Source organism: Nicotiana tomentosiformis, chromosome 10 (assembly GCF_000390325.3).
Source record: "Nicotiana tomentosiformis chromosome 10, ASM39032v3, whole genome shotgun sequence".
In the NCBI taxonomy this organism is placed as follows: domain Eukaryota; kingdom Viridiplantae; phylum Streptophyta; class Magnoliopsida; order Solanales; family Solanaceae; genus Nicotiana; species Nicotiana tomentosiformis.
In genome coordinates this window covers 13,240,049-13,312,137 of record NC_090821.1, presented here as the reverse complement: position 1 = coordinate 13,312,137, position 72,089 = coordinate 13,240,049, and the positions used below count along the sequence as shown (strand labels likewise).

At 39.7% G+C, this 72,089-nt stretch overlaps 2 protein-coding genes and 1 long non-coding RNA gene across 3 annotated transcripts; all 3 read left to right on the top strand.

Annotated features, from left to right (window-relative positions):
* Positions 1–34,985: 34,985 nt before the first annotated feature.
* LOC138899779 (uncharacterized) lies at positions 34,986–35,576 on the top strand. Its single transcript, XM_070186470.1, has one exon. The coding sequence runs from the start codon at positions 34,986–34,988 to the stop codon at positions 35,574–35,576; it is 591 nt and encodes a 196-aa protein (XP_070042571.1).
* A 12,860-nt stretch (positions 35,577–48,436) lies between these two features.
* On the top strand, positions 48,437–55,856 carry LOC117274388 (uncharacterized). Its single transcript, XM_033653655.2, has 5 exons — positions 48,437–53,999; positions 54,079–54,207; positions 54,296–54,871; positions 54,947–55,138; positions 55,211–55,856. The coding sequence occupies exons 1-3, from the start codon at positions 53,969–53,971 to the stop codon at positions 54,766–54,768; spliced, it is 633 nt and encodes a 210-aa protein (XP_033509546.2). The 5' UTR covers positions 48,437–53,968; the 3' UTR covers positions 54,769–54,871; positions 54,947–55,138; positions 55,211–55,856.
* An 829-nt stretch (positions 55,857–56,685) lies between these two features.
* LOC138900513 (uncharacterized) lies at positions 56,686–68,011 on the top strand. Its single transcript, XR_011411578.1, has 2 exons — positions 56,686–67,483; positions 67,567–68,011. It is a non-coding gene; the product is annotated as an uncharacterized lncRNA (long non-coding RNA).
* Positions 68,012–72,089: the final 4,078 nt, after the last annotated feature.

Genomic DNA, 72,089 nt, shown 5'->3' with positions numbered 1-72,089 from the left:
AAAAATCTGAATATTAGCATTCAATCAACCAGGCGAGTACCAATGAAGCATATGTAAGTCAAAACTAAGTGCACGTTCTGAAATGTGCACCTTTCTCGAGCAATACCAAGTAATAATAGCATTCATCTAATCATATGAAATCGTCCATGTTGTCAAACATTCATGAGCTTCCCACCAAATCTGAACCGCGACCTTGTACATACAAATCTCAATCCCACAGGACGCACCGCATCTATCATGTTGTCGTGCAAAAAGCACGAGAGTCTTATTATCAACTCTGAGTCATAAGTAGAATACATACTCAATTAGCCAGGAACCTTTCACTTGATCCCATCCAAGAGGAAATATCCATCTCAAACCATGGTAGAAACCATCGAGAACTCTTCGAAATTCATTTGCCCATAACCAAGCTATCATAACCGAATATCTCTAACTCAACCAAGCCACGCAGGTTGCCAAGACTAAGAGTATTGCCACAAAACACATGTAGAGACTCACCATATCATAAAAACGATAAGAACTGATTATACCCATTACCATATTGATCATATCTACCACCAAGTTGTCCTATTTCTATGAGTTTCTTCCGAATTTGCTTTAAGTTAACCCTTCTCCTTATCCGCACACTATGACCCTTAAACCTACGCTCACCACGAGAGATCCTAGTATAAAACCACACCGCCCTAAGGCCCATAAGCCGATGTATGCTCTCTTAAATACCCCAAAAGTACAACAACTGAGACACCCACTCTAAAGAGACCTTTTGTGAATTTAAAGTTGTTCCTTTTACCTTTCTGAAATTGAAATGCAGAATCCATAATGATATAGAAATACTGCTAGTATTGACATCATCCAATGCAAATCTCAGATTCTAGCCATATACGAATCCAAAAATTCTGAATTGCCACATATAAATCTTGAATCCATTATAGCCTTCTCGAGAGTCATCTACTCTGCTCAAATCTCAATTGTACCGCCCAAACGGGGCGAACAACCCATGCCCTATTAGCACGACAACACCCAAAGAAGTAACCCCGCCTTAACGCAACCAAGTAAATTCCTACTCCATGCGCACTACATCCTTCACGTATAACAACTCAAATCATTCCATGATTTCCATATACCCATAAAGTGTAATATAATCCGTATCCAAAAATTTCCTTACTCGAGTCATCTTCGATCTCAACCTCTGCAAGTCATAACCGATACACAAGTATGCCTCAGACTGAAACAAATACAACACATAACTATGCAATCAAATCACCGACGGTAGACTCCCCCACTTGGCTCAATGCCATAGAACAAAATAATCGATAACTCACAATACCCATACTTTATTATTGCCATAATCCCGCACTGAAATTCAACTAAATACTTCATAAGCTCATGCAACACAAACTATAAAATATCTCAAATCATCTGCTAAGCTCGCATTCATTCTCGTTACAGTCATGTCAAATTTCTCAACCGATCCAAACTCAAATCGCAACACATATAACACACTTGCAAAAATAAACTCTCCACACAACATCATAAGGATCACACATCTGTAGATTACCCTGCATGTGATAACCTACCTGCTTAGCCCCAATCTGACATCTCTCTATAACCCTTTCACAGCCACAACTATGCAATCACTTAATCTTCCTGAGTCTGAACTCATCAACAAGGCATAATAATCTACTTTGTTCCACAATTAAACAACATGAAAGATCCTTCAACACGATCATAACTCGATACTGTACAACCCATCAAGACAGAATTCAAGCATCCAATAAGACTTTCCACATCCCAAGCAAACTCTTCTCGCCATATCCAGACCATCTGAACGTATACCACAATTACGTCATACTTATCACATAGCCATCCAACCACTCACCGAGCCATAAGTCCCGCTCCTAAGGACACTTTAAAACATATAAGTCCAAAAGTACTTGCTCACAGAACTTGAACCACCAAGCCCAAGCTACGGTCAAAACATAGCCTCAAGTCCTCCAAACTGGATCATCACCAAAACACAGAAAATACAACTCGCACCTCATCCATGGAATCACAAGCCGACGATGCACATCTGATACCGAGCGCGCACATACGTATATGAGTGAGTGGATGGAATTCAAAGAGATACGCTTCAAGCTGAATCAATGTTGCACGATAAGGAAAGAAAGATGGGACGTTTATCTTAGATGCCCTGTAGCCTCTCGAAGATATGCTTGGGCGTCATCATACCTATCCGCAAGACTCTACTAGGCACTTGCTCATGACTCGTAGAACCTGTGAACCTAGAGCTCTGATACCAACTTGTCACGACCCATAATCCAACTAGTCATGATGGAACCTAACCCAACCCGCTAGGTAAGCCAATTAACATTTTATAAGACTCAAAAATAAAATAACTGAATTTTATACAACTCCCCAAGGACTGGTAGTACAAATCATGAGCTTCTAAGACTTAGAGTTTACAAAGTTGGTATGAAATAAATACATCATCTGTTCGAAATGTACATTAACAGATTTATATATTTGAAGCTACCAAGAACAAGAGTTAGCTAATACCAACATCAACTCCAAAAATCTGCATGCAAGATGTAAAAGTGTAGTATGAGTACAACCGATCACATACTCAATAAGTAAAAAACCTAACCTTAGGTTAAAAGAAGTGACGAGCATGGACAACGATCAGAGTCCAACACTAATAGCCAAGAACAACTCGTAACAATATAATAAAAGTAGCACAAGGATATGATGCTCAACTCCTTCATAGTTACGGAAAATAGGCATGTTTTTCAGTATAACAGTAAAATCCAAATCTTTCACCGAAATCACAAAAGTATGAGTATAACATAAAACTGTAATTTTTTCCAAAAACGTTCAATAACGGATAAGATATTTCATTTTGAGATAGTATAAAGAAAAGTACATCTCTATGCCTACATGCCAATGTGCATGTGAAGTCATGAATGTCACAAAACCGTATAGCATGAGAAAATACATCTCTATGCATGTATGTCAAGTATGCATGTCAAATGAAATGCATCACAGTGATGAACTCATGTACTCACACTCTTGGAGTACTCAATCTCTGTCTCGCACTCCCACTCATCACACTCAATCACTCAGCACACTAGGTCACTCAGTACTGTAAGGTACCTACGGTCACTGCTGGTAGGTCAGACTCTGGAGGGGCGGATCCTTCCCAAGCAGTAATATAAGCCAACATGGCCTGCTGCGGCATGCAGCCTAATCCCATCACGAATCAATAAAAACTTGTTGCGACATGCAGTCCGATCCCATCATGAATCAATAAAACTTATTGCGACGTGCAAACTGATCCCATCATGAATCAATAAAACCTCCTGCGGCGTGCATCTCGATTCCATAAATATCTCTCACAATTCAGCCCTCAGGTCCCAACTCAATCATCAATCTCTCCATCTCTCGGGCTCACAAATCTCATGCCAATCAGCCCAAACAATGATAACATAATGTGACAACAAATGATAAAAGAGACTGATATATGATATGTAAATGAACGAATATGGTCGAGTATGCAATTGTAATTTAAGAAAATAACTCAACAGCAAGAATGACCTCAGTGGGTCCTAACAGAATAAGTATATAGCCTAAACATGATTTCTAATATGGATCACAGCTCAATTACTCTAACATGTAGGATTTCATGGATAGAAACAAGATTAGATAACTACACAGTATCACAGAATCAACCGAATCACAATTTTCGCGGTGCACGCCTGTTGATACCCAATTTTGCCCTTATATTTTATAAAATATTCTATATACTTTCAAAATATTATTTTGCAATATTACTCAATTTACAAGAGTCATATAGATATTTTCTATAATTTTTCATAATTTTTAAATTTTTAAATAGATTTCCTTGCATTTAAATTATTCAAATACTTATTAATTATCCTTTCAAATTATTTCGTGATGACTTAATCATCAAAATTTATTATTTACACCCACATGTATGTTTTATAATATTTTTATATCATTTAATATAATTCTATTTGTATTGTTTGAGCTATCTACGCAATTTTGCAATAATAGCCTATATTTAATACATAATTACATTATTTATGCTAAAATAACATTTTTTATATTTTATAATGTTAATCTATTATTTTCAACTATTTTACTGCATAAGTAATGTTTTTATTATTTATTATTTATTTTTTATAAATTATTTTAAACATATTTCGTATAATTAAATTATAGCCAAATGAAGGGCTAATTTTCGGACCAAAACATGCCCACGACACCTAGCCCATTCTATTTAACCCCTCAGCTTCCCAACCAAATGACCTGTTACATTTGACCCACCCCGATTCCTATTCAATCTTGGCCATTTATCTTAAATGATCAACGACTCAGAATAAACCAGCCCTTCTCTTTATAACCCTTACCCCAAACTCTAAGGAACATTTTCCCCACCCAGCTGCCTCTGCATTATCTCATCTCTCCACTCTCACTCTAAACCCTAGCCACCTCATCTCTAATCATCCTCCCATTTTGTCTAGACAATGGAATCTCTCTACGATTCACTTTTCTTATTTGTATTACTGCATCAGTACCTACGCAACAATGGTGTTAATTAGTACTTGCCTAAACCTGGTAAGTACAATCTCTCAGAACCGTACCTGTTCAACTTGAATCTCTAAGATCTGGACAATATCTCATCCATATACACGAAAAAGGGGTTGATTTCTTACATCAATAGACCGATTTTTTAAACATTAAACCCTAATTAGGGTTTGATTTTCAATTTCTCCTTTTGTTGGCTCCATTATTGATTGCATGTGATATTTCTTTCCTTATTTGTACTTAATTGATTATTTTTTATGTTTGTTCGTTCAATTTCTATTACTATATAAACCACATTCCATGTTCCCCTTCTAGGTATTAATGACTATCACTTGACTATTGTTACTACCACTATTCTCTCATTCTCACTCATTCTCTATTATTGTGAGACTTTGACTTTTTCTGGATGAAAGACAAGACCACCGAAATTTGATTGGTTAACCTCTCTCAGTGTGAGCACTACCCAGGGTTCACTTGAAATCCGTAGTAACTCTGAAGCACTGGGATTTTGGGGTCCCGCTGCTCTTTTGCTACCGATGGTTTAAATCCTGCTAGAAATTATCCTTCTTACTTACTTGTCCGTTAATTTATAAATTGTAAGTATCGTTGGCCTTTGCAATTTCATTAGTATCGTTGGCCTTTGCAATTTCATTCTCTATTTTTTTGTGTGTATGCTCTGTATATCTATGCCATTGAAACCTTTGTGAATCAATATGCTATTATGTCATCTCTGTTTGTAGCTCTATTTGCTTTGAAGCTATTCTCGTGGCTCTATATTTTTTCTAGCATCTGAACTAGCCTAAATTATAACCTTATTCTATCCTTCCTAAGCATGTCTAGCCTAGTGTGTTTATGTGTGTTTGAATACTTACATCTGCTTCTTGAGTTGAGTTTACCTTCTACCATGTTCTGAATTCTTGTGATATACCGACTTACCCCCAGAATATGTTCTAATTGTTGTTGAATCATTAATGTATGCTTTCCTAGAGTTAATTCTTGATCATATTATTCGCCAAATATGCTTTCCTGCTACTTAATGTGTGCTCTCTGATTTGTTCAATCATGTGCTCCTTAATATTGTCTAAAACCTCTAGAATGAGACTTAATATTCAACCTCTTCTCCTATATGTGGTCAGGCCCTAGTGCATGCCAGTCTTGTTAACATGGATTTGACATGTTCTTGTCTATTATGAGTTCTGATGCTTTTTAAACCTTTGTGTTGTGACTGATAATGTTACAATTTCTCATGTCCAGTTAAGTGAATTATTACAGACCACGTTCACCAGCATGTTTGTTATGCTATTTATAATCATACTTGCACTAGGCTCTCATGCTAAAAACTTCCATGTGAAAAAAGCTATTTCACTTGCTCCTGTCTGTGATTCTGCAAGATTCTCCTGTTAAAATTATATGTCTAAAGTTATTTAGGCTAATTCTGGATCATATTTTACTCTGAAACTCTACTTGGGGTTGTTTGCTAGTTTGTGATGGTCAATCCTGCCATTCTAACTTTGTTTCTGAAAATATAAGCATAAGCCTGCCTTGTGGACTTGTAAATATTTCATGTGATCCTGTCTATATGCTTTGGTTGGAATTACTTTTAGATATAACTTTAAGAAGTAAGTATGATTTCCAAATTATGCTACTAGTATGATTATTATGCAAGGCTTTCATGTTAAAATCCTCATATGAAGATTGTACTCCACCTTCTTCTTGTTTATGAATTCTGCTAGGCTGTCATTTGAAGTACTTTGAGATGGTTATGTTTTGAAACATAGTTTATAGTGGTTTGGTAGTTTATGAATATCTTATCTTGTCATTGTTAATCTTGTTTTCTGGAATTACTTACCCGTACATGTCTTTGATGCCTTTCAACTTAGCATGGCCCTATCTATTGGCTGAAACTGTACCTTTTTCAGTTATAAAGACTAAGTGTTTAGGTTAATCCATGGGTAGTTCTATTAACTGTATGGCTAATCTAGGATGCATTAGCATAATTATTGGAATCGTTTGGGCCTGCCTTTGGTATTGGGGGTTCGAAGTATACTGTCTGCACCTGGAGTTTGGGCCTGATGTCCGCATGAAGTCCTAAGCCTATTTGAAGACCCAGATGTATTACTGGGTTATTCTGTATTTGTATTTGGGCATGTAATTATTTAAAATGATCTGTAATAGTTTGTAAAACTCAATGATGGGGAAATGAGTGAAAAGAGGGATGGGGTATTCTAATTCTTGCAGTGAACAGGTAGAAAACCTGTCCATAGGATTTAACTGCCTTGTGTGATCTTTGTTTGACGTGCTTTGACTCTACACACTAATAGAAATCATGCCTATAGGAATCACACACTTCACTTAACTTGTCTAATACTTGTACACTATTCAAAGCATGTTAGTTTAAGTAATTGCTATACATGTTTCCATGTCTACTACTGTGCTCTCTTAGACAACATGTCTATAGGGATCAAACACCTTGCTTACTTATTAGACAACATGCTTATAGGATGTGATAATACATGTCTTTGTTAATGCTCATATACATATCATGAATATAGGATTTTAATCAATTAATCAATTACTTTTGTTGCTTTCAATATACTGCCCCACCTAGATGACATGCCTATAGGGATAAAGCATTATAAAATAAAGTTCAACTATCAACTGTTACAAAACCTGCTGATAGGATACTCTCACTCACCTAGAAAGCTTGTTTATAAAATCAGCACTGGTAATTCTGAATTCTCGAACTATTTCACTACCTCGTTGTGCAAATCATTTAGATATCATGCCTATAGGGTTGTAATACCTTTAATCTGCAAATCTGTTAGTCTAAAGATGTAGTAATGCATGTATAATACTGGAAATCAGAATCATATAAAAACCATACCTATAAGACTTAACGACTCTAATGCGTCTGAAATTGTCTGCTGCCTAATCTACCCGCGTGCATTTGTTATTTATATGTGGAGGCAAACTTGAGCCCTTTATTGTCTTTATGTGAAGTCCTATATATTTTGAATGTGCGCCTAGTTTTTATCATTTTGAGCACCTAACTGAAATTTATGACTACCCAAATAGTAGGTCCAAAGCCTCATGGACCATAGACACGGGACGAGTAGTGCACGCATATGACACAATTTAGAATTGAAGTAGAACGCTTCAGGTAAACAACTTTAACATAGTAATTGGGTAGTAGGAGATGGTAGTCTGTGCTCGCTGAATAATATGAGCAACCCATACCCTAAGGGAGTTGCACAATATTATTTATGTTGCACGGGGTTATCGTTTAGGCTAAACAACTTAGGACCTCCTCCTTTATATGTTTATTGTTTGCACTTAGTTATTGAATTTAGAAAAAATAAGTTGTACCTTGTAACCCCTAAAGACTTATACTAATTACTATATAGTTTAATTGTTGTCCGATTTTATTTACACTTGTTCATAATAAAACCTTTAAATTTCTTGTCTTCCCTCGCTTATATGATCATATAGGATTCTTATAATCCAATAATCCCACATAGCGTAAACTTTGGCCGGGACCCACAGTTATGGAATTCTAAGAGTGCCTAACACCTACTCTTTGAGGTAATTTGAGCCCTTACCCGATCTTTGGTGACATATACTACTTAAATAGAGTTATTTGCAAATAGGTTCCCTAACACACCTTAAAAATCGTTAGGTGGCGACTCTTCTCTTTTAATACCGATTTAAAAGAGTTGTCACATGTCGAAACTCGCTTTCGGGAGTAAAAGGGGTGCGACAGCATGGCGACTCTGCTGGAGATATACTTAGGCTCTTACCATAATGAAGTTGACTTATATGGATTAACGGATTATTTAATGACATGTACATCCCTTCCCTTATTTTCCTTTATTTGTTTAAATTGCTATGACATGTACATCCCTTCCCTTGTTTTCCCTTATTTTCTTAAATTGCTATAACATGTACATCCCTCTCTTCATTTCCTTCATCTTGTCTAAAATTGCTATATCGTGTCTCTCCCTGTCCTTATATTCCTATTTTCTTCACTTAATTATGTTCTCGCACATTTTCATGAGTTGAACTGACTTCTCTCTTTTGTCTTTCCTTTTTTCTTTTCTTTTTCCTGTTTATATTATTTATTGTTTTTATGCACTTTCATCATATAAATATTTGGCAACGTGTTAGTATTTTTGTATAAATCATGCTTCCAGCATCATACTCCACTCGTGCTTATTATCAACATAGCAACGCTTGATGAGTGTATGCTCTTTCTCAAAAAATATCCTTTTTTAAATCGAAAAGGCTTATTTGCGGTAGACTAGTAGATTAGCGGTGCAGTCGACGGTCCCATGTATTTCCCTGTCAAGTTGTCCACTTGAGAGTACCATTCTAGATCCTTCTAGAAACCACACTCTAATTAGAAATGTACATGCATCATGCTAAACCTAGTTCGGATTGAGACGTCGATGACGTATCGACCCGTGTAGATGACTCTTGTCCAAAGTCCAACAAGATTTCCATAATCCCAAAAGACACCATAATATTATATGCATTACTTGGAGAAACGTGCCAACATGTTATTCATTATTGCATAAATAGCCGAATCTGGAGGGGGAAAGGTCTAACTTTTATTTGTTTGCAAAAAATAAAGCACGAAATCCCTACGTTCGGTATGGTCCAGAATATCCCGCCTCTACTAATAGACTGGTGGAACGACCTTGAACCCTGCGACAGAAACCATATGAGGAGAGTACTGGGTAACCTGCCATCTTTGCTGAATATTCAACCCAACAGAGGGCTAATCGAGGCAGCCACCATGTTCTGGGATGAAAAGAGCGATGTTATCCGATTTGGAAATATAGAAATGACTCTTCTCCTGGAAGAAATAGGCAACTTTTCCAAGTTACCATGGGATAGTCCGGGTCTATTGGTGCCAGAAAATTGCACCCCATGCAGTTTTCTGAAGATGTTGGGTTTTAAGAAGAACAACGAACTAGTCTGTTTGAAGAAATCATACATCCCCTTTGAATTTCTATATGAGCAGTATGGGCATAGGGAATCATATCGCCTGCATCATGAGGAGCTATCCATTACCTCCTTGGGATGGGTTCATCGCCGGGTCTATATCTTCATAGTCTACTTTTTGGGTTTGTTGATTTTTACAATTCAAGGGGGAAGAATTTATACTCGCTTAGCCATGGTCGCTAGGACCTTAATGGAGGGTATCAAGGGGCAGAAATACACTATCATCCCAATGATTTTAGTTGATATGTATTGTGCTCTGGATCGGGGCAAACATGTGTTCGGACACTTTGAGTGTTGTAATCTTTTGCTACAAGTTTGGTTGCTGGAACACTTTTAGAGGGGTGACTATCGCCAGGAGCTTCTACGCAGGCCATTGAATGACTACATAGCCAGTCATCATCCAAAGAAGATGACATTCATTCCAGACAGGTTTTCAAAGCCTGGAAATATTGTGGGCTGGGTGCGTTTCTTTAGCAATCATACAGACGAGAAAGTGAATTGGATGTTTGAATGGTTTCCTAGTAGTGAGTTCATCATCAGGTCCAAAGGAACCACTCACTTAGTATTGATCAGGTTGCGAGGCATATACCCTTACACTCCTATAAGGGTACTGAGGCAAGACAGGAGGAAACAAGCTATACCTCTGGTTTCCAACATGGTTCAGTATGAAGTAGACTTCAAAGGAGATGTCATCCCATTCATATTTAAATCCCAACACATATAGAACCAAAAGTTAATCGTGGAGGGAGAGACTATTGAGCTAGACAGGTATCATGCCTGTAAGGCCTCGGAAAATATTTCTAACCATTTAATATTTTAAAGTACGCCAACGGTATTTGAGAATAACGTGTTAGAGTATTAAAGGAGACCCATGGGATAGAACCACATTATTTCAAAATGAAAAGTATATTTTAAGGTGTGTTGAAACATACTAAGGAATTTTGTGAATGGAAAGAATTCGTGTGGAAGAAGTAGGATACATTAAGTGGAAAAGATGTCTCAATTCGCACAAGATCCTACTTCAAACGTATATGGCTACCAAAGTATAACGACTTATGGGGTGATCTACCTATCAAATTAAAGTCCTTTAAGTCTAGTTTCTAACTCTTCAAACCGTTCGTCATTGGGCATTCCTACAAGAAGTTATGATCAAATACCCAAAGGCTGGCCTGTATCTCGCTACAGAGCTTGCGAGGCCAGGTGTAAGACCAAGCTTTAGCCAAGCGAGGCCAGACCTGTAGCGAGCTAATAACAGGGTTTAGTCTGGCGAGGCCAGGTGTAAGACCAGACTTTAGCCTGGCGAGGCCAGGCCTGTAGCGAGCTGATACCAGGCTTTAGCCTGGCGAGGCCAGGCCTGTAGCGTGCTAAGACCAGGCTTTAGCCTGGCGAGGCCAGGTCTGTAGCCCGGTCCAAAATTTCAGAGTATCCATTTTCATATGTTTTAAACCCGACCCTATTCCGTTAAAATACCTACCTTGGGCCATTTTAAACATATTTTCTGATATTTTGAGAGTGCTAGAGAGAGAGTCCTAGAGGGAGAAGTGAATATTCATCAAAATTTCTCTTCAACTCTCACTTAAAACCTTGAGGATTATCAAGAGGGGCACATAGGTCTTCTTCCTAGAAGTTAAGATTCTACATCCTAACCCTTAATTTCAAATTTTGTCTAGAATTGGATAATTAGCAAGATAAATTTTGGGCATGAGAGTTGTTTATTTTACATGCATGTGTTATCAAAGGGTGTAGGAAGATTGTTGAGCTAAGAATGGTAAAGATTGGGTTGGGGGATGATGTAATCCTCCATAAAAAGACCTTCAAACCTTGATGCACACCTAGTGTTTGATAATATGCTCAAATGAGCTAAAACCATGTTCATCTTCCTAATTATGGTTTACTTTTGTTATGTTTCTAAATAGATTGAAGTTGCTAGAATTTTTGGAACGTCATAGTAATTTAAGAAAAAGCTCAAAACAAGGTATGTTGGCTAAAATCTTCTCTTAGAATTGAATATCACGATATTCATGTATATTATGTAAGTCCCGAGTGATTCATTATGAAACTGGCTATTCTAAGTAAGATTGGGTAGAAAGATATATGTTCAACAAGTATCCCAAATGCTTTATTCATGTTATGTTACCAATTGAGGATGTGTTAAAATATGGGTTGTGCATTAATAATGTTTCGACTTTAAGTCAAGTTCAAATGAAGGCTAATATGCCAAATTTTGTGAAATATCTCTATGTGCCTTAGACTCTAAATTTCTCACATGTGTACTACACACCTTAATTTGAATTGTATTTATTGTTGATGATGATAATGATATTTGAAATTGATAAGGTGAGCATGAAATACTGAATATGGATAACGTGACAAGAATGATCTTATAATTATGGCCATTAGTGCCAATGAAATGAAAAATATGAAAGTAATATGAAATACGATGATTGATATAAAAAGGTTGATGTCTCAAATAAGAGAGCCTAGCCGGTCTGGTCGTGATCGGACACCATGTTGCACATATGGTGGTGATTGTGTTGGAAATTGTAATTGAAATTAGGATTTTGGTTGATATCTTCAAATAAGACAGCCTAGCCGATCGGGTCATGATCAGACTCCGTGCTAACATTACGGGGGTATTGGAATTGATAATAATTGTGGTTGATTCTCTAATGAGATAGCCTAGCCAATCGGGTCGTGATCGGACTCCGTGCTAAAATTACGAGGGTATTGGTATTGATAGTAGTTGTGGTTGATTCTCTAATGAGATAGCCTAGCCGATCGGGTCATGATCGGACTCCGTACAAAATGTACGGTTGCATTAGTATTGTGAACAGATGTATCATGAACATCGATATTGTGAACATTGGTATTGTTACCATCGGTATTGTGAACACTGGTATTGTGAACATTGGTATTGTGAATAATGGTATTGTGAATAATGGAATATCGATACCAAAAATCTCCCAATGTGAGATATGGAAATTAATTGAAACACTGTCTTGATCTTAAATTGAGGTTTGATGTTGATTAAAGCTTCCATTAACATTATGATAATTTTGTTTGTATTATTTGTCATTCTATTGAGAGGGTGTTTAGTGGTACATACTATTGCTATTCGACAGTACTAATGTCCCTTTTGCCGGGGGCACTGCATCTTTAAATGGATGCAGGTGGTTCCACAGCAAGAGATATTGATCAGTGATAGCAGTACACCTTCTACCCGCTGACTTGGTGAGCCCCACTTCATCCCGGGGTCATGTATCTTTTGTACTTTGTGTATTCGGTTTGAGGTATAGTCGGGGCCTGGTTGCCAGCATTATCATTGTACTCTTCTTTATCTATAGAGGCTTCGTAGACATAGTGTGGGTTGTGTATTGGTACTAGGAAAGACAAAATATGTTATGTTGTGATTGTATTATTTGTCTATTTGAGACTTTAAAAAGGATGAAACTATTGGAAATGAATTGGTATTGTAGACATGAACACCTTTTTGTCTAATTAACGAAAATATGTATTATCTGCATTCGTGGATGAGTTTGGGTAGAATGAAATCTAACAGGCTTGCTCGGTTGGGTTCACTCGGTTGAGCGCCGGTCACGCTCCTCGATTTTGGGGTGTGACAAACTTGGTATCAGAGCCTAAGGTTTTAAAGTGTCCTAGGATGTCTTGAAACCGTGTCTGGTAGAATCCTTATTATCGGTGTTATATCGACAACATCTATAATTAGGATGTTGCATGGGCATTTAGGAATATTATCCTTCTTTGATATTCTGAAGTGCGATGAAACTGGTTGTGAAACTGTTCTTCCTCCAACTCGTGCGTTGAGGTTCAAGGTAAGTTTAAATGCTTTTTTGGTTTATTCCAAGTAATGCTGTCATATGACATGACGAAAGGGTAAAGGCTTGAATATTAAACAGATGGCACATGTATCATGTTGAATGAATAGTATAACATATGAGACAAGTATATCGTAGCATGAGCATACTTTATATGAGAAGAGTTCTAGAAGTGATTACCCACCTCGAAAGAGGCAGTGACGTGATAAATGAGACATAAGCTTAACTAGTACATATAGATAGTGTAGGAGCCATGTATATGATTCTAAGATGTAAACATCTTACATAGGCACGTGATATATGAAAGGCATGGCCTGGAGAGTAATGATAAATGTGTAGGTATCTCACGGGAGGCAAGAAGTTATGAAAAGAGAGTTGATTGAACCCACAATGAGAAGACCCTAGCACTATGAATGTTATAAAAATCCCAGGAATGTGCGAAGTGGTGTTACACTCCAAAAAGGATATTGACATGAGGGATTTGGATCCCAAGCCTATATGGCTGAATAAGAGTATAGAACTTATGAGATTAATACCATGGTGAATTAAATCTCCCTAATAGTCAAACATATCTATGAGGGATAGAGACATGAGACATATGTCCCTGAAGTTGCTAAACTCAAGACTTGTGTCAAAATGTGAATCATTCACCCCAAGTGGGGGAGGAAGGGCCATATAGAGGCCACTTAAATACAATGAAACAAGAGTAAGACCATGTAGTTATGATGTTTGAATACTTTGTTGAAGAAAAATATAGTCTAGAAAAGAGATAATGGGTAGCGTGATTCTCTGAAAAGAAATGCAAAAGATAAACCACTATACAAAAATAATGTGGAAGGTTAAGAAATATAAATTCTTTGTACATGGCAATGTGAATGACATGGTCAATAATCCTAGAAACTAAGAGTATGTTTACAAAGGGATTTTATACTTCTTAGGGGGTCAGGAACAATGGAACCCAGAGAAGTAATATAGGTCAAATATGAAAGGTTGTGAGTTTTTAGAATGAGTTAATCACAGATTTGTGATTTAGCTAAACCTCTAAGGCTTTAAGAAAGACAGAACGAGTGGGAAAGATAAATGTGATGTTATAATAACCCAAGAGTGCATCGGTACTTGATGGAGAGTCTCTTAAGAATCTTACAAGCAAGGAAGTGTTAAGTGATACACGGATGAACACACTTTCCTACGGATATCCCAACAAGTGTTGAGAGGCGAGCAGGATGAATTCCCAACTAAGGAAAAGACCACGTAACATATGGAAGGGCGAATATCTATTCAATAACTAGGGATAATGAGGCGAGCAAAATTGGAAGAAAATCTATAAATTGAGATGGTCATGGTTATCGCAAAATAGTTCGTATCAGAATGGTGGACTCGTCTAGAGCACAAGTGTTAATGGAAAATATAAAGGATCAATTGTAATGAAGCCGACTTGAATGACGCCGAATATCAACTAAAAGATATACAGGGAGTTCATGTCTACATATTACATTGGAAAGTGAGACTACTGGTGATGAAGTGGCGGTGTGATAAACTCAACAAACCAGACATAATGATACTACGAGTTCATTGGAGGCAAACAAGTGTGTGGCACAATAAAGTTGTCAACTATGAATTAAGGGAAAAATGGGATGGGAGTGAATGCTCTAGTCACAAAGGAAATATGGTATCAACATATTGTCTAGACCAAAGGGAAAATATTTGAAACAAATTAAGAGAGGATGAACACTTGTTACGAACCAAACATGTTTAACATGATAGCTCTTAGGCTGCAATACCAGGAAACACTATTGGTAACTACAATACGGAGAATAAGGTGAGTTACTCATCGAGGATAGAATCAGGTGGACTAAGTCTCACACTTATAAGGAAAACAAGAAGTCGTCGTTGAAGAATTTAAGAGAATCTCAAGTTTCAGAAAAGGCCCTGTTCGGGTTAAATATATATGAAGGGTATCGATATGTGTTTTGGGAAGTGTTTAGTAGTAAAGAGGAATCGTGAGAATGTTCACTAAGGAAGTATAGTGGTTTCTTAAAATCCTATAAGACTTATAATAAGGAAAGAGGATGGCTAAGAAAGGTCTGAGCACGATATTACTTCACATATTGAGGCAATGCCATGCAGGTTGATGTTATCAGGGTGTGCGTGCAAGCTAGTAGATGTTATTCATTTGAAATAGATGGTCCCATAAGAAAACTGGCCTAGTAATGTCTTTTGTGTAGAAATTGGAAAAAAATAAGTTGCAAGTACTAATAAGATCGTAATCGTATAAAGGAAATTTTTTGTAAAACTCAATTTCTAGGAGGTAATATGAAAGAGAAATCTGATATAGATGTTCCATTAATGATGAAATATGGCAAGATGATCATTTATACCTCTAGGCAACTCAAGAATCATGAGAAAAATAATCCAACACATGACTTAGGACTTGCGGCTGTGATTTATACATTAAAGGTTTGGCATCATTAATTGTATGGGGTCCAGGTGGACATATTCACGGACCAAAAGATCCTTCAATATATTTTCAAACAGAAGGAATTGAATCTAAGGCAGAGAAGATGGCTTGAATTACTCAAAGATTATGACATTGATATTTTATATCATCCGCGGAAGGCTAATGTTGTGGCGTATGCTCTTAGCCGAAAATCTATGGGTAGCTTAGCACACTTGGAGCCATATCAAAGGCCATTGGCCAAAGAAGTTCACCGATTGGCTAGTTTGGGATTTCGTCTTACGGACTCTAGTGAAGGAGGGGTAATTGTGCAAAATAGGGATGAATCATCGCTTGTTGTGAAAGTCAAAGAGAAGCAATACAACGATCTATTATTGGTGCAATTGAAAGAGGGGATTCATAAACATAAGACCATGGCCTTTTCTCTTGGAATGGATGATTGTACACTAAGGTACCAAGGGCGACTATGTGTTCCAAATGCGGATGGTCTCCGTGAAAGAATTTTGACTAAAGCTCACACTACTAGGTATTTCGTGCACCTAGGTTCTACAAAAATGTATCATGATCTTAAGGAAGTCTATTGGTGGAATGATATGAAGAGGAATGTGGTGTACTTTGTGGCAAGATGTCCGAATTGTCAGCAACTGAAGGCCTAACACCAAAGGCCCGGTGGGTTGGCACAAAACATAGTAATTCCAATGTGGAAGTGGGAAATAATTAATATGGACTTTGTGGTAGTATTACCACGCACTCCACGCAAGTTTGACTCAATCTGGGTGATTGTGGATCGACTCACGAAATCAGCACACTTTTTGCCGGTTAAGTCTACCGACACAGTGGAGCAGTATGCTCAGTTTTATATCAAAGAAATAGTCAGGTTGCATGGCACCCCAGTTTCCATCATTTTTGATCAGGGGGCACAATTCACTGCTAATTTTTGGAAGAAATTTCAGCAAGGTTTGTGTACTCAGGTGAATCTTAGTACGGCTTTTCACCCGCAGACTGACGGGCAGGCAGGGTGGACTATTCAAACGCTTGAGGATATGTTGCGTGCTTGTGTGGTGGACTTCAAAGGTAGATGGGATGATTATTTACCACTTATAGAATTTGCATACAACAATAACTATCATGCTAGCATTCAGATGGCACCATACGAGGCTTTATATGGTAGGAGATGTAGATCTCCCATTGGGTGGTTTGAAATTGGGGAAGCAGATTTGATATGGCCAGACCTTGTGCATCGGGCTATGGAAAAAGTTAAAATCATTAAGGAGCGGTTGAAGACTGCTCAAAGTCGTCAGAAATCCTATTCGGATGTTCGTCGTAGGGATTTGGAGTTCAAAAAAGATAATTGGGTATTCTTGAAAGTTTCCCCCATGAAGGGTGTAATGATATTTGGTAAGAAAGGGAAATTGAGTCTGAGGTATGTCGGACCGTACAAAATCATTCAGAGGATCGGTGAGGTGGCGTACAAGCTTGAGCTACCACCTGAGATGTCATTAGTACACCCGGTGTTTCATGTGTCTATGTTGAAGAAAGTAGTTGGAGATCCGACACTCATTGTTCCGGTTGAGACTATTGAGGTAAATGAGAAATTGAATTACGAAGAGATTCCGGTTTCTATTATTGATCGGCAAATACGAAAATTGAGGAATAAAAAAATTGCCTTAGTAAAAGTGTTGTGGCGAAACCAACAGGTTGGAGAGGCTACTTGGGAGGCCGAGGAAGAAATGAAGAAAAGGTATCCTTATTTGTTTGAATGACCATGTATTTTAATTTGTGATCTACAAAAATTATAAAACTTACTTTTTATGAATTTTGTATCATGTGAACAATTGGTATTAAGGGTGTACCTTTCTGGATATATATTGCTTATGAGACCATATTTGGTGTTGCTTTGTATTATGCTACGTCGTTGGAATATGTATATGTTGTTAGGATGTGTTTCAGGGCCTCTCTGACAGGTGGATAGGCCTAGTTACAAGGGAAACTCTGGCAAAATTTTTGGAAATTTTGGGAGTTAGCCAAATTTGGGGATGCTCGAATATGATATGAAATTAACTGAGTAGCATAAGATGCTAATGACGGATTTTTACCCTCATTCGAGGACGAATGATCCTAAGCGGGGGAGAATGTAAGGCACCGGAACATTATTCAAATGATTTAATATTTTAAAGTACGCCAACGGTATTTGGGAATAACGTGTTAGAGTATTAAAGGAGACCCATGGGATAGAACCAATTCGCACGTGTTAGAGTAGGATACATTAAGTGGAAAGGATGTCTCAATTCGCATAAGATACTACTTCAAACGTATACGGCTACCAAAGTATAATGACTTATGAGGTGATCTACCTATCAAATTAAAGCCCTTTAAGTCTAGTTTCTAACTCTTCAAACTGTTCGTCATTGGGCTTTCCTATAAGAAGTTATGATCAAATACCCAAAGGCTGGCCTGTATCTCGCTACAGAGCTCGCGAGGCCAGGTGTAGACCAAGCTTTAGCCAGGCGAGGCCAGACCTGTAGCGAGCTAATACCAGGGTTTAGTCTGGCAAGGCCAGGTGTAAGACCAGACTTTAGCCTGGCGAGGCCAGGCCTGTAGCGAGCTAATACCAGGCTTTAACCTGGCGAGGCCAGGCTTATAGCGTGCTAAGACCAGGCTTTAGCCTGGCGAGGCCAGGTCTGTAGCCCGGTCCAAAATTTCGGAGTATCCATTTTCATATGTTTTAAACCCGACCCTATTTCGTTAAAACACCTACCTTGGACCATTTTAAACATATTTTCTGATATTTTGAGAGTGCTAGAGAGAGAGTCCTAGAGGGAGAAATGAATATTCATCAAAATTTCTCTTCAACTCTCACTTAAAACCTTGAAGATTATCAAGAGGGGCACATAGGTCTTCTTCCTAGGAGTTAAGATTCTACATCCTAACCCTTAATTTCAAATTTTGTCTAGAATTGGATAATTAGCAAGATAAAATTTGGGCATGAGAGTTGTTTATTTTACATGCATGTGTTATCAAAGGGTGTAGGAAGATTGTTGAGCTAAGAATGGTAAAGATTTGGTTAGGGGATAATGTAATCCTCCATAAAAAGACCTTCAAACCTTGATGCACACCTAGTGTTTGATAATATGCTCAAATGAGCTAAAACTATGTTCATCTTCCTAATTATGGTTTACTTTTGTTATGTTTCTAAATAGATTGAAGTTGCTAGAATTTTTGGAACGTCATAGTAATTTAAGGAAAAGCTCAAAACAAGGTATGTTGGCTAAAATCTTCTCTTAGAATTTAATCCCATGATATTCATGTATATTATGTAAGTCTCAAATGATTCATTATGAAACTGGCTATTCCAAGTAAGATTGGGTAGAAAGATATATGTTCAACAAGCATCCCAAATGCTTTATTCATGTTATGTTACCAATTAAGGATGTGTTAAAATATGGGTTGTGCATTAATAATGTTTCGAATTTAAGTCAAGTTCAAATGAAGGCTAATATGCCAAATTTTGTGAAATATCTCTATGTGCCCTAGACTCTAAATTTCTCACATGTGTACTACACACCTTGATTTGAATTGTATTTGTTGTTGATGATGATAATGATATTTGAAATTGATAAGGTGAGCATGAAATACTGAATATGGCTAACGTGCCAAGAATGATCTTATAATTATGGCCATTAGTGCCAATGAAATGAAAAATGTGAAAGTAATATGAAATGCGATGATTGATATAAAAAGGTTGATGTCTCAAATAAGACAGCCTAGCCGGTCGGGTCGTGATCGGACACCATGCCGCACACATGGTGGTGATTGTGCTGGAAATTGTCATTGAAATTGAGATTTTGGTTGATGTCTCCAAATAAGACAGCGTAGCCAATCGGGTCGTGATCGGACTCTGTGCTAAAATTTCGAGGGTATTGGTATTGATAATAATTGTAGTTGATTCTCTAATGAGATAGCCTAGCCGATCGGGCCGTGATCGGACTCCGTACTAAAATTATGGGGGTATTGGTATTGATAGTAATTGTGGCTGATTCTTTAATGAGATAGCCTAACCGATCGGGTCGTGATCGGACTCCGTACAAAAAGTACTGTGGCATTAGTATTATGAACATCGGTATCGTGAACATTGGTATTGTGAACATCGATATTGTGAACATTGGTATTGTTACCATCGGTATTGTGAACACTGGTATTGTGAACATTGGTATTGTGAATAATGGTATTGTGAATAATGGAATATCGATACCAAAAATCTCCCAATGTGAGATATGGAAATAAATTGAAACACTGTCTTGATCTTAAATTGAGATTTGATGTTGATTAAAGCTTCCATTAACATTATGATAATTTTGTTTGTATTATTTGTCATTCTATTGAGAGGGTGTTTAGTTATACATACTATTGCTATTCGACAGTACTAATGTCCCTTTTGCCGGGGGCACTGCATCTTTAAATGGATGCAGGTGGTTCCACAGCAGGAGATATTGATCAGTGATACAATACACCTTCTACCCAGCTGACTTGGTGAGCCCCACTTCATCCCGGGGTCATGTATCTTTTGTACTTTGTGTATTCGGTTTGAGGTATAGTCGGGGCCTTATTGCCAGCATTATCATTGTACTCTTCTTTATCTATAGAGGCTCCGTAGACATAGTGTGGGTTGTGTATTGGTGCTGGGAAAGACAAAATATGTTATGTTGTGGTTGTATTATTTGTCCATTTGAGACTTTAAAAAGGATGAAACTATTGGAAATGAATTGGTATTGTAGACATGAACACATTTTTGTCTAATTAATGAAAATATGTATTATCTCCATACGTGGATGAGTTTGGGTAGAATAAAATCTAGCAGGCTTGCTCGGTCGGGTTCACACAGTTGAGCGCCGATCACGCTCCTCGATTTTGGGGCGTAACAACGTCAGTCATATGTACTAACTATCTCTCATGGTTGGAAGTTGACATAGCCGGGGACGTCAAACCGGGGTCAATTTGAAGGATAGGATCATAGATGAGGTGGCTGAGGCACAGGTGAAATACAAGAGGCTACGGAAAAGAGTGTTCAAATCTAAAGCTAAGCATCTAGAACAACATAAGGTGGACATGGAGGTGATCAGAGAATGGAAGGATATTGCAAGTAAGTCGACAGAAAGGTTGGAGGTGGCAATGGCGTACTTGGTACTCTGACATGCGTGATCTGGGAAATGTGATTGATGGAGTCAGGAGATAATGTTATTTACTTCTTTCTAGATTAGATTAGATATCGATGTAATAAGGCTTAATGCCACTAGTGACTTTATAATTATTATTTCGATTTAGTGAAAGGTTGATTTGGCTTATTTTCACATTTGTGGAATGAGGCAACGTTGGCATAAATTTTCTCCAAGTCTATATGTCGTTTAGGCCTACCTCAGGCACAATGAGGTCCCCAAATTAGGACGCGGATTATTGCATGACCTTATGTGATTCCTGCTTAAATATTATAAACACTCTTTTACTTCATATTACAGACTTGGTTACCTTTTGTTTTCTTTCTTTCATTTGATTACACTCATTCCCAAAGGTTGGTTCATGCATTTTGGCATTATCAGCGTACCACACCAGATCCAGAGGTCCTCCACCTCCTCCTCCACCTAGCGATCCAAAAAGCAAAGGCAAAGTGAAGATGGATAATCTAAGTAGTAACCGAAAAGACAATGCTACCATGGTAGAGAATGTTGAAACCTCGAACAGAAGAAGTACGCTAGGACAGAATGAGTTGGTCCTACGTTTGGAACAGAAAATCTTGGCGCTACCGGGTGAGCTTGAGCAGGTACAAAATCTCGAAATCCTCTCCCTTACTCTAAATGTTCCTGACATCAACCAGCAAAACAAAACCACTCAAAACCAAACACCACCTCAAAATACCCAAACCCAAAATCCATCACCCATAGCTCCACAAAACCCTCCCGTAACGCACCAGTATCACAATCTCGCACCTCCTCAAAACCTTAACCCACCATCAGTGTAAACCCCTCAACAACACCACCATCACCCAACCCAATATCCGCAAACCACTACTTATCATACTCCTCAAAACACACCATAACTCGCCCCCGATCCCCGTTAAACCTTAATCAACGAGCACCCATACACCTAAGTCCCCGGAACGCACCAAGGCAAACTGATATACGTGGAAACCTTACCCCATACCATGCAACAAACCCTATACATACCTGAGCTGATAGAGAAGGACCTTCTCATCCGAAACATGGCGGAAAAACTCAAGAAGCTGACAAGGAGAGTCTAGAGTGTTGAAGGAGAGAAGGGTTTTGACGGTTTAAACTCTGAGGACTTGTGCATCCAACCAGATGTAGAGCTGCCGGAGGGTGACAAACCTCCTAAGTTCTAGATATTTGATGGCACCAGTGAACCTAAGGTGAATCTGAGATCTTCTTATGACAAGCTTGTAGGAGTGGGCAAGAATGAGCAAATCTGCATAAAGCTGTTCATGAGAAGCCTTACAGGGGATGCCTTATCCCGGTACATTAGCCAGAATCCGAAGAAATAGGCTAACTGGGTGAGCATGGAATCTGATTTCATGGATAGATTCAGGTTCAACACAGAAAATGCACCTGATATTTTCTATATTTAGAACCATAAGAAAAAGCTGACAAAAACCTTCCGCGAGTATGCTACTCGTTGGAGATTAAGGCCGCCAAGGTGAGGCCACCACTTGAAGAAAAATAAATGAACAAGTTCTTTGTTAGAGCTCAGGATTCGTAGTATTACGAAATGTTGATGGTTATCGAGAATCACAAGTTCTCAGGCATCATAAAGTTAGAGGGAAAGGATAGACAAAGGAATAAAAAGTGGAATGGTGACCAATTTTGAGGCACTGCAAGCCACCAATAAAGCCTTGCAATCAAGAAGTATCTCGAAGAAGAAAGAAGTTGGTGTCGTGATGGTACCCCGGGGCCCTAAGTCTCCCCTCACATACCAAACACCTCCACCCACATATCAACCCTCACCTTCAAAATACCAATACCCTGCCACCACCTACCATAAATATAATACCAAACCTGCATATTACCATTCACCTTCTCCCGCCCGCCAAAACTACCCAAAGCCACAAAAACACTTTGATCGTAGAGCTCCTAGATAATACACCCCAATCGCTGAACCCATTGTCCAACTGTATGAGAAACTAAAGGTCGCTGGTTAAGCTATCGGCATTCCTGATGTTGCTATTGAGAAACCTTCCCAGTGGGTAAACCCCAACAAAACACGTGCCTACCATTCAGGCATGAAGGGTCATACCATCGAGGAATTCTGCATGTTGAAGAACAAGATTCAAACATTGATCGACACCAAAGTTATACAAGCAAAGAAAGCTAGGATAAATGTACGTAATAACCCTCTCCATGATCATAGATGCGAGGGAGTGAATGTGATCGAAATTGATGAAGAATGGGATCAAGATGGATCCATTGGACTTATTCGAGAGGAGGATGCTACTAAAACATCTCATGTCACCCTCTTGCCGATTGTGATGTAAACCCAGGAACCATTTGAGGTTAAGGTAGCTACGCCCTTCACTATGATGGTAGCTCCAACACCGTCCTATAAGTCTGATGTTGTTCTATGAAATTATGTGGCAAAGGGGAGAAGAAAATGGAAAGCTAAGGTGGAAGAGACAGGTGTTGCGCAAGGAATGACCATAACAGGCAAAGTTTATACACCTGAGAATCTTGGAGGAATAAGCAAAGAGACCACATCTAAGCCACATGTCATGGAGACAGGAACTGGAGATATTTGAAGAAAGGTATAGGCGAGGGAATACTCAGTTGTTGATCACCTAAACAAGACTCCCGCCCAGATATCCATCTTATCGCTGTGGCAAAATTCAGATGCGCACAAGACTGCCTTGATAAAGGTATTAAGCGAAGCTTATGTGCCTACTGGTATAACTAGTGGGGAGATGGACAATATGGCAGGACATGTACTGGAGAGCTACAAGATTACTTTTCACGAAGATGAGCTACCACCAAAAGGATTAAGTCACAACAAAGCATTGAACATCATTGTGCAAAATGAAGACAAGTTCAATGCCAGAGTTCTGATAAATGGGAGTTTGAGCCTAAACATATGTCCGCTGACCACTTTGAAAAGGCTGGGTAAAGGACTGCATGATATACGAATGGAAAGCATGAATGTTAAGGAGTTCGATGGGTCTCAGATAACCACTATTGGAGAAATCAATCTTGATCTGCAGATGGGCCCGACCTAGTTCAATGTCGAATTCCAAGTGCTAGACATATCCGCCACCTATAACTTGTTATTGGGACGACCATGGATACACGTGGCTGGGGGAGTCGCTTCTACTTTGCAATAGGCTGTGAAGTTCGAGTGGAATCATCAAGAGGTGATTATTCATGGAGATGGAAGAAACCCTATCTACACCAACCAAACTATGTTGGTTATCAAGAATAAGAGGAAATTGGGAGGAGAAACATATCACCGCATTGAGCGAGTAAACATAATTGAGAAGGGTCGATGGTAGAGCACTAAGATAGAAAGCATAGTTATGTGGATAGGGTATGAACTAGGCAAGGGTCTCGGCCGAAATCTTCAAGGGATCACAGAATCGGTACGACCACAATATCATGGAACAACCTTCGGTCTGGGGTATGAATATACCGTGCAAGATTTTCAGGATTGGACACCGTCGTGGCATGCCTCTTACTATCCATTGGAATAACCAGTACCACCGGTGCACTTGACATTCCGCCAGACTGATGTAATTTGGGGATCCGAGGAAGATGATGTTCTGGCCGGCATGAGAAAGCTGTTTTTGGATGAGGAAGGCATGGACTGCAGTGCAATTTTAAAGGAGGAGGATGAGGAAAACCTTACCATTCAGACAGTAGGATAAGTAGCCATTCTCAAGAACTGGATTGATGTACCATCTCGGGTTCGTCGAGTACCTGGGTAGCCTTGGCAGAATTAACGTGATCTATTTTAAAATTGTTTTTGGGCATTTAATACATTTTCAATATTTTGTTTTAAAATAACTACTTGAGATATCGAGTCATACTTGTGGACAATTTTAAGTTTTATTAATGCATTATTGCTTTTGTTTATTTATTATTATCTTTCTACATTCATTTTCAACCTAATTATTACATATCCTGATAAACCTATGACTGTGACATGTAATGAGACAACGTAATATAAGGAAAGTGATTTGGAAGATGATATAATATGTGGGGAAATTATCAAAGAAGTAGAGAATTTTGAGAACAAACCAAAGTCCAATTTGGAAGAAACTGAGGCAGTTAACATAGGGGGTTCTAAAATACGCAAAGAAACTCGCATAAGCATTCTTCTATCACCGTCAGAACCTGAACTACGCTTGACCTGATTCTCATTTAAGAGGGGATACGTAAGCAGCCCTGTGGGTTTGGTCACATCATAATAAAATCTTTATTCCCCTCTACGGTCAGGAATTGGGGCAGGATTTTGAGTTTTGTCAATCTCATTACGTATGTATGTATGTATTTATTTAAATTGCATGTTCAAAACCTCAAAAATTCACTTTAGTAAAGTTTAGACAAAAACCCCCAATTTTTCTTTAAAGTTCATAATGCAAATGCCAAAAATCGAAGATGGATTCATGAAATATAATCAAAACCGTGTAGAAAACACTTACTCAATCCATGTGAGGAAAATTGCCTCCAAAATCGCCCAAATCTGAGCTCCATAGCTCAAAATATGATAACATGGCCAAGACCTTCTAAATAGAGTATTTTATACACTGTTCCATAGGTACCCTTTGCAATCGCGATTAAAAATGTTCCAAGACAATTTATACCCTATGCGATCGCGGCAACTTCCCCGCGGTCGCAATGAAAAAACTTCCATTAACCCTTCCCAAACTCTTCTCAGACAACCTCTAGTGTATCCTCCATAACTCATTTTACATAACTTTAAATGACAAACGGTTTGATTTTCTGAAAACTAGACAAAAAGAACTACAAGTTTCATTTTTTGATCATCTCTAAATTCCGTATAGATTGTAAGATATAAGCTTCCAAAGTCAGGCTAGTGATAGTAGAATTTTCCTCTACGCGATCGCGAAAGCGCTTCTGCGATCGCGATTCACAGTGCCCAAATAGCAAATTTGCTCTTCGCGAACGCGACCCAAACTTCGTGATCACGATGCACACCTCTGTGGCCAAAAACCAACAACTACAAATGGTCTGAAATCACCCTGAAACTCACCCGAGCCCCTCTGGACCCCGTCCGAACATACCAACAAGTCTCAAAACATAACACAGGCTTATTCGAGGCCTCAAATCACACATAACAACATCAAAACCACGAATCGTCGATCCAGATCAATTTGTTAAGTTCATCAACTTCAAACTTCGAACCAAGCGTATGATTCAAGCCTAAGCAATCCGGAATGAACCCAAATTTTGCATACAAGTTCCAAATGACATAACGAACCTATTCCAACTCCTGGAACAATAATTTGAACCCGATATCATAAAAGTCAACTCTCGATAAAACTTATGAACATTCCAAACTTTCAAATTTCTAACTTTCATCAATTAGTGCCGAAACCTTCTAGACATATCTAAATGCAAATTTGAGCTTGCGCCCAAGTCCAAAATCACCATCCGGGCCTAACGGACCCTTCAAAACTAGGATCCGACGTCAAATACTAAAAAGTCAAACTTGATCAACTCTTCCAACTTAAAGCTTCCTAGTTGAGAATCATTCTTCCAAATCAATTCTGAATCACCTGAAAACCAAAACCGACGATTCACACAAGTCAAAGTGCATCATAGGAAGCTACTCAAGATTTCAAATAGCTGAACGGAATGCAAATGCTCTAAACGGCCGGTCGGGTCGTTACACTTTCAAAATTCTTTAGTTTCAGAGAATGGCTTTGTCAGGTCAACTGACATAACTTCTCACAGTATTGACTCCTACTCAAAATTAGGAAACACTCTACTCTAGAAAACAAATGTCATATTGCGTAAAACATAGGTGGGTCGATCCTTGGCATCAGCAAACAATTAGAAAATCCACCCCAATGTCAACGGGTCATGTACCCAACAACATGACTTTTGTGAAATGATGAACCAATCATGACGAGACACTTCGGATACAAAGAAAATACTTATCAAACCCCTTTTCTCTACCCTCTTCAGAAATGGAAATCAACCAAAACATCCCTGAGATCAATATGGTGATGGGTGTACCACACAAGCTAAAGCAATGGTGTAAGAATATCTGCCTTGAGCATGGAGACGAAATCAGGACACACCTAGGAGAACTGACTGCCTTGCTAAGTATTTGAGCTGATAAAGTGCTTACCCGCTTGTTGATAGAGTTCTGGGACCCGAAAAAAGTAGTTTTCAAGTTTATTGATTGTGAGTTGGTGCCAACATTAGAAGAAGTTACCAGTTTTAAAGAACTTCCATTTATAGGAAGGAGTCCGCGTGGCTACAGGTTTCTTGATGCTTTGGGTCTGACAAACAATCGGGGTTTGAGAAACATTGAATATGAATGGGTAAGCCTAGATCAATTGTTCGACTGGTTCGGATAACGTGAAAGCTATGAATGGCACTTGGGAGAATTTCAGTGTGATCAGGTAATGTGGGAAAGTCTTCGACCCATAACCTTCTTTTTGGCACTGATGGGACTGCTGGTTTTCCCACAAATAAGCGAACAAATCAATATCAATTTGCTGCCTTTGGTTTTGGCAATATTCTGGGGCAACCTCCAAGCCACTTTGGTACCCATGATGTTAGCAGAGATTATCAAAGCTTTGTCCGCATGCTACCGGGGATACAATTTCTTCAAGGGTTGTAACCTACTGCTTCAAATTTGGCCCACAAAGCATTTCTTTCAGAAAGAGGCCATAGTTGGCCATCAACAACATGATTCGATGTCACATCGAGAGAATGAGGCATTGGGTCTCCCCGCATGGACAAGAATAATGGAGAGAGATGCTGACTAACATAAGAGAAGAATGGATCAATTGGAAGCTGTCACGGCTAGGCGGAAGGGCAATCCTGAGGACTCCCCAGAAGTATTTTATCGAACTGATAAGACTTGAGGGCATCCAACAATACTCACCTATACGAGATCTCAAGCAGTTTGGGTTGATTCAAGATGTACCTCTCTGGACGAGGATGACACTATATGAAGACGAATACAATGGTAAGATCCCAATACCAAGGATAAAGAGGCTTCAGGAGGAGTGGAATGATCAAGTCACAATGCCAATGGGTCAGAATTTGTGGTGCACTCCAGAATATTATGTCTGGATCAATGAAGAAGATAAGCTAGCTCGACCAAGCAGGGAAGGAATAGCCTGGCTGGAGGATACAGTGGCGACTTTGCAGATCTATCCTAAGATTTTGTCACACTACCTCGTGACTACCTTCATGCACCGCCAAGTGGTCCTAGGGTCAATTGATCACATACTGCCACCTGGCGAGGACGATGACCGAGTAGTTGAATGTATACAGATTGAGTCTAAGATATAACAATAGGAAGAAGATCCATAGGAAGAACCCGAGTTGAATATTGATGAAGAAGAATTTGAAGAAGACCCGGAGGAAGAACCGGATGAAGAAGAGATGGCGAATGATTTCGGGGATAGTTACTAGAAGTTGGTTCATTTCACCCCCTTCCTCCGCTTTATATATTTATCCCAAACTTTCTCATTTACCTAAGGAAAAGTTTGTTTGAGCCCATGTAATTCTATGAATATTGGAAGCAATGATATAGCCTCTACTCCTGCCTATTACAATCCAAATACTATCAATGAGAACCAAAATTTGCTTCAGATCTAAATATGTCAAATCTAATTATTTATCAAATATTCGAGACTTAGGCCTACCTCCGACAAAGAGAGGTCCCTTGAATTTTAGGAGAACACGCCTGCCTGAATACGTGAACTAACTACTCTGTGTGCCTATTACTTGTGCAAATACTGAAAGTGACTTCTGTTCTTTTTCTTTTCTTTTTTTCTTCTTGTATTAATTTATTATTATTCCCTAAAAGAAAGTTGGTTTGTTTCGACCCAAAACGGGCGGAACCACCGTACAACTTAAGATCGAAAGGGAAAATGACTGTAACAGATAACCTGGCCGAACACGCTATGGTACTAGTTGATAGACCGGGGAGACCGGGAGAGAAGGATGATACGCGGAATGATGAACATGTGGCCAGGATGGCTCAAGAGATGGAATAATTGAGGGAGGAAGTACAACGAATTCGAGAATTGGCACATCTGGCCGTGGAAACGCTCCCACAACCACACTATTTCCCTTCTCTAGATTCAATCCCCAACCACTTTCCTTCCGCTACTCCCCAAGCATACAATATCCTGACTCCCATGCCTACCACCCAGATGATACCTCCAGTAACCCCTACAAACCCTCTCATATACACTCCTTACGTACCAAATTACATTCAAACACCACAAAACCCACCAGTTGCCACCAACACAGTTCATTACCCTCCTCGTGATAGAGTCACCATTACGACTAGCCAAAAATAGCACATACCTACATCATATACCGCTGCACATGAGCGATATGTTCCTCTCGTGTATGTAGTTTCATAACCCACCTTCACAGTGCCCGTCACGGTTAGGCTGCCTTATGAAGTTGATCAATATGACGAAATAGAAAGGGAAGCTAAGTATAAGGAGGAAGAATCGATGTCCAAACAATTACAAGCATTGAGAAAACAAATGAAGAACCTTCAGGTTGCTTGAGGGAGCGAAAGTCTAGATTATGAGGATTTGTGTATCCGCCCTGATGTGGACATGCCGATAGGCTAAAAGACTCTAAAATTTGATATCTTTGATAGGACAGGTCATCCCCATGCACACTTGAGAGCCTACTACGATAAGCTAGTTGAAGTAGGAAGAAATGAGAAGTTAAGGATGAAGCTTCTCATAAGGAGTTTGATAGGAGAAGCACTACTTGGTACACTCGCCAAGATCCCGGAAACTAGAGGGAGTGGCAGGATGTGGCAGAAGATTTCATGAATCGCTTATGGTTCTTGATAGGTTTGCGCTGGTAAACTTGTAGTAGAAATCGTCAGAATCATTCAAAGAGTATGCACGTCGATGGAGGTCAGAGGCTGCTAGAGCACAACCCCCGTTAGATGACAGTGAATTCACTAAGTATTTAATCAGGGCTCAGAAAGGGATCTACTTTGAGAAAATGATTGGCATGATGGGGCAGAAGTTCCCTAAACTTGTCCGCATTGCAAGCAACCACAAGAGTAATTCAATCAATATCAATAGGTAGTTAAAAGAAGAAAAAGGAAGAGGTATCAACAATCATTCCCTATTACCGGTCTAATCCACACCATGAAAACACCTCTTACTCTCCAGATACCCATTCCCCACAACCACCTACTTATGCTCCAGTATACAATACACAACCATACTACAATCCATAGCCTCAATATAACCCACCTCGCGCTCATACAAATCCAAATCCACCACGACCATATGCTCTAGTGCAAACTATTACTCATCAAAACCGACCCACCTATGCAACCCGGCCTTGCACAAATTTTAAATAAAGAGGTCCCAAAAACTACACCCCGATCGTTGAACCTTTAGCTCAACTATTTTAAAGATTGAGGAGATCGGGCTTGAAACATCCAATAAAAGGAAGGGTTCCTGAGTATCCTTCAAATTATTTTGATGCAACCAAACAGTGTGTCAACCACTCAAACGTACCAGGGCATGATACCGATGATTACTTCAAACTAAAAAATTAAATTGAGTCACTGATCAATATTGGAGCCATTCAGTGCACCCCAGCTCCACCCAATGTGAACTGCAATCTGCTGCCAAATCACCGGAATCAGGGAGCTAATATGATCACCCTAGATGAAGAGCATGGCTTGAAAGGAACAATCGTTGCAATAGGGAACGTTGAGGCTGCAAGGGTCCTACCACGAAGGATTCCAATGATCATAGTATAGTTAAAACCTATAGTGATGGTCCACACTTACCAGTAACAGTCTAGTGCTGCTATCAAGGATGAAGAGGATCGAGAATACAAGATAGTCCCATGGACATACAAATAGAAAGGGAAAGGCAAGATGACGGATTCCGCAGCGGCACACGGAATAACTAGGTCAAGGAGATATTACTCTCGTGAGGAAGTAAACCGATGGAATTCAGGAAGGGAACAGATTCAGAGAAGGAATATAATAGACCTTTAGGCCGCAGAATTCTGGAAAAGGATATCAACCAAAGAATACTCCATGGAGGAACAATTAAATAAAACCCCGATGCAAATATAAATCATGGATCTACTGATGATTTCTGACAGTAACAAAGATACCCTAATTAAAGTGTTAAGTGAGGTGAACGTGCCGAGCAACACCACTAGCGAGGCACTGGCAGCAACCATCGAGAAGATGGTCGAAGCAAACATGATCAACTTTTAAAGAGATGAACTTCCCTAGTGCTTGTTGATGGAGGATCAGGAGTCAATATCTGCCCACTCTCTACCCCACGAGAGTTGGGTATCCATCTAAGAGATGTAAAAGAAAGTCATGTGATGGTAAGAACCTTTAACAGGTCATAGAAGGACGTCATTGGAGAAATCTATTTGGCTCTACAAATTGGAGCTGTTGAGTTTCCCATACTATTCCAAGTGATGGATATTTCATCTCCATACAACCTGTTGCTAGGAAGACCTTGTATACACATGGCATGGGCAGTCCCATCCACCCTACACAAGTGCATGAAGTTTGAGTGGGGTTGCCAAAAGATTGTAATCCACTACAAATGGAGCCAATCAGCTTATTTGGAACACGTAATTCCGTTCATAGAAGGATTAAATGGGGTCACTTCCCATGCAGTTGAGATCATGTCGACCACATAAATAGAAGAGACCGAGTAAAATTTGGGAATGCAGTCATCTTACAGGTCAAAGATGGCCATGAGGAAAATGATGAAGTACGGATATATACCAAGAACTGGGCGGGGAGCTCGATTAGACGGGATAACAGAGTCGATTGAGCCAAGTGGGCAGAAAGGTAGAGAGGGCATAGGGTATTAGCCTTCAATTGGGAAGATTTGTACCAGTAGCTTCGGGAAGAAAGCAGGCCAGAGTGTTTTTCTAGTACGGGTGAGAGCTCAACACAAGAGGACAAAATCGTCAATGGAATAGGAAAGTTATTCGTGACCATGATCGAGGAATGCTGTGACGAAGTTGATATCAAGACACCTACCATTCGGAATGCCGAACCATGAGAGGACTTGCAGAATTGGACCGCCATCCCGTCTTTGGTTCGCCAGGAGTCTTGGTAGTGTGGAATTGTAAAACTTTTGAAAAGAGTGCACGGTCAATTGAAGCTTGAACTGTGTCTATACTTTTTGGTCATTCGCCTCTTTGAACGCTTAGATGTTCCTCTTTTGATGAAATATAAAGAAATGCTTTCTTAGAATTATTGCAAACTTATTTATCGCTTCATTTATACTTAGTTTTTCTTTTCAGTAATCAAAACGAAAAAAACCCGCGTGCCGTGATTATGACATGTAATGAAACCCTTGAGTAAAGCGATCAAGATTATGAAGAATACTATGAAAGCATGATGCTAGATAATCTCCCACAAAAGATCGAATAACTAGAAAGCTAGAAAAAACCTAACCTTAAGGAGACAGACGTGGTCAACCTAGGAAATAAAGAAGACATGAAAGAAACCCGAATAAGCATCCATCTGGAAGCAGAGGAGAAAGATGAATTGGTCGAGCTCCTCCGACAGTACATTGACATGTTCGCATGGTCTTATGATGACATGCCTGGGTAAAGCACTGACATCGTTTTGCATCGATTCCCTATTGATCCTGCTAGACCGCCAGTCAAATAAAAACCCAAAGTTTAAACCATACTTGAGTTTGAGGATAAAACAAGAAGTAACCAAGCAAATAGAGGCATAAATAGTGAGGGTCACCAATTATCCCAAATGGTTGGCAAATATCATCCCGGTACCAAAGAAGGATGGGAAGATCAGGATATGTGTGGATTATCGAGATCTTAACAAGTCCATCCCGAAGGATGATTTCCCTTTACCAAATATGCATATCCTCATCAACAACTACGCAAAACATGAGCTGCAGTCATTCGTGGATTGTTTCGTCGGGTACCATCATATCCTGATGAACGAAGAAGATGCAGAAAAGACGTCGTTCACTACGCCTTGGGGAGTTTACTGCTATAAAGTCATGCCATTCGACCATAAAAATGCTTGCGCTACTTACATGAGGGCTATGACAACCCTATTTCATGACATGATTCACAAAGATATTGATGTATATGTAGATGACGTCACCATCAAGTCACAAAAGAGTTCAAAACATTTGGACGATCTGAAGAAGCTTTTCGAATTCTTGCGGAGGTATAGTTTGAAGTTGAACCCTGCAAAATGCACATTCAGAGTCCCTGCTGAAAAATTGCTAGGTTTCATCGTAGGTAGGAAAGGGATAGAACTAGATCCTTGAAAGATCAAAGCCATTTGCGTATTCGAAGTCCCTGCTGGAAAATTGCTAGGTTTCATCGTAAGTAGGAAAGGGATGGAACTGGATCCTTCAAAGATCAAAGCCATTCAAGAGTTGGCACCGCCTTAGAGAAAGAAGGATGTAATGAGTTTCCTTGGTAGGCTAAATTGCATCACCCGTTTCATCGCCCACTCCACAGTAATTTGTGAACCTATCTTCGAGCCGTTGAAGAAGGATGTCGCTACAAAATGGACAAAAGAATGTCAGAAAGCCTTCAACTAGATTATGCAGTACTTGTCAAATCCACCAGTATTGGTTCCTCCCGAGCTCAGGAAGACACTGTTGTCATACTTGTCCATCTTGGATAATGCGTTTGGATATGTGTTGGGACAACACGATGAAACCGGAAGAAAGGAACATGCTATCTATTACTTAAGCAAGAAGTTCACACCATGTGAGGCTAAATACACTATGATAGAGCGCACTTGTTGTTCCTTGACTTGGATCGCCCAGAAATAGAGGCATTACATATCATCATAAATCACACATTTAATATCCCGGCTCGACCCGCTCAAGTATATCTTTCAAAAGTCGATGCCTAAAGGAAAACTAGCCAAATGGAAGATTCTTCTCAGCGAATTTGACATTGTGTACATAACATTGAGGGCCATCAAAGGACAAGCCTTAGTTTATCACCTTGTAGAGAATAAATTGGAAAAGGATTATGAACCACTCACCACATATTTCCCAGAAGAGAAGGTATTGTTCGACGAAGCGGCAAATTTTAAAGGAGTAGGAATTGGGGCAGTCCTAATTTTAGAATCAGGACAGCATTACCCGGCATCAGCAAAGATAAGGTTCCCTTGCACCAATAATACGGCTGAGTACGAAGCATGTATCCTCGGGATTAGGATGGCGGTTGACATGAACATCAAAGAGCTTTTGGTCATAGGGTATTCGGATCTATTGATACATCAAGTTCAAGTAGAATGGACTACCAAGAACGTCAAGATCCTACAAAATGCGCATTCAGAGTCACTACTGTAAAATTGCTAGGCTTCATCGTAAGTAGGAAAGGGATAGAACTGGATCCTTCAAAGATCAAATTTATTCAAGAGTTGCCACCACCCAAGAGCAAGAAGGATGTAATGAGTTTTCTTGGTAGGCTAAATTCCATCAGCCGTTTCATCACCCAGTCCACAATAATTTGTGAACCTATCTTCAAGCTGCTGAAGAAGGATGCCACTACAAACTGGATATGCCGTTCCTCCCGAGCCCTGGAAGCCACTGTTGTTATACTTGTCACTCTTGGATAATGCGTTTGGATGCGTATTTGGATAACACGATGAAACCGGAAGAAAGGAACATGATATCTATAACTTAAGCAGGAAGTTCACACCATGTGAGGCCAAATACACTTTGATAGAGCACACTTGTTGTGCCTTGACTTGGATCGCCGAAAAGATTCAGGCATTACATGTCAGCATACACCATGCATTTAATATCCCAGTTCGACCCGCTCAAGTATATCTTTTAGAAACCGATGTCTATACGAAAACTAGCCAAATGGCAGATTCTTCTCGGCGAATTTTACATTATGTACATAACATATAAGGCCATCAAAGGACAAGCCTTAGTTGATCACCTTGCAGAGAATCAAGTGGACAGGGATTATGAACCACTCACAACATATTTCCCAGACGATGAGGTGTTGTACACCGAAGAAGAAATTGTAGAGTCATATCCAGGTTGGAGAATGTTCTTCGACGGAGCGGCAAATATCAAAGGAGTAGGAATTGGGGCAGTCCTAATTTCAGAATCAGGACACCATTACCCGGCATCAGCAAAGATAAGGTTCCCTTGTACCAATAATATGGCGGAGTATGAAGCATGTATCCTTAGGATTAGGATGGTTGTTGACATGAACATCAAAGAGCTTTTGGTCATAGGGGCTTTGGATCTATTGATACATCAAGTTCAAGGAGAATGGACTACCAAGAATGTCAAGATCCTTCTATGCTTGCACAGTGTAAAGGAGTTATGCAAGAAATTCATAAATATCGAGTTTAAGCACATTCCCATAACCCAGAATGCGTTTGACGACGCCATTGAAACCTTGTCATCCATGATTTAGTATCCAGATAAGAATTACATCAACCCTATCGATATAGAGATCAGGGATCAAGATAAATATTGTTTTCATGTAGACAAAGATCCATATGGTAAGCCATGGTACTACGACATCAAAATATTCCTTGAAAAAAGAAAGTATCCGGAGGCCGCTGGCAAATCACTTTTTCCTCAACGGAGAAGTCGTGTATAAGAGGACCCCAAACTTGGGTCTGTTAAGATGTGTAGATGTCGTCGAAGCAACCAAATTGCTAGAAGAAATATATGCAGGAACATGCAGACCCCATATGAATGGCTTCACCTTATCCAAGAAGATTCTAAGAGCCAGATACTTTTGGATGACCATGGAAAAAGATAGTATCCACTATGTGAAGAAGTGTCACCAGTGCCAGATCCACGGGGATTTAATCTAGGTTCCGCCTAATTAGTTAAATATAATGGGTTCGCCTTGGCCGTTTTCCGCTTGGGGCACTGATGTGATTGGACCAATAGATCTCGCTGCATCAAATGGGCACCGTTTTATCTTGGTAGCCATTGACTACTTCATCAAATGGGTCAAAGCTTCTACGTACAAGGTCGTCACAAAGAAAGTAGTGGCAGACTTTGTCAGTAACAATATAGTTTGACAATTTGGGATACCCAATTCAATCATCACTAACAATGCGGCTAACCTCGACAGTGATCTCACGAGGGAAATTTGTAAGGATTTTAGAATTGTCCACCGCAACTCTACAGCCTACAGATCGCAAATGAATGGAGAAGTTGAAGCATCCAACAATAACATCAAAAGGATTCTGCGAAAGATAGTGGACAATCATAGGCAATGGCACGAGAAATTATCCTTCGCCTTACTGGGTTATCGGACCACCATGAGGTCATCCACTGGGGCAATGCTATACATATTAGTATATGGCACCGCAATTGTGATACCCGTAGAGGTCGAGATACCATCTTTAAGAGTCATTCAAGAAGCCAAGTTAGACGACGTAGAAAGGATACAGGTCAGGCAGGAGCAACTCATGCTCATTAATGAGAAGAAAATAGATGAAGTATGCCATGGTCACTTATATCAAAATAGGATAGCCAGTGCATTCAACAAAAGGGTGAAGCCTCGCCAGTTAATATCGGGGAAGTTGGTTTTGTAGAAAATTTTCCTTTATCAAGAAGAAGCCAAAGGAAAGTTCGCACCGAATTGGCAAAGTCCTTATGTGGTCTACCGAGTATTGTCTGGAGGTGCTCTGATCTTGGCATAGATGGATGGAAGAGTCAGCACGAAGACTATTAACTCAGACGCCATCAAAATTTACTTTGTTTGAAGACAATAGAGTTAGGTTTTGGTTGTAACAGAACTACATTCGACCTAATTTCCCCCGGAGGGATATGTAGGGTCCGATTTCTCTCCCTCTACTTTCTTTTGTAATAGAAGATCCAAATATCATCTTGTATCTACTCGGAGCTATACCACGACTTGATTTCCTTTGGAAGGAATACGTAGGCAATCCTAATCGAATCCAGTCATGTTTTGTAATTGAACTACATTCTGGCCTGATTTCATTTGGATACATAGGCAGTTTGAGTCAGACTCGGCCACTTCATTTTTAATCTCATCATTTTGCATCTCTTGTAATCGAACTACATTTTTACCCGATTCCGTTTGGATACATATTCGGCCTGAGTCAGGCTCAGTCATCATCTTCATCATATTATTCTTTACCATTACCCATGAACTACGTTCAGACCTGATTCTGTTTCGCATATATAGGCAACCTGAAAGGGTTCGATCATAACCCTAGGAAATCCTTGTAATGCATTAGTTTAGATTAGGATGCAATTGTAGCGGCAAGAGTCCATGTCTTCGGGAGCATCTTGGAAGATCAACATCAACAAGACAGAGTGTTTCACAAACAACATTCGCATTCGAGGAACTTTCGAAACATGTCATGAACTGGAATGGAGTCATTTTCCATGAAACAAAAGATTTTTCAAAATGTTTTCTAAAGATATCATAAATCGCTCCACCTACCGAACTTCATGGCAGAGCCTCATCAGGAACCGGCAAAAACCAGAACTACGGTCGACACAAACCAACACCCCCCCTGCTAAGAATTTTTCTTTGAATGCAAGGCCAACAAGACACAAAGAAATGTTGGGACACACTAGGGCAATGACAGATCTGCCACTCTCTCATAACTAGCATCCCTCTTTCCTTGTTCAAAATTTTCCTTATATAACTAAAAACTAAATCTCAGATCCTTACAGGTGTCTCATAACCAGGCCGCTGACGCAGATGAGGCATATTGTATATAGCAAACTGTCTGCTCAATTGAACTGAGCATGTTGTATATAGAAAGATGCTACCCCCGCTAACCGGAGCATATTGTGTATAGTAAACTACCTGCTTAATCATTTAGAGCGCCCTGTACAAAATAGAGTCATCGGCTTCACCAATTGAGGCCCTGTATATAGCAAATCCCCAGCTCAATTTGTCGTAGCGCCCTGTATAAATCAAGCCATCAGCTTCGCCAATCGAAGGCATGTATATAGAAAACTATTCGCGTCTCCAACGTGTGCAATTTGCACCACCACTCTGCCACTTCGGAGATCAGAATAGATAGCTGCAAACCATGTCAGCAACGTTACGCCAATCAACAGCAGCAATTCAGTTTCGCAGTCAAAGTACCTCTTGGGCATGCTCCTTATTTCTGTATTTTTATCTCGAATGTTTTGACGTGTTGCTCATGCAACATACAAGCATGATTACATTTTTCAAGACAGATACTCCCATCATGCGGAGACACTTTACACTAATTGCAACTTCTCCCAGCAAGTGGAGATGCATTTTACATTTCAATACGACCACTCCCATCACGCAGAGATACTTTATATTTCAATGCAACTTCTCCCAGCAAGAGGAGATGCATTTAACATTACAAGTCAACTACTCCCATCGCGGGGAGATACTTCCAACCCGAGGAGATTTAATGCTCTGATAGATGCAAAACGGTACACAGCCCGGCTAACAATCGAGTCCAAATTCAAGTATCCTATCATCCCAATCCCAAATAACGGCTAGTCGGCTGCCAGGCATCATCATTCATGCATCATTTACATCACATCTTAACATATTCTGCATTGCAATATATGGGTATGTGTGTATTTCATTTTTGCAGGAACAAACATCGCAACGTGGAAATTCTTCTAAGCAGCAAACCAAGCTACAACGCTATGAGGGACAACAAACTCATAAGCGGGCCAAGGATCCTAGTTCAAATTCAAATACGATCAGTGGAACTCTAATTCTTCAAATCTTTAAAATCAAGCCGCAACTCAAAGATACCATGGGTACCAAGTCTTCCATCTTGCGGTATCGTCATAATACAATATTGGGAAAATTCCTGCGAGCATCACCTGCCCAAAATCTTTGCTCCAGAACTACATGAGACCTAATCCTCGTTAAGCCTGAGATATTTAAGCAATTCAAAGCCAAAATTCGTCCCCGACTCCCCAAAAATATTCCTGGAATCCTTCTTAACTCCTAATCCAACAACTCATAATCTTCCTTGATCCACATGCCATTCCTGCAATGTATGCCTAAAAGTCACGTCAAAATTGGCCTTATTTCAATATCTTTGCCCGAAAATGCTTTTATCCTCTCCGGTCAAAGATGGGCAGCTGTTGACGGCCAATTTTGACCCTCCCTTTTAAAATTAATTTATTTATACTTAATAATTTGCAATGAATATTTTGAAAATATTTTCAATCAATAATACCTATTTTACAAAATTAATTAAGTATTAGTAGTTTTGAAATTAATAATATAGTATTATAATTACAAAATATACCATACTTCCCTCCTCAAGCGCAGAATAGCATCTCCAACTGGTACACCCATTCTGCAAGACATTCCGTGTATCCAAAGCTATTTCTCCCTTTCCTCCAATACTATCCCGCAGACCTGATGATATCATAGAAACTTTCCCAAGTATTCTTCACACTCTGCTACAAAATTCTGGTCTTCAGCCACACAACGAACCCAAAATCCGTAGACACCGCGCTGACATCCTTGAACCCATTAGAACCACTATTGATAGTCACCCATTCTGACTTGGTCCCGAATATAATCAAGCTCCATCGCTTTATTAGCACATGAACACTCCCAAAGAAGCAACCAGATTAATTCTTTTCCTTGTACATCACATCCACAAGATGCATAAACTCCGAGTCTTCCCAAAACCTTCACCTGAATCCATAAGGTGAAATATAGCACACATTCATCCAGTTCTTTGCTCGAATTACCCCTGATGTTTCTTTTCTTAGTCATAAATAATCCACCAATGCACCGATAACGAGAAACGACACAAGCAGATAACCACACGATCCAATCGTAGATGGTGGGCTCCCCCACTTAGCTTTAAGCTACCATCACATAATGTAGAACCCACAAAGATTCCTCCTTCTCAATTACCATGATCTTGCATCGTCAACCCGCCACATTTCTTGAAATATCTGGTTAAACTCTGTATGAAAATTCTGAATTATCAGCCACAATCGCATATTCGACCTTATGTCGAGTAGTAAGTAGAACTCTTCGTAGAAACTTCATCAAAAGTAACACAACCGCTAACCTGCCCATAGGAGATAGCCCACCTATGGAATTCCATAACGACACCTTCCAACGACACTGCACTGGGTACCACTACTATGAAATCAGTAAACCCTCCTAAGCCCATGCTCGTTCACCGGCTATAATAGTCCGTTCATTCCTCACAGACATCAACGGAAAGTCCGACAATACATTCCAAACTCGAAGTCACGTTACACCGCTTTTCATTTCAAGCAAACTCCTCTCTGCCATATTCAATCTTCCTCAGTACAGTAGCCACCATCCCAAATAAAATTCGTAGACCAAGTCACTTTCCACCATGATTCCCAAATCGCTCTAAACTTTCTCAAGACACGTGGCTATCCTACCACAAATTCTATATGGTACTCAACCACTCCCACTTTGGTTAACCCATCTCCTTAAGCAACTTCTCGGCCTCTGTTGTTCATACTTGACCTGCTAGCAATTCAATCACCGTGAGACACCTCCCACCATGACCTTCCTCGTCCTTCACTACCCAGTACCGCCTCAAATCAAAATCCATCTTTGTAGCAACTGAACTAATAAATTGCTACCAACTCTAAGCCTCCTCACAGATTATCTTTCCCGAGCCATCAGCATTAGAAGCACCGATTCGATTCTGAAATCGCTACACACCGCTCTAAAGAGAGATACTAAATATCTCTATACATCAGAGTCTAATAAGGATAAGGAAATAACATAATACAGATAGAGGGGGACTCTGAGGTCGACGGATGCTCGCAGATATACCTTGAAGTCTCCACATACGGGCTAGCTCATTGGTACCTGATCTGGTAGGAAGTACCTGGATCCGTACCAAAAGATATGCAGAAGCATAGTATGACTACACCACAACGGTACCCAGTAAGTGCCAAGCCTAACCTCGATAGAGTAGTGACGAGATTAGGTCAGGGCCCTACTGGAATAATAAGAAAACAAGGCGGAAGATATAATGATATAATGAAATGACAGAGAAGTGTAACAATAGAAATTCATAGAAGGTAACAACGCGGAATCAAAGAAGACAATTACAACACGTAAGGAAACAAGAATCTTACAAGTTAAGGAACAACAACAACAACAATACAGCAAATAGAGGAAAACAACAAGGGCACTCCCGAGGTACAGCCTCGTAGTCCCAAAAGTAAATATCTCACAATGGCATGATAGAAACCTCGTGCAAAATAACAACCCCCACGGCAGAAACCTCGTGCTACCATAACAATCTGCACGGCAGAAACCTTGTGCCACTATAATAATCCGAACAGCAGAAACCTCGTGCCACAATAACAATCCGCATGGCAGAAACCTTGTTCTACAATAACAATTCGCATGGAAGAAACCTCATGTCAAACCAAACAATTATCTCAAAAAAATCACAAAAACTGACACAAAACAACTGAAACAAGGATATTACAAGCAAAGAATCCTACAGTTAAAGAATGAATACGAAATTAAAAAAATAGGTAATTCAACTAAGCATGTTGTACAAATTTCAAACAAGAGATAAGACACGTAGACATGTGCAATTAGGCTAAACATGATGACTACACGTGCTAGAGTTGCTCAGCTAAGGAAATAAAATGAAACTACCTGGCAAAAATGGATTTTTAACATTTAGCCTGAGTACGCACTCATCACCTCGCGTACACGGACTTCACATATTGCAAATTACCATAATAGTACCAAATCCTAAGGGGAATTTCCCCCACACAAGGTTAAACAAGTCACTTACCTCAAACTTCGCTCAATCAATCAATAAGAAGGCATTTCCCTTGATGTTCCAACTCCGACTGGCTCGAATCTAGCCAAAATAATTACATACTATAAATATAACTATAAGAAACTAATTTAAATAATGAAACTACGACTTTAGCAAAGAATTGAAAAATTGCTCCAAAGAGTCGACTCGGGCCCACGTATCAGAACCCGACCAAAATTATAAACTATGACGTAACAAACGTTCGTCTTCGAACAAGTATAGAGGCATACCTGAAGTGGTGAAAAGATGAGGATAACAGCTACGCATATCATGCTCAGTCTCTGAAGTTGCCTCCTCGACTAGCTGACCCCTCCACTAAACCTTCACTGAAGAAATGTTCTTCCACCTCAACCTTCAAACCTGGCTGTCCAAAATGGCCACCAGCTTCCCAACATAAGATAGATCCTTGTCCAACTGGAAGTCTAACACATGATATGGATCGCCGTGATACTTATGGAGCATGGAAACATAGAACATTGGATGAACTGCAGAGAGACTAAGTAGTAGTGCAAGTCTGTAGGTCACCTCTCCAACCCTCTCAAGGATCTCAAAAGACCCGATATACCTAGGGCTCAACTTGCCCTTCTTTCTGAACCTCATAACACCCTTCATGGGCGAAACCCGGAGCAAGACCCACTCCTCAACCATGAATGCAACGTCGCGAGTCTTCTGATTTCCATAACTCTTATGTCTGGATTGAGCTGTACAAAGTCGATCCTGAATCAATTTAACCTTTTCCAAAGCATCCTGAACCAAATCTGTACCTAATAACCTAGCCTCACCCGGCTCCAACCAACCCACCAGAGACTGGCACCGCCTACCATACAAAGCCTCATACAGTTCCATTTGAATGCTCGACCGATAACTATTGTTGTAGGCAAACTCCGCAAGTGGCAAGAACTGATCCCAAGCACCCCAAAATCTATGACACACGCATGAAGCATATCCTCCAATATCTGAATAGTGCGCTCGGACTGTCCGTTCGTCTGAGGGTGAAATGTTGTACTAAACTCCACCCGAGTACCCAACTCATGTTGTACATCTCTCCAGAACCGCGATGTAAACTGTGTACCCCGGTCATAGATGATAGATACTGGCACGCCATGAAGCCTGACAATCTCGCGAATGTAAACCTGAACCAGCTTCTCTGAAGAATAAGTAGTCACCACTAGAATGAAATGAGCTGACTTGGTCAATCTATCCACAATCACCCATACTACATCGAACTTCCTCCGAGTGTGTGGGAGCTCAATAACAAAATCCATAATGATCCGCTCTCATTTCCACTCTAGAATCTCTAACTTCTGAAGCAATCCACCAGGCCACTGATGCTCATACTTCACCTATGTCATTCTTCATTCTCCACTATGTCATTCTTCATTCTACTCCACCAATACTGTTGCCTCAGGTCCTGATACATCTTCTCGGCACCTGGGTGAATGGAGTACCGCAAACTGTAAGCCTTCTAGAGAATCAACTCACGCAAACCATCTACATTAGGCACACATAGCCTGTCCTGCATCTGTAATACACCATCATATCCAATAGTGACCTTCTTGGCATCACCGTGCTGAACCGTGTCCTTGAGGACAAGCAGATGAGGGTCATCATACTGACGCTCTCTGATACGATGATAAAGAGATGGCTGAGAAACCACACAAGCTAAAACTTGGACAAGGCCTGAACATCCAAGGCTAAAGGCCTCTCTGCTACTGGTAGATATGCTAAGCTACCCAAGCTCTCCGCCTTGCGACTCAAGTCATCGTCCACCATATTGGCCTTCCCGGGATGATATAGAATGGTGATATTATAATACTTAACCAACTCCAACCACCTCCGCTGCCGCAAGTTAAGATCCTTTTGCTTAAACAGATGTTGTAGACTTTGGTGATCGGTACATACCTCATAAGTGACACCATACAAATAGTGTCGCCAGGTCTTCAAGTCATGAACAATAGCTGCTAACTCGAGATCGTGGACAGGATAGTTCTTCTCATGCACCTTCAGCTGCCTAGACGCATAGGCAATCACCCTATTGTCATGCATCAACACCGCGCAGAGACCAATGGGTGACGCACACAATACACCGTATAGGACCCTGAACCAATAGGCATTACCAATAATGGGGTTGTCATCAAAGCAGTCTTGAGCTTTTGAAATCTCTCCTCACACTCCTTGGTCCACTTGAACGGAACTCCATTCTAGGTCAATCTGGTCATAGGTGTTGCAATAGACGAGAAACCCTTTGCAAATCGACGGTAATACCCTGCCAAGCCAAGAAAACTCCGGATCTCCGTAGTTGAGGATGGTCTAGGCCAACTCTGCAATGCTTCAATCTTCTTCGGATCTACCCTGATCCCCTCACTCGATACTACATGACCCAAAAATGCCACTGAATCTACCCAAAATTCTCAGTTCGAAAATTTCGAATATAACTTCTTTTCTCTCAAGGTCTGAAGCACAGTCCTCAGGTGCTGCTCATGATCCTTCCGGCTCTGGGAGTACACCAGAATGTCATCAATAAATACAATGATGAACGAGTCAAGATAGGGCTAAAATACATTATTTATGAAGTGCATGAATGTTGTCGGGGCATTGGTCAGCCTAAACGATATCACAAGGAGCTTCTAATGACCATATCGAGTCCTGAAAGCAGTCTTCGGGATATCTGGCTCCCGAATTTTCAACCGATAATAGCCTGAACGCAAGTCGATCTGAAAGAACACTCTGGCACCCTGAAGCTGATCAAATAGATCATCAATACGTGGAAATAGATACTTTTTCTTTACTGTAATCTTGTTCAACTGGCGATAATCAATACACATTTGCATAGAACCATCCTTCTTCTTTACAAATAAGACTGGAGCACCCAAGGAGACACACTGGGACGAATGAAGCCCTTATCGAGCAACTCTTGCAACTGTTCCTTTAACTCTTTCAACTCTATTGGGGCCATACGATAGGGTGGAATAGAAATGGGCTGAGTGCCCAGTAACAAATCAATACCAAAGTCAATATATCTGTCGGGCGGCATGCCCGGAAGATCCACTAGGAATACATCTGGATAATCTCTCACAATCGGAACTGACTCGACGGTATGAGTATCAATGCTAACATCCCTCACATATTCCAGATACGCATCACACTCCCTCTCAACCATCTGTTGAGCCTTTAGAAATGAGACAACCCTGCTCGGAACATAATCTAAAGTACCTCTCCACTCTAATCGCAGTAGACCTGGCATAGCCAACATCACCATCTTGGCGTGACAATTAAGGATATCATGATAGGGCGACAACTAGTCCATTCCCAAAATAACACCGAAGTCCACCATACTAAGCAACAGTAAATTAGCTCTGGTCTCAAACCCACTAAATACAACCAAAAAGACTGATACACACGGTCAACAAAAATAGAATCTCCCATGGGTGTAGACATATAGACAAAGGAACTAAAAGAATCATGGGATATAGACAAATACGAATCAAAATAAGATGACACATAAGAATAAGTGGTGCCTGGATCAAATAAGACTGATGCATCTCTATGACAGACCAGAATAATACCTGTGATGACAGAGTCAGATGCAACTACCTTTGTCCTAGCAGGAAGAGCATAGTATCTGGCCTGGCCTCCCCCTCTAGGGCGACCTCTACTAGCTCCACCTCCACCTCCAGCTAGCTATGCGGGTGGAATGGTAGCTGGTGCTGTAACCATAGCCTGAGGACCTGGTGGAGCATACGGTGCATGAGTGTTCTGTGGAGGTGCACCCCTCATGAGTCTCGGGAAATCCCTCACCATATGACGAGTGTCACCATACTCAAAACAAGCTTTCGGAGGACGTGGCTGTTGTGGCTTGCTCGGGCCCGATCGGCTAGACTGGCCGCTAAAAGCACCCCATGCAGGAGGTATACTAGACAATATTGGTGAATGATAGGGAGCCAGGGGCCTAGGAGTGGACGGGGTACCGGAGGTGGCTGGAAGTGCTGAATGAATAGGGCGACTCACATAGCCCCTACCCGGACGAGCTGCAGTTGGGGAACGAGTACCATTATATGTACCAGACTCTCGAGACCTCTTGGCCTCTCTCTCCCGAGTCATCATACCCTCCAATCTCCTAGCAATCCCCACTACCTCTCTCGGGCCATGCTAAATATGATACTGGGGTTGAGCCCTTCGATAAATCAACGAACCCGCTCTCGAACAGTAGTCACCAAGGCTGGGGAATGCCTAGCCAAATCACTGAACCGGACCGCATACTCTGACATTATCATATAACCCTGGCATAATTGCTCAAACTCTGCGCCATGCATCTCTGAGTCTCTAGGGCACATAATCCCTCAAGAACATATCTGAGAACTGAGTACAAGTGAGTGAAGTTGCCTCGGACGTACTACCCAACTCATATGCTCGCCACCACGGATATGCCGCTCCTCTAAGCTGGAACGTAGTGAAAGAAATGCACTAGACTCCGTAACACCCATAGTACGAAGGATATGGTGGCACTCCTCAAGAAAACCCTGGGCATCCTTTGACGCCAAGCCACTGAAAGTAGGAGGGTGGTATTCATTGTACCTCTCAAGCCTGAGATGCTCCTCCTCAGAAATTACTACCCTAATCTCGGGCTGCATTAGGGCTACCGGATGCATTGGTATGACCTTAAGAACCTGGTCGACCTAGACCCACTACTCTGGGGTATGGGCGGCGAGAGTCTATGCTCCTCCCCCGGCCTGAGATGTGGCAGGAGCGAGTGGTATCAACCCTGCCTGAGCCAAAGTGCTGAACATGCTCAGAAACAGGGTGAGAGTCTCCTGGAGGGCTGGTGCGGTAACAGGCATCTCAGGTGCCTGCCCTCCAACTGGAGCTACTAGTGGCTCCTCTGTAGCAGCTCATGTGGGTGCTCTGGCTGCACCACGTGGATGTCCTAGACCTCTACCCTGGCCCCGGCCTCTCGCGGCTCTAGGAGGGGGCGCGGGTGTCTAGTCATCCAATCCAGATGTACGTGTCCTCACTATCTGTGAGAGAATAGGAAGACAGAAATTTAGAATTCAAAGTCAAAATTTTGCACGATAAGGAATCAAAGAACTGAAGTTTTTCCTAATAGTTCCATAACCTCCCGAAGATAAGTACAGACATCTCCATACCAATCCGCGAGACTCTACTAAACCTGCTTGTGACTCATAATACATATGAACCTAGAGCTCTGATACCAACTTGTCACGGCCTCGATTTCCCTCTGTAGGATGTCGTGACGGCACCTACTCTCTAAGATTAGGTAAGCCTAACAAGTATGCGGAATAACTGAAATATTAAGCCAAATCTCAAAACATCAACACCTGAAATAAATAAAAACTACAATTCAAGTAATAATAACTCCCAAAACCTGGTAGATATAAGTCACAAGCTCTAAATAGAAATGCTAAATATCTCTATACATAAGAGTCTAATGAGGATAAGAAAACAACATAATAAAGATAGAGGCGGACTCCGAGGTCTACGAACGCTGGCAGATATACCTTGATGTCTCCACGGACTAGTTAGCTCACTGATACCTAGTCTGGTAGGAAGTATCTGGATCTGTATAAAAAGATGTGTAAAAGCATAGTATGAGTACACTTCAACGGTATCCAGTAAGTGCCAAGCCTAACTTCGGTAAAGTAGTAACAAGGTCAGGTCAGGACCCTGCTGGAATAATAAGACAATAAGGCGGAAAATATAATGATATAATGAAATGACAGAGAAGTGTAACAATAGAAATTCACAGAAGGTAACAACACGAAATCAAAGAAGAAAATAACAACATGTAAGGAAACAAGAATATTACAAGTTAAGGAACAATAATAACAACAACAACAATAGAGGAAATAGAGGAAAACAACAAGGGCACTCCCGAGGTAGCACCTCGTAGTCCCAATTAACTAAAATAAACTATAGATTTAATGACTAATTCAGAACCCATAAACTTTAAACTTTAGATCCTCCTTTATGACAACTCATAGCAAAACCCATAACCATGATACAACATCGAACTAAATAGATCCCACAATCTTCTTCCGAGGAGGTTCGTCCTTAATATATATGCAAAAAATGAGCACTTTTGGTCCTAATACATTAAGGACCATTTTTATCATTTTCTTCGTGACAACAATGACTTTTCTCATTAATTAAGATATCGAGAAAATGCCAATGTGCCAAAGAATAGTCAGTTGATTCAGCAATAGACGTAATTAGTTCAAATGTAGAAGTTAGGTCATAAAAAGTAAATTAACTTTGACAATATTAAATGACGAAATAGACATTCAGTTGAAATACAATATTGTTAGTTAATCACTAACAAGAATAATATTCTTAAGTCGGAAAAAAAATTGAATGTGCTGCTAAATCGTACTAAAGCTCAGCTCCCATTAGGATCTGGTTTTATTAGGATAAACTTATTGTTATTTAGTTATGTTTTGTTACTAGTTATTTAGTTTGTTGGAATAAATCTGATGCAAGAACTAGTCAACCATAAACTTAGGTAACAGACCACAATATTAGGCAACAGAATATGAGTCCTGAAATTCAGCAACAGACTTGCGGGTTTTTAGAAACAGAATCAGTTATGATTTGTACAAATGGAGCTTGGGATTGACAGGATAAAGGCAGAGAAGATAGAAAATATTTCTTATGTATTCGTTTCAATTCTAGAAATAAGAGTGGACTGAATTTCAGTTTCTATTTTACTGTTATCTTCTTTCCTTCTTTACAACTTAAAATTTGTGTGGAAATTCATGGTGCAACAAACAAGGCCGCAGCAAAAGTTTGCCTTGGATTCTTACCACAAAGTTCATTTGATTTGGAGTTTACGGTTAAAGTAGTTTCACAAGATGGAAAGGATGAGATTGACATAGTCAAGGCTCAACAGTTCATTGATCACATCCTACGAGGGCATCAGGAAGTGGGACAACATCTTTTCAAGTCACAACAAAAATATAAGGAGCGTCATGATAAGTATTGAATAAAGGGAAGTTTTCAGGAGGGTGACCTAGTTTTGCTTCAACTAGGCAAAGAAAGGTTGAAAGGCGAAGGCAAAAAGCTCAAGCGTATCCGGTATGGTCCCTTTCAGATTTTAAGAAAAATAAAAGATAATGTTGTTCAACTGGAATTGCCTACTTATATGAAAATGTGTTCAGTTGTGAATGTTGATAAGTTAAATTTGTTTGAGCCATCATTGCTTGATGATAAAACAACTGATATGCTTCCTACAATTGATGATTTAAGTACTAGCAAAGAATTTGCTCTACCAGAAGACTCCATATTAGAGAATAAACTCATTACTACTAGGCGTAGTGCTCATGAATCGTTTCGCATTAGATTAAAGGGACAACATCCTAAGTAGCTAAATGGTTCCCGAAAGATACTGGACAAAACTAGTTTCCCCATCTTCAGTTCAACTGAACCATCAAGAGGTGGTTCTTCTCAATGAAGGGGAGTAATGATCTCAGACGATCTGGTTTTATAATGATAAATTATTGTTATTTAGTTATGCTTTGCTACTAGTTATTTAGTTTGTTGGAATAAATCTAATGTAAGAACTAGTCAACCATAAAGTTAGGTCACATAAAACAATATTAGGCAACAAAATATGTGTCCTGATTTTCAGCAACAGACTTGCGGATTTTTAGGGACAGAATCAGTTCAGATTTGTATAAATACAGGAGAAAGACAGAGAAGATAGAAGATATTTCTTATGTATTTATTTCAATTCTAGAAACAAGAGTTGACTGAATTTATGTTTCTGTTTTACTGCTATCTTCTTTTTATCTTTTTTCCTTCTTTGAAACTTAAAATTTGTGTGGTAGTCTTTCATCTTTGGAAACTCTGTAGTAAGCAGATCAAAAGCTCAGCTCCCATTCTTGGATCTTCTATCCCCAACCCTTTACAGACTGATATCATGTAATACCCGATTAGGCCTTTAGTAGAATGTTGACCCAAATATGGACAATGTACTTGTTGGAGGAAACTACACAATACTTACGTAGGCCTAAAATATTGCCCGATTTTATCTATTCGAAACTAGTTATAAAATATACTTATCCCACCAAAATTAATTATCCATATATCCACTTTTTTAAATCACGGCGGGCCCATTTTTTTTAATTTCTCTATCGTCATCTTCTTCATTCCCAACCCTAAATCTTTTTGTTCTTCTAGTCAACCCAAAACTCTCATGCACTTCAAATCACCAATAAATGAACTTAGATTTCAGCACGTGCTCTATAGAGGTATTTTCAAATTAAGGAGATAAAAAGTATATTATAGTTTATATAGAGATCTGCTTTCCTATTCAAATAATATTTTTTTATTATTAATTTTTTCGTGTAATATTAAAAAATATACCCCATTATTAAGAACAACTAAGAAATTATTTAAGAATAAAAAAGTGTACGAAAGAAAAAGAAAAATGATTGGTAATAGTTAATACTGCTAATGATTCAGCAAACATAAAGATATAAAAGTGGAATGCCAAATCAAACTTTTTACTCTTGAAAATAAAATTTATGGTAGATAAAGTTATAAAAACAAGAGATGAACTAATATTAAGAATCAAAATCAACATAAAATAAATTATTTTTTATGTTAAGATCAAATAATTAAATCTTTCAATTAATTATTTAGCAAATGAATCCAATTCAATTATTTTTTAAATTCATCATATGAGTAAAATTATTTTTCAAGTAAAACAAAACTCAAGGTACATAAATTTATTCCACAAAAAGAGCGTTAGAGATTAAAAAATTAGATCCCAAAGTAAAAAAGATTAGTGTAGTATTAAGAATCAAAAGGCCATACAAGTGTCTGAGAAAACACAATTAAAACTAAATCTTGAACAAGAACAAGTTTTCAAGATTATATTATAAAGAGTCGACTCTGGAATAACAGGATTATTCTTTGTAGATGCCTCCGAAATTGAAATAATATTTCTATGCCATACATTAATTGAAAACGTTAGATCAAGAGGTATGATACTGTTAGCAATAATAATAAGTGGTGTGCTAGCAACGATTTTATTATGAGGTTGTACAACTCACTTTAGATTTGATATACCTTTTCAAACAACTGAAATAACAATCACAAATATATCAAAGCATAGCAGTGGTGCTAAATTTACAAAGAAAACAAAATTGATAATATATGATGAAGCGCTTATGGCTAAGCGTCAAATGATCGAAACAATTGCCCTGAGTTTTAGAGATATATTGAATATCAATGAACCATTTGGTGGAAAAGTAATGGTTTGGGAGGTGATTTCCGTCAAGTACTATAAGTAGTTCTAAAATCGATGAAAGCAGAGACTGTAAAAGCTAGCTTGTCAAAAATATACTTATGGCCTCAAATAAAAAAGATTCAAATGATAAGAAATATAAAAGTAAGAACAACTTCAGCATTCAGTGACTTCTTTCTTCGTGTCGGAAACGAAGAAGAGCATCCAATAAAAGATAATTTGATTCTTCCAGAAGATGTGGTCATCAAGCCCAATGGTAATGGTAGTACATTTAATAAGGAAAATATTTTCATCATTAGATTAAAACGCAATTTGTGCAAATTACATGATAAAAATTAAAGAACTATCTTAGCTAGCAGAAATAAATATGTTGATCGACTAAATAAAAGATTGATTGCTAAGTTTCATGCTAAAAATAAAATATTTTTCAGTTTTTGACTCGGTAGAAGATGATGCCAACAATTACTACCAAGAAGAATACTTGAACACTTTAATACAAATGACCTTCTACCATACAAGTTTGTTGTCAAGTTCATTATTTCTTACATGTGTTAGTGTTACCGTATATATAATAGACTAAGTTAAAATTGATTTTCCATTGTATATATGTTGATTTTGAGGAAAAATATGGCTGTCATGCTACTGAAAAACTTAGATCCCTCGAATAGATTGTGTAATAGTACACATATACTGTATAGAAGTTTTGAAAATAACATCATACATACAGAAATTATGATACTGGTCAATGTGTTTCTAAGTATGTGTTTATCCCCGAATTCAACTTTCGTCTTCCGAAACCAAATAGTATCTTTTTATACAAAAAACATCATCTACAAAGAAGTGTTCGGTAAGATACCATCACATTAAACACTTTTAAACTACAATACATAATTATCTAATTAACATGACTAGATTGATCATTTGTTTATGTTTTGATGATGTCCTTTTATTTTGAATTCACATATTATGCTAATGTAATAATATTTTTTAGCATTTAGATGATTGTTGTATTATTATGCATAAAATTTCTTTCATTAATTTTGTTGTTCCTTCATATAAATAAATATTTAAATCATCACGTACCATTATTAACATGCAACACACGTTCATAGATACTAGTCAGATAAAAAGTCTATCAACTAGAATATTTTTAAAACTATGGTGGTCTATTTTTTGTGCTTGGTGTTGTGAGACATTCTTTTTTCCTGTCATGTTGTCCAAACACCTACAATTTGGGGCAGGTGAGTGTTTATCCGAAAAACAGATAAGGGTACGTGGTAAAACATGGCACAAATCGTAAAGAGAAGTATGAATATCTTATATTGACTGTAAAGAATGAAATACAAACAAAGTTGAATGGGACATGACTTATGGATAAGCAAGATGAACCAATTTATAAAGCTAAAAAGGATAATCCTTCAATATGGGAGCGTATCAACAGTATCTGAGTTATAGTGTATTAGTTCCTTAACAGTTGGATCCTTACAGAGATAATAGCCATCCCTCTTATAGTGGAGGGATCCTACTTTAGATATAATTAAAAATACATAGTGGGGAACCCTTGATAAATCAGTTTTTCCCTTTTTTCCGCCTAGATTCTCTCCCTTAGTGCGGTTGTAATGGCTCTTATCTATGAGCTCGATATTGACTCGAGCTTGATATTGACTCGAGCTCGATTTTGACTCGGGACCGGTATTGATTCGGGCTCAGTATTGGTCGGTCTTTGGCTCTTAAGCTCGATAACGTTGTTTCGCATCATAGTTCAATTTGGATTCGAGCTCGGTATTGATCGGTCCCTGAAACTCGAAGCTTGGTAACCTGGCTTCGGATCTCATCCTGAAATTATGAAGATTCTCTTCGGTCCATTATATTCCTATCTCGCCCAGTCGTACGAAGGCTGAAATCAGTTTTGACTGTATACAGATAGTCCCCTCGTTTCTCGAGAAGGAAGTGGTGAGAAACGACGTGATTTTCCAACGGCACTATTAGATATACACTGACGTTTGCATCGAGTTCTTTATTTGTGAATCTATGATTTTCACTGCAAAATCTCCCTTTAAAGCACCTAATCTGGTCATCTTCTTCTACCTTCAACCTTCGAATCCAAATGGCTAAAACATCAAAAATCATTCCTTAAAAAGAAAAAACTTCTTCTTCACGACCCGCCGCCGACAAAACACCGGTGGAGCCACAGCCGGAGGAGTGTGTTCCCGGGGGTGTATTCTTACTTCTGATTTCAAGGTCGATAAAGCCTCGCCGGTTCCTGGCCGAAATGAACCAGTATCGAGGTATATGTTCTCGATAACTAAGGGACACCTCGAGCAGCTGAGGAAAGATTGTAACTAGGAGAAAATAAAAGTGATAATCCCGGCTCCCGAAGAAGATATTACTACTTATGTGAAAGGGTTTTTAAGTGTGTATACTTATCCTTTCACATTGGGCCCCCTCGACCCTGTCGTTATCGATTTTTTTTGCCAATACCAAATAACCCTAGGCCAAATCCATCCTTCTTTTTGGTGGATCGTTATTCTGATCCGCTTCTTCGTGAACAAAATCGAGGGGATGCCTTTCACCCTCGACCACCTTATTAGACTGTACAGCCCCCGCCTCTATCGAGGTGGGTTAATAAAACTCCAGTGCCAGGTTACCAAGGTATTGTTCTCGAGCATAGACGAGGACAAGGATTGAGGTTGGATAGGCAGGTTCGTTCGAGTGAAGACTTAGGACCTAATTCCGGCCAAGAAGATGCCATTTCCCGAGGAATGGAACATGAAGCGTAAGTGTAATTCTGCTGTTATCTCCTATTATTTTGCCCCTTCGTTTCTTTCTCACCAATATCCCCTTTTGTGATGCAGCGTTTTCTTGGATGCCTGGTGCAAATCCTAACCTTAAGAGCTGGGTACGGGATCTAGCTTCGACCTCTACATACGCCGAGCGCTCGTGGCGTGATTTTTCAAAGGGCCGATGGGAGGCCAAAAATCATGGTAAGCCTCTTTACCATGTCTTTGATAGTTCGAACAGAATGTTTTCCATTAACTTAACCAATTTTCTTATGCGTAAGCTTGGGCAAAGATGCGGTTATGAGGCCCCCGTCTGGTGAGGAAGAGACTTCGGCCCCAGTTCCGAAACTGGCAAAGGGCAATAAGAGAAAAAGGGCCTCTACTTCCGAGGATCCAGAACTTAAGACAAGGACGACTCGTAAGCTAAGGAGGAAAATAATCCCTTTGACCGAAGAATCTGTTCGGCGTCTAAGGGATGAAGACGATGACGATGAAGAAGAAGAAGAAGAAGAAAACGGCTCCATACTGGTGGCCCGAGTGAAGAAAACCATCGATGCCCTAAAGGCAGATGAATCGATGGTGGTTTATGAGCCTCCGCCTCGAACTGAAGGGATATCGGAGAATAATTGGGGCAAAGTCCCCGGGTCATTGGAGACCGAGGATGCCTCCCATCGAAGTCAACAAATGGTGGATATATCTGAGGGGTCGTCCCTGAACCTCTTCGAACCAAGGTTTTGGGGCCCTCGAGGTAGACGGGTCTCATGAGGGAGAGGAACCCTTCCGTGATATGTTTACCGGTATCGAGGATGTTGCCGGCCCTAGTGATGCATCGGGTCTTTTCAACAAAGTGCAGCAGGCTCTGAATCGGGTAAGCCTTAACTCACTTCGTTGGTACCACCTTCATGTTTTTTCTTTTCTAACTTCTTTTCTTCTTTCTTTGTAGGCCTTAGCGGTTCATCGAGAAGCATGTTCTCGGTCTTGAGCTGAGCTGTGTCGGTACGAGGCCGACCTCTGACGGGTCACGGAGGAGAGGAATGCCCTTAAACTCCTCTTCGGGCAAAGGGAAGAGGAAATAAAGGACCTCCGAGCTGAGTTGGCCAAGGCTCACCAAGATCAGACCGATCTGACCGAGCAGGTAATGATAATATTAAAAACCCATGGGCTCGATACTGGAACAGCGGCTAATATTTCGGTCTCACATCTGCAGTAGAATTTTGAGGTGATTGGGCAGCTCCGTGAGGAGGTCGATGTGATAAAGGCGGAGTCCTTGGAGTGGAAAGAAGGTATGGACCTCCTTGCTATAGAAAAAGAAGCTGCTCGATCCCAATTATTATCGGTCGAAGGTCAACTTCAAGGCCTGAAGGAGAAAAGCTCGGTTCAAGTAAGAAAAATAGAGGAGCCACGAGGCTCGGTTGGCTTCTGAACTTACCAAGGCCGAAAAAGCAAAGGCAGATGCGGATGCATTTGTGGCCGTTTATCGGGCCGATGCTGAAGCCACTCAGGTACAAGAGAGAGAGTTGGCCGAGACCGCTAAAACTCGAGCATATTGGGTTGCTGAACTCGCCAAATGCCAATGTCTGAGGGAAACCCTCGAGAAGATCCATGCTCGAGGCTTCGATCTTACCGAAGAGATAAAAAAGGCTAAATAACTTGAAGCCGATGCTGGAGCCTTGGCCTCCGATGATGATGATGATGATGGGAGAAAGAGCAGGTCTGAGAGTGGGGAGGAGCCCGATGGAGAAGAGACTGCCCCTCGAGATAATTAGGGTTTTTCCCATTTTGATATTTTGTGTAGGGTCCTGATCGGACGTTGTAAATACTCTCATATATATAAAGATCTTTTCCTTTCCCGACTTGTCTCTGTTTTATTTTCTGCCTTGTGAAGACTTTGTTTCATTCATGCCTTATGAAAGTTTTCATAAGTTCGAGGCTTTAGGCAATTTGATTGAATTCGGACCTTGTAGTCTTTATAACTGAGTGCTTGCTTGCTCGAACTCGAAGTATGAGTAGCCTTTAGGCTTTATGGTCGAGTGAGTGCTTTTTTCAGAATAATTATTATCCCTTAGGCTTAATAGTCAAGTGAGTGATTACTCAAACTCGAAGTAAGATTAGCCCTTGGGCTTTATTGGTCGAGTGAGTGATTGCTCGAACTCGAAGTAAGGTAGCCCGTAGGCTTAGTAGTTGAGTGAGTGATTGCTCGAACACGAAGTAAGGTAGACCATAGGCTTAGTAGTCGAGTGAGTGATTGCTCGAACTCGAAGTAAGGTAGCCCGTAGGCTTAATAGTCGAGTGGGTGATTGCTCGAACTCGAAATAAGGTAGCCCGTAGGCTTAGTAGTCGAGGGAGTGATTGCTCGAACTCAAAGTAAGGTAGACCGTAGGCTTAATAGCTTAGTGATCGATTGCTCAAACTCGAAGTAAGGTAGCCCGTAGGCTTAGTAGTCAAGTGAGTGATTGCTCGAACTCGAAGTAAAGTAGCACGTAGGCTTAATAGTCGAGTGAGTTATTGCTCGAACTCGAAGTAAGGTAGCCCGTAGGCTTAGTAGTCGAGTGAGCGATTGCTCGAACTCGAAGTAAGGTAGCTCGTAGGCTTAGTAGTTGAGTGAGTGATTGCTCGAACTCGAAGTAATGTAGCCCGTAGGCTTAGAAGTCGAGTGAGTACCTGCTCGAATGCAAAGTAATAATTAGCCCATAAGCTTGTGTGGGGCTTGGTCTCGTTGATTTTTCGGTTGGTAGTCCCCGATTTATGGGGTAATGGTCGGCCCTTAAGCCTGTTTGCATAATAGATCATGAAAAAGAGGATGGATTTTGAGACATGAGATATCGGCAAAGAAGAAATTTCTCTTTATGTCATTAGACATGTGTTCATGGTTTGTACCAGGGATCGAGCAAACTACACGAGCATGGTTCGTTTTGACCATTTGGCTCTTACAAATTTTTCTATCGAAACCCTGTTGTTATGAAGTAAATTCCTTGCATCGAACTTGATAATCGAACTTACTTGATATATTTGAGGGTAATGCCCCCAAGTATTTGAGGTTAACTGTAAAGAGGCCTTGGATACTGTTGAATTGTACTAAGTTAGCACGATCAATAGTTGCCTTATTAAAAACCTTACCGAAAAACCCATTTGCGACAAAAATTGATAAAAGGAAAAAGAGTGCAACGCGTGCTTTTAGGCCTAAAGGCTTCGAGTTGAATAATCCATTCCTGTTTCTGATCGAACACCTGCAAGGGTTGATTTTGAAATATAAATGAACATAGGAGGTTATACCTTAACAGTAGTATCGTTTTAGGTGAGACACGTTCCAATTGCTTGGTAGTTGTTTGCTGTTTATTACACCGAGCTTGTAGGATCCTTTACCGACGATTTCGAGGACCTGATACGGTTCTTCCCAGTTCCGACCCAGTTTACTTTCATTTGGATTTCGGGTGTTGAGGGTAACTTTCCTCAGTACTAAGTCCCTGATCCTAAAATGGCAAATATTGGTTTTTCGATTATAGTATCTTTTGATCTGCTGTTTTTTGGCGGCTAATCGGACGAGAGCTGCTTCTCATTTTTCATCCAATAATTCAAGGCTAGTGTACATTATTTTATTATTCGACTCATTTGTCACATACCGAAATCTAATGCTAGGTTCTCCGACCTCAACCGAGATAAGAGCTTTGGCGCCATAAACTAGCGAGAATGGTGTTGCTCCGGTACTGGATTTTGATGTTGTTCGGTATGCCCACAAGACCTCGGGTAGTATCTCTCTCCATTTACCTTTAGCGTTGGCTAATCTTTTCTTAATATTTTGGATGATGGTTTTGTTTGTCGATTCAGCCTATCCGTTTCTACTGGGATGATAAGGTGTCGAAAGGATCCTTTTGATTTTGTGGTTTTCGAGAAATTTAGTCACTTTGCTTCCGATGAATTGCTTTCCATTATCGCATACAATCTCGGATGGCATCCCGAACCGACATATGATGTGGTCTCAAATGAAGTCTATCACCTCTTTTTCTCTGACTTTCTTGAAAGCTTGTGCTTCAACCCATTTAGAGAAATAATCAGTCATAAACAAAATAAACTGAGCCTTACCTAGGGTCGATGGGAGGGGGCCGACGATGTCCATTCCTATTTCATGAAATGCCAAGGAGATAGGACCAAGTGGAGAAGCTCCCCGGGTTGATAAATCATGGGTGCATGTCTTTCACATTTATCGCATTTTCGAATGAACTCCCTTGCATCTTTGTCCATATCGATCCAATATATCCTGCTCTGATTATTTTGTGGACTAATGAATCGGCACCGGAATGATTTCCACAAGTGCCATCGTGAATCTCACGTAGGATATAGTCGGTATCTCCCGGTCCCAAACATATTGCCAGTGGACCATCGAACATTCTTCTAAGCAGCGTTCCATCATTGGATAAGGTGAACCGTGCAGCTTTTGTGCGTAGAGCTCTCGATTCCTTTGGATCCGATGGAAGTTTCCCGTTCTCGAAGTATTCTATATATTTGTTTCTCCAATCCTAGGTTAGACTTGTGGATTTTATCTCGGCATGACCTTCTTCGATTATCAATTTCATGAGTTGCACGACAGTCCCCGAGTTGAATTCGTCATCCTCGACCGAAGACCCTAAATTTACAAGAGTGTCGGCCTCACTGTTTTGTTCTTGAAGCACGTGTTGCAAAGTCCATTCCTTAAATCGATGTAGAGTCACTTGCAATTTGTCCAAGTACCTCTGCATTCTATCTTCTTGGACTTCAAAAGTCCCGTTGACTTGATTTACCACGAGGAGGGAATCACATTTAGCCTCTATGACCTCGGCTCCCAAACTTTTAGCTAATTTGAGACCTGCAATTACGGCCTCATACTCGGCCTCATTGTTAGTCAATTTCATAGTTTTAATAGACTGTCTAATTACATTACCTGTGGGTGATTTTAGTACGATGCCCAGCCCGAACCCTTTTGCGTTCGAGGCACCGTCTGTAAAGAGGGTCCATACTCCCGAAGTGGTACCCGATTTTATTAGTAATTCATTTTCAATTTAGGGTACGAGAGCCGGCATAAAGTCGGCCACGAAATCCGCTAAAATTTGACATTTAATAGCGGTTCGAGGTCGATACTCGATGTCGTACCCGCCGATTTCTATGGCCCATTTGGCCAATCGACCTGAAAGATCAGGTTTGTGTAAAATATTTCGTAAAGGATAAGTTATTACAACATGTATTGGATGGCACTGAAAATATAGTTTTAATTTCCTAGAGGCACTTATTAAAGCAAGCGCTAATTTTTCTAAGTGTGGATATCTAGTTTCGGCTTTGCTTAAAGTTCGCCTGACATAATAAATAGGGAATTGCGTACCTCATTCTTCTCGAACTAGGACTCCACTTACCGCTATCTCCAAAACAGCTAGATACAGATAAAGTTGTTCATCTACCTTCGGGGTATGATGCAATGACAGGCTCGATAAGTACCGTTTTAGTTCTTCCAGAGCATGCTGACATTCTGGAGTCCACGCAAAATTGCTTTTCTTATTAAGCAGAGAGAAAAATCGGTGGCTCCTATCCGAGGATCTCGAGATGAAACGTCCCAGGGCGGCTATCCATCTTGTTAGCCTCTGTGCGGCCTTTACATTATCTACCACTATGATGTCCTCGATAGCTTTGATTTTATCAGGGGTTAATCTCGATTCCTCGATTGGACACCATGAAACTGAGAAATTTGCCCGAACCAACCCCGAATGCACATTTTTCGGGGTTGAGGTTCATATTCTATTCCCTCAATATGTCGAAGGTTTGCTGCAAATGCTTTAAATGGTCCTCTGCTCGCAGGGACTTAACTAACACGTCATCAATATAAACTTCTATTGATTTTCCTATTTGCTTTTCGAACATTCGGTTTACTAAGCATTTATAAGTTGCACCAGCATTTTTTAGACCGAATGGCATTACATTATAACAATAAGTCCCATACTTTATGATAAACGAAGTCTTTTCCTGATCTTCCGGGTTGATTTGTATTTGGTTGTACCCGGAATAGGCATCGAGAAAACTGAGAGTCTCGTGGCCAGCCATGGCATCGATCATACGATCGATATTAGGCAAAGGAAAAGAATCCTTAGGGCATGCTTTGTTCTAGTCTTTAAAATCTATACACATTCTAAGTTTGTTCCCCTTTTTAGGAAATACCACCATATTTGCTAGCCATTCGAGGTACTTTACTTCCCGAATGGACCCTATTTTAAGAAGTTTGATTACCTCATCTTTGATGAAGGCATATTTGACCTCGGACTGGGGCCTTCTTTTCTGTTTTACCGGGTGGAACTTTGGGTCCAACCTTAGCTTATGGGCGGTGATTTCCGGTTCGATCCCTGTCATGCCAATATGGGAACAGGCAAAACAGTCTATGTTAGTTATAAGAAATTGAATAAGCTTTCTCTTGAGCTCGGGCTCTAACCCCGTGCCTAGGTATACCTTCCATTCGGGAAGATATTCGATTAGTATGACTTGCTCCAGTTCTTCGACCGTTGATTGGGTAGCGTCGGAATCATCGAGGACCGCGAAGGATCGAGGGATCCCTTGCTCATCATCTTCGTCAATCTTCTGATTTTCTAGTTGGGTCGAAGCTAACATCTGTGATTGCTATTTGGCATCACGTTCCCCCTTCGAGTCCGAACCTTTTGTTGATGAAGGTGAGAATATCTGAATTGCTTCTTCGACGGCAAACATTTCTCTTGCGGCCGGTTGTTTTCCGTACACTGTTTTGACTCCCTCCGATGTTGGGAATTTCAGAACCTGGTGGAAGGTCGAAGGTACAGCTCTCATATTGTGGATCCATGGCCTCCCAAAAAGGGCTTTGTACCTCATATCGCCTTCGATTACGTGGAACTTCATTTCTTGGATGGTCCCTGCCACATTTATCGGCAGAATTATCTCGCCTTTGGTAATTTCACATGCTATATTGAATCTGTTTAGAACCAGGATTGCGGGTACAACCTGGCCCTATAGACAGAGCTATTCTACGACCTTCGATCTAATAATGTGGCCGAGCTACCTGGATCAATTAACACATACTTAACTTTAGTTTTATTCATAAGTACGGATATTACCAGTGCATCATTGTGAGGTTGCATGACTCCTTCTGCATCTTCATCATTAAATGACAGGGTTCCTATAGGTGCGTAATCCTGAGTTCGAGGTCGCTTCTCTCTCATAATCGACGTCTTAGTGTGTTTAAGCACCGGCCCTTGAGGGGTACCGACGCTATCGATGATCATATAGATGATGTGATGTGGTTCTTCATGTTCGTTTTGCCTACCGAAATCCCTATTTTTGTAGTGGTTTTTGGCCCTGTTGCTTAAACATTCTTGAAGGTGCCCTTTATTGAATAACAGGGCTACCTCCTCTATTAGTTCCCTGCAATCTTCCGTTATGTGGCCATGGGTGCCATGATATTCGCTCATTTGATTGGGATTTCTCTGGGCAGGATCGGTCTGCATAGGTCGAGGCCATTTAGTTTCTTAGATGCGTCCGATAGCCGACACAATGGCGGATGCATCGATGATGATGTTATACTCCGATAACCGTGGTGCTTCCTTAGGTCTGGTATACCTGTCGAACCCATTTCTGTTCATCAGCCCCCGAGACACTTGACCTCGATCACTTCTTTTATTGCCTTGTACGGGGTTACGTCTTGGTTTGTTCCCACTATGGTCTCCACTATATGGCCGATATCGGTCCCTGATCGGCCCTTGTTCTCGATTGATGTCCCTTTTAACAGCGGGTGCAGAACCCAACTGATCGTCTTCGACTCTAATTTTTGATTGATACCGATTGTACACATCGGCCCAAGTAATAGCTGGGTACTCGATCAGGTTATGTTTCAACCGCCGTGAAGCCATCGAACTCCGTTCGTTCAGACCTTGAGTGAAAGCCTGAAAAGCCCAATCGTCTGTGATTGTGGTAGATCTATTCGTTCCATTTGGAAACGAGATACGAACTCCCGTAGCATCTCGTTATCTTTTTGTCTTACCTTGAACAGGTCCGACTTCCTGGTCTCGACCTTTATAGCCCCAGCGTGTGCTTTTATGAAAGAATCTGCAAGCATAGCAAAAGAATCGATAGAGTTAGACGGTAAATTATGATACCATATCATTGCTCCTTTTGCCAGGGTTTCACCGAATATCTTCAATAATACAGATTCGATTTCATCGCTCTCTAGATCGTTCCCTTTAATGGCATATGTGTAAGAGGTGACATGTTCGTTGGGGTCGGTCGTTCCGTTATATTTAGGAATCTCGGGCATGCAGAACTTCTTTGGGATCGGTTTAGGAGCCGCGCTTAGGGGGGAAAGGCTTTTGTACGAATTTTTTGGAATCTAAGCCCTTCAATATCGGTGGTGCCCCCGGGATCTGATCAACCTTGGAGTTATACGTTTCCACCTTTTTGTCATTTGCCTCGATCCTCCTTTCTCATGATTCTATTCGTTTGGTCAGTTCTTCGAACATCTTAGCAATTTTGGGATTAATCCCCGACTCTTGCTCATTTGACTTTACTATAGCTAATTCCGTTCTGTGGGTGACTTCTCGGGGTGGACTGGGCTCCGACCTGCTTGGTATCTGGGTTTGACTCTGCAACTGAGCTATTGCTACCTGTTGAGCTTGCAACATTTCGAAAATCATACGCAAGCTGATTCCGTTTTCCTCAACGTTTTGGGTATCTCGAGTTGCAGATCAAGTACCACCATGAATGCTATTTTCTGGTTCAGAACATTAGTTTGCCTCAATGGCCACATGCGAATTAACGTCTAATGGCACTTCGACTCGAGCTCCAACGGCATCGACAAGCGGCCTTTCGGCCCTGGGCGTCAAGTTGTTGTTCTCACCTTGAAGGCTAACTTCGTTGTCGATAGGTAAGGCCATTTAATTGAGAGTTTGTTGTTGCTAATCCGAAATCAAAGATACTTCTAAAAACAAGCGTAAAATGGTATGTTTTGCAGATTCGTATCAAATAACCACTGTTATCCTTAGCCCCACGGTGGGCGCCAAACTGTTTACCCGAAAAACGGATAAAGTTAAATTTGTACGTAGTTCTAAGGGTACGTGGTATAACTTGGCACAAATCATAAAGGGAAGTATGAATATCTTATATTGACTGTAAAGAACGAGATACAAACAAAGTTGAATGGGGGATGATTTATGGATAAGCAAGATGAATCAATTTATAAAGCTAAAAATGATAATCCTTCAATATGAGAGCGTATCAACAGTATCTGAGTTATAGTGTATTAGTGCCTTAACAGTTGGATCCTTACACAGATAATAGCCATCCCTCTTATAGTGGAGGGATCCGACTTTAGATATAACTAAAAATACATGGTGGGGAACCCATGATAAATCAGTTTTTCCCTTTTTCCCGCCGAGATTCTCTCCCTTAGTGCGGCTGTAACGACTCTTGTCTATGAGCTCGATATTGACTCGAGCTTGATATTGACTCGAGCTCGATATTGACTCGGGGCCCGGTATTGATTCGGGCTCAGTATTGGTCGGTCTTTGGCTCTTAAGCTCGATAACGTTGCTTCGCATCATAGTTCGATTTGGATTCGAGCTCGATAATGACTTCAAGCTCGGTATTGATTGGTCCCTAAAACTCGAAACTCGATAACCTGGCTTCGGATCTCATCCCGAAATTATGAAGACGCTCTTCGGTCCATTATGTTCCCATTCGACCAATCGTACAAAAGCCAAAATCGGTTTTGACCGTATACATTGAGCTTGTTCAACTTCAAATTCTTCCTATTCCTTTTTTTTCCGGCTTTAATTTCAAATATTGTTCGAACACCTACAATTTTCGGTTTGACATTTGTTATCGGGCCTTTGCACCGTTCTGAGCTTCACCAATATACTCTTACTTGATTACTCATAAGATCATTCATCCTCACCAAATTTTATATTTTTCCGTAAGATTTAATGATGTGATAAATTTAATTTTAAGAAATTACTCCCTCTCTCCCAAAAAATTATCCTAAATAATTATTATTTTGGAAATTCAAGACTAAATTCATTAATTATTTTTAACTATATTCTTAATTATTGTTAAAATATTGTAGTTCTTTTTAAAACTGCTCAATTCAAAAACTATTTAATAGAGATAATTTAGTAAATTATTCCTTATATTTATTATATTCTTAATGGGGGCGAAAAGATCTAAAATGACAAATAAAATGGGATGGAGATAGTAGAAAGCAAGAGTTGGAGCAACGAAATAGTGCATAATTCTACGAGTACGAACGTTCGACTCTCCAATGAAGGGGTAAGACGGTTTATAATCGCTTTCTTTCGAGGCCGCCTAGGCGCGCAAGTCTTCCAGCAGTTAGGTCCGCCTTTTATCTCTAAGCTTCTTCAAATTTTAAAATATATTTTTTTTTAAAGTATGTTTTTTTAAAATTGAAATATTTGATCAAACTAAAAAAAAAAAAAAAAGTATTTTTGAATTTGAAGAACTTCGCCTGGCCTAAAACTATACTACTTGTGTTCCACTTTATGTGAACCTATTATTTTTTCGTTTATTTAAAAAAAAAAATCTTTTTTTAAATTTAAAAATAATTTTATTTAAATTTATAATTTTACCCTTATCAAGAAGCTTGGCCTAAAGTCACAAGTTGTTCCTTTCTCGACACTTTCTCCAAGCTTGACCAAAGAAAGTTCCACAATTTCCAACTAAAGAGATAAGTCTTCATCCATTATTATCTCCCCTCACATTTAACCATTTTCCATATTCCACTTCTACGCATAGTTAGCCCAAAAATAAAATCCACAAAATTTTCAAATAAGATATGGAGATTGACACAGCCAACAGTACTATATCGAATTCTTCTGTTAGAGACAGCCTCCTGATGGAACGGGATCAAACATCACGACGCAAAAAGAAGCTTAAATTCATCATCATTTTAATCATCGTTTTCACTCTCATTATCGGAGCCATAATCTCTGTTTTCACGATAATGAAGCAGGACTTGGAGTCGAAATCACCAGCCAAGAACCCAACCATGGTAATCAGATCCATCTGCTCGTTGACTCAGTACCCTACTACATGCTCCAAGTCCTTATCTCCTCTCTATAAAAACAACCCATCTTCCGAAATCAACGCATCTCGAATTTTCTCTCTCTCGTTCCACACAGCCATAGATGAACTCAGCAAACTTTCCACGCGTTTATCAGAGTCAAACGATAGGTCCCTCAAACACTGCGAATATATGTTCAATAACTCACTTCATCAATTGAACAACTCTTTAGCGACTTCTGATATTGATTTAGGTAATGAACAAAGCTTCGTTGTATCGAAAAGCTTGAGAGAATTGATGGGGTGGTTATACAGAGAAACGCCAAAACTTGAAGTTTGTCTGAATAGGTTGAGGTTCGAGTATACACTAAGCAGTAGAAGAGTGAGCAATAGTTTAATGATTCTGAGCAATAGGGAGAGTGTTTCTGAGATGTTTTATCCAATAATTGGAAGTGATCAAAGTATGGTGGCTTCTTTTCTGTCTAATGTACAATTTGTGGATACCCTCTGTATCTTTGGGGTACAGTACATTCTCTTAGTACTTTTGTTTTGTCTGCTCTTACGCCTACTATGATTCGGGTAATTAATTGATTCGAATATTGTTCTTGAGTTTTTAATCTTTTGCAGTACGGTTGATAGTGAATATATAGTAAGGGATGAAATGGTTGGATAGAGGAGAGTTTCTGGTGTGTTAATATCCTTATAATACTTAAATGTTGTACATAGAAATTTCTATTTACAATAAAATTCAAATTTCGATCTCATAGAATTGCCGGACGAGTTTCAGATTCAGAACTTGAATAAGTATACTTACTTACATCGCTATGACATTAGCCAAAACTATTAAATGTCTCATATTCGTTGAGAAAATAAATTATTGTCTCTTAATGTGATTCTAGCAATGTCACCTCATAAACTAACTTAATTTTGAAGTTGAGCTAGACACAATGTCTATCTTTAACACTACTACTTGGATTGACAAATTTGTGGAATTTTTGTTTTATGTCATAAATGTTTAAACAGTAGGTACAGAGAATGCACACACTGGAACATAACTTATACTTTGCTATTTCATTATTGAAAATAAAAATGATAGAGTGGTTACCGGCATTAATATGATAGTGAATTTGTCAAAATGAAGAAAAAAAACACGAGATGCACAGAACATGCAAAGTATAGTTTTCCAAATATGTGATTTTCAAATGATAAATTTATCTACCTTTAGAGAGCTCCTAAGGTTATGAATGAGTGTCAATGCAAAAACAAATTCATCATCAGGAGAGAATGAGGGCAGAGTTTTTAGATTATATGAGAGAAAACTGAAGGCAATCAGCTGGATTAACAGGAAGGAAAGAAAATTTATTTCAATGATCAGCGACAGTTAATGTGTTTTCTCATGGAAAGAATAGTATTCAGTTGTGTGATAGTTGGAGGCAGCAAATACCTCGTGAAATTAAGCGATGTGCGCGCAGCTAACTTGGATATCGAAGTTATCAAACTTCACCAAGAATTTATCCACTTAGTCCAATATTTTCTACTGCTATTATGTACATAAATACTTTAAGGTTGTGTTAGATGTGTATGAATTATGCCATTGTCCAAACAAGAAGTCAATGTACTTCGCGCAGAAAAATAAATGAGTTGGTAACTTTATTTCTTTCTGGGCATTTTCACACCATTAACAAGAGAGAACCATGATTGAGAGTACTAAAATTTGAAAATACGCCAATTGTAATCTTTTGATTATTGAACTAATAATACTCGTATCATCAAACAATAACACTAACTTGACATCATTAAGAACGTAGGATTAGACAAAAAAGGAAAAACAAGAACAAATACTGCAAAAACAAGACCCAAACATAAAGATCATATTGAAAGAAGTCCAAAACCAAAGAACTAAATACTGATCCCATTCCCGGATAAAACATGTCAAATATTTCATCCACATTTTTCAAGATTCCTCTGCTATTCCTCATATACTGCTGACACATTTGAGTTCTCTGTTTCATTTCCGCCGCCATTGTTGACTCTGTCATCTCCAACCAGTCAATGCACCTCTCCACTTGACCCTGGGCCTCACCAATCCAACTCTGCAAATCCCATACTAATTTATTTGTAGCGAGAATTTTCTCATCTGGGTCGTCGCCTAATCTCTTCAATGATTTATTGAGCTGAGTGGGTGAGAACTTGAACATCCCTTCACATTCCTTCAATACTGACTTTGTTTTAGGCTTATTTGAGTATGAGACTATTGTTTCGGGTGGTGATGAAGAAAGGTGAAAAAGCTCATTTATGGAAGCGTGGAGAAGAGCATTAATATTTGTGAAGGGTTAATTCTGTCTCTGTTTAACCAAAATGGTGGAGGGTCGACATCTGCATAGTATAAGGAGGCGATGGATTTGACACATGAATCTGAATCTTCACTGAGGTTAGGAAGCCAACAGACGGTTTGGATTGCATCAAGTGGGTAATTGGAGAGTGATTTTGACTCGATTTTATATTTGAATGCAGTCAGGAGACAAACGATAGTAACTATGATGAGAGTGAAGAGTGTATACGGCACCCGATTTTACTATTTGACAGAGACAAGAAGGTTGCATCGAAGCATGACCTCGTAACGGAACAGACTAAATTACGAGAATAAGGTACCAAGTTCGAATCGAGGTACATGTCGAGATCGAGCCTAGTAGCGATCGAAACCAAATGAGACATACATCGAACAAGATCGAAGATAGCACAATAACTGAAATGTGAGATATTGGTGGCTGGTCGGGTATCATAGCGTAAATCTCGGAACAGATCAAATCAGAAACGGTTTATTAATTAATCATGAGATTTCATTCTGTAATTAGAATTATACCATAAGTGGAATTCGTCTACTATTTAAAAGGGGTTCTAACCATTTGTAAGGGACATTGTTCATAGTTATCAAAGCAATATAATTTTGTTTCTCGTTTATACTATTGTTCATCAGTTTGTTATATTTTAATTGTTCTTACATCAACCAGTTCGAGGGTATCCAAACTCGAGGGCTGAGTTCTATTCTAACACTGGTTTGCTTTACTTTATAGTTCATTTCTGTTATTAATCTTCATATTTATCAATTGGTATTAAGTGAAATCACGTGTCTTTAGAACCATATTATAAGTCTAATTGTTATCTAATTACCCGAACGAGTATCGAACGTAGTTTCCTTTTGAATCTTGAAGATGATGGTTGATTTTGGACTCGGAGAAGATCTTCGTTGAGGCTGTTGTTGGTTGGTTTATCCATTTTTTTGTTTCCTGTTCAAAATGTGGTGGTATTTTGATGATGGAAATAATGAAAAAAATAAGATATTTATATGTATGGTCAACACAAGAAATTGCTAAGAAGGTGGAAGCATGTAGCACTTTTTTTTTGCGTGGGGAAGAGGAAAAAGAAGGGGGGGGGGGGGGGGGGGGCGGGTTGTTGGATTACCTGGATGCTGCGAATGGTTTGACTAGTTTCGTTCTTTATTTTGTTTAAAACCTAGTGAACTAAACAATCTAATGAACAATAAAAAAAACCTTCTCATATGTTGAACAATTGACAACTTCTTTCGGTTTTTTGTTTTCCTTTGGACTTTCTCTTTTTGATCAGAGATTTTTCTTTAGACTTTCTAGGCTTTAATTTGTCTTACGAATTGTTTAGTTCATATAGTGAGCTAACACAAGCAGTTGGGAGTTCAAAACCAATTTGATCATCAACAATATACAGACTCATGATTACTTCATAAAGAAGATTTTCATGCTTTATTGATAACCCTTGAGAGTGAATTTTGTGAAAGGAGCAAAAAGGACAATAAGAAAAGAAGAAATAAGAAATAAATTGTTGTTTCGGTCAAAAGGAGCTAGTTATTCCAAGACTATTGAAGGGTCTAATTTACTGCGAAACCATGCTGTTTCCTTTTCTTTGTTTTGAAAGGGTCAGGCTTTTAACGAATACACAGAAATGTATATTATAAGTTTAAAACTTTAGGCTCATACTCTACTCAAACTTAATTGTAATTTTATTAGCTGGTTAAAATAAAACGAATTTCAGACCAATTCGACTGAATTGACAATCGATAATCAATGAGCTGATTGTGAGTATGACATCCTATACATTAGGTAAATGATAGTAGGCAGCTAATATGCTCGCATTGATAGCAAAATCTTTATTTGGATCCTTATCATGTTTAATCACACTGAAGACAAACAAATTAAAGTTGCAACACACTTTGTCAAAGTGTGAATTTTCCATGTATTCTTTCCTCTTTCCTAGGAAGTGGAACCCTTCTTTCCTTTTTCCAAGATGATGAGATCTATTTCCTCGAGCCTTAAAGTGAATGGGTACGATTAAACATACATATATCATGGTTTGATGAAAGTAATCCTTTCCACTTTATCAGGGGTTGAAATCACAATATTGTTTCGGCCACAATTTTTTTATACAATTGGAATACCGACCGGGCGGATAGAAGGAGGGTATCTACCAACAACTCTGTTTCTGTCATTTTCAGGGTCAAAGAAATCCTTTTGAACATGAAGATTCGTCTCGCAACATAACTGAGAAGGGATGATCGTGTTAGTAGAGGGAGGACCGACGTCGGGTTTCTTAGATTTATTTTTCTTGGATGAGCCGCTATGTAACGACCCGGTTGGTCGTTTTGAGTATTTTAGCCATGTTTCACTTATTTTATGCTTTACATATGTGTATTTTGTGGTTACGTGACTTGCGTTGATTGTTGATTTGGTTTCGGGGAGATTTTGGATTGATTTGGGCCACTTAGTCCCTCAGTTAGAGGCTTAAGTTATAAGAGTTGACCGCAGTTTGACTTTTATGTAGAAAACTCAGGAATGGTATTTTAATGGTTCTAATACCCCCGTATGGTAATTTTGGACTTACACGTATGTCCAGAATTGGATTTGGAGGTTCCTAGGTTGATTGGGTTCTTTTTGGCGAAATTTGGAAAGTTGAAGATTTGGAAGGTTGATAGGTTTGACCGAGAGTTGACTTTGATGATATCAGATTCACATTGTAGTTTTTGGAGTTGGAATAGGTCCGCTATGTCATTTGGGACTTACATACAAAATTTGAGGTCATTCCGAGTTGTTTAGGCATGTTTGATGTAAGTTTTGAATTTGAAAATTTAGATTAGTTCCTTAGGCTTGAATTGAGGTGCGATTCGTAGTTTCAATATTGTTTTGTGCGATTTGAGGCCTCGATTAGGTTTATATTATGTTTTGGTAATGGTTAGTGTGATTGGACGGGGTCCCGGGGACCTCGGGTGAGTTTCAGATAGGTTTCAAACCATTTCCTCTTGTTTTGGACTGCTGATGGCTAGTATCTGGTTTCCTTCATCGCGATCGCCACAAGGAAGTCATGTTCGCTGAGGGAATTTTGGTATCAGACGAGGTTTGTTCTTTACGTTCATGAAGGAGATGTCGTCTTCGCAGAGCTTGTGAGGCAGTGACCTTCACATAGGAGATGTCTGGGGGTGATGGCACGCGTTTGTTCTTCGCGATTGCGTGTATAAGGCCGCGTTCGCATTGGCACAACAGGTTGATCATCGTGTTTGCGAGTGTGGCCTCGCATTCTCATAGAAGGGTCAGCAGTTGGGCGGACGATTTTGCCTTCGCGATCATGACGTAGATTCCGCGATCGCGATGCGTATACTTGGGTAGATCACTTAAGTACTCTATTTCGAGGATTTTGGTTATTTTATCACATTTTGAGTTATAGTGCTCGGATGTGGGCGATGTTGTAGAGGATTTTCACAAATTGGATTGAGGTAAGTTTTTTTAACTCGCATTTGTTTATTATTCATGATTTCAACCTTGATATTAGCGATTGATTGATGAATCAAATTGAAGAAATCGAGCATTTTGGTAAAGACTTATCTAAAGTAAATATTGACGATTAGAGAGTCGATTTGAGGACGGATTTAGATGAAACACATATATTTTCACTCGTATTGGAATGGGTGTTCGAAATTTGAGAGTTTTACCGGGTTTCAGGGTGCGAGCCCGTGGTTGACTTTGCATAATTGAACCAAGATCATAGCTTTATCGTTTGAGCTTTTTTTCTATGACTTTTATTGATATTATTAAGTTGTTTTGCTAGATTCGAGCTGTCCGGAGATAGATTCACTCGTGAAAGGCTTCTTAGAGTATTGACTTAGCTTGTTTGAGGTAAGTATCTTGCCTAACTTTTGATGGAGGAATATCCCCTTAGGATTTGGTCTAATTTGTATTATTTGTGCTTTGTGAAACGACGTGTACATAAGGTGACGAGTGTGTACATAGGCGTATGTGTGGTAAATGTTCGAATTAGACCTTTGGCTATTAATATGCCTTGAATTGGGGTTGTTTGTTATTTGAAACATGTTTTATTGTTGTTCACTCCCCGCCCCCTTATGCTATTATTATGATTCTTGTACACATTGTTGTAATTCTTGTTATTGTTAATGTTTTGGATATGAGGGTTGGTGTTTTGATCAAATTCTTGTTTTCATTACGTGACCTTTTCTTGAGTTATATGAGTTGTTAGAGGAATTTTATGTGTTATTACGTGCCCTAATTCCATTGATATTATATTGGCAAAGGCGGATTATTCTACATTTAGTTGTTGTTACATATTCTCCGAGGTGGTTAATATTTATTTTGTTATGCTTTCCCTTGTCCGTTTTACGTTGATATCTTGCACAAGTTATTTTAGCTAGTGAGTGTTTTGACTTGAACCTCGTCACAACTCCACCAAAGTTAGTCTTGATACTTATTAGGTACCCATTGTGGTTTACTCATATTATGCTTCTGCACATTTTTTGTGCAGAGCCAAGTACCTCAGATCGTGCTGGTCACTAGAAATAGTCAAGCCAGAGCTGTGGAGACTTCAAGGTATACCTGCTATTGCGCTCGTAGGCCTCAGAGTCACCTTCTATTGTTTCCTTACTACCGTTTAAATTATTCCAAACAGAGTTGCATTTTGAGATTTCTTGTGTACTCTCTGTGGAGATTATGACTCAGTATTAC

Excerpts from the sequence above, each read along its gene's own strand:
- LOC117274388 (XM_033653655.2), top strand. The coding sequence starts at position 53,969 with ATGCCATTTCCCGAGGAATGGAACATGAAGC. Across the intron at positions 54,000-54,078 it reads CGAGGAATGGAACATGAAGC|CGTTTTCTTGGATGCCTGGT; the intron begins GTAAGTGTAATT and ends TTTGTGATGCAG. Across the intron at positions 54,208-54,295 it reads ATGGGAGGCCAAAAATCATG|ATGCGGTTATGAGGCCCCCG; the intron begins GTAAGCCTCTTT and ends GCTTGGGCAAAG.
- LOC138899779 (XM_070186470.1), top strand. The coding sequence starts at position 34,986 with ATGTCTATACGAAAACTAGCCAAATGGCAGATTCTTCTCGGCGAATTT.